We start from the raw sequence: 72,089 nt of genomic DNA on the forward strand, positions 1-72,089 counted from the left end.
AGTAACATTGTCTTTCTTTCTTACGAGTTCTAGATTCACCCCTAGATTTGCTTCTGTCATCACCTCTAGAATGAGGTGGTTTTCTACTCCTGCCTCTCCCCCGCTTTTATGCGACAAGGATCTCTAAGTGAGAGGAGCTACTCCATGAACCACTTCTTGTCTCCTCATTAAACAATGCACCGGTAACCATTTCTATTGAAATGATTCCATCCTTAGCGGCTCCACCAAGAGAAACTACCAAAGTCTCCCAACTATCGAGTAGAGAGTTCAATAGTAAGAAAGCTTGAACTTTGTCACCCATATGAATCTTCATCAAATGCAATTGATTGATGGTATTTTGTTCGGTATTAAGATGCTCGGACATTGAAGAACCTTCTTTGTAATTCGAGTTAGCAAACTTCTTAATGAGTAACACTTTGTTTCCGGCAGACTTTCTCTCATAGAGGTCTTCAAGTTTCTTCCATAACCTAAAAGTGGTGGTCTTTTAGGATACATGGTGGAATACACTATCGTCAATCCACTATCGAATGTACCCAATAATGTTTCTACCAAACTTGCTCCACTCGGCCACGGATAATGCATCCGGTTTTACTCCTCCATTCTCAATGGGCTATGCCAAGTCCTTGCAATAAAGCAAGTTTTCCATCTTGGCTTTCCAAATAGTGTAGTTACTTATATTTAGATTAGTCATGCGAGTGTTTATAGACTGATCCATCTCAACAAATTATTTCAACTCAAACCTTCTCTTAAGAATTTAATCAAACACCACTACAACATAAAGGATTATTTGTAGCACCATACGTCATCGCTAATTGTATGAAAAAGCATTGCAATTGATCAATTGCAATGCTAAACTAGGCGTCGCAAAGGCATTGTAAAAAAGTGGGTCACAAAAGATCAATTGCAACGTAAACAACAGCGTTGCAAAAACTTTTAGTCTTTTGCAACACCTCACTTCGTTGCTAATAGTTTATGTGCGTCGCTACTTCCTTTTCCAAAACTAAATTGGTTTTGAAAATATTTCAAACCATTTGCAACGGCTGGTGTCACAAAAAACATTTTTTAACAACACCATACAACGTTGCAAAAAGTTGACTTTTATCAGCATCTTTGGCATTGCAAAAAGCAACCCTATTGCTACATATAAAGCGTTGCAAAAGGGGTGTTTTAATTTCCAATGGTCAACACCTGTATTTTACACAATATTTTGATTCTTTGAATGTGCAGAATTCTTCCCAATGCAATTTATGTAGAAAACAATAATAACACCATGTCAATTCACCATGAGCCATAACAAAATATATTTAATTTCATTAACGTAGATCAATATATCATCTATTACAAAATTGTCAAAATCATCCACACAACTAATACATTGTATCACATAACTTTCACAACAATCAACTAAATTTGAAAATTTCTTCAAAATGAGATTTTAGCAAAGTTAACAAATGTCCATAGCCTGCCAATTTGAACAACATCCATCCATGTTTTCTTCATGAATAATCTACAGGCAACATATCGACCAATCTGGTACAACAAATTGAAAAAAGAGGTAAGTTAACTTATTTGAACAATTAACAAAGCTAAAATGCACTTGAAGTAAGCAATGCATGTGAAAATATGTTTACCAAATCAAACTCGTAGACCAAGCGTGTAGAAACACCACTACAACCAATTGGTCAAAGTCCCCATCCTGTTGCAACTTAATTTATCAATAACCAATCAAGGACAAAGAAAGATTTACTTACATGATCAAATTTATCAAATACATATAGGTTGTAGGCTTCTACTATGAGTCCCAAAAACATCAAAATTTAGCAAACGGATAGATTAACAAAAGTATAAAAATACCTCCAATTATAGATGACAAAGCAATGAAGGGACTTTGTCTTCCCATTGCTAGTATGACTATTAGACTCCATGCAGATAGCATAGCAGTTCTACAAAGGACTGTTGTGCTCTAAATATTCTATTTCCAGCCCGTTCTGCAAAAAGCAAACCAGCTATCGACCTCAGGTCTGTAGTGAGCTATGTTTAAAAGTAAATGGCATACAGGGATCTGCAGCTACTAGGACCTGGAAGTTAAATTAGGTAGCATGACAAGATGAACCATTGAGCTTAAGTTATTTAATGGATAGATAGATATAGTAGAGAGAGCATTACATAAAAAGAAAAGATTGTAAAATAATTATGAAATGGATAGAAAGATATAGTAGAAAGAGCAGAAACATGGCGGTTATTTAATGGTCTGATTCATTTAATAAAGTTGTGATTCCTAAGATCGATCTCTAGGCACGAGCGTAAGATCTCAAGTTTTATCGTTAGATCACGTAGAAGCTAGAAAAGATAACAACAGTTCAGATTTTTTTTATGCCAAAATGAACAAAAAACAATAAAGCAAACTGTAAGATTATTTAGCTTTAACAAGTAGCAACACCACATAAAGGTGTTGTTACACATACCTCGCTGGGAGCAATTATGAATTGTTCTTTCTCCACGCATATGGAAGCTCTCAACATCTCCATTGCAGCTACTACCCTTTGCATCTTCTTAGCTTCAACATCCATTGATTTTGTTAGTGTCTCTACATTCTCTGCCAACATCTGTAAGATTGTAACACCACGAGTTGCAATCTAGAGTTAGGTATTAAGTTGGATACATACAAAAAATTGAGAAGATTGCATGAGAATATTGACCTCAACAGCATCATGGCTTGACTATATTTATGCCCAGCATTACTCTACCAATAGAGTTTGAATTGAACAAGATAGAATAATGGGTAAGAGGCAGAAACAATGAGAACAAGAAGCATTTGTAATCTGCCTGCTTCATCAACCAATATTATACTCTCTTGACTGAAAATTTTCATATGTAAAGATTAATAATATTTACTTATAATTGTATCAAACCTCCATCTTGAAACGAACAAGCAAATACCAAAACACAAGTACCTCGCACAGAAACATAGATGTCCTATGGATGATAAGATAAACATGTATTACTTGAAGGCCATCACATTTGTAGCTAGTACACACTAACCCCGTCAAAAAAGATATTGTAGATCATGCCTAGTATGTACTTGTATAAATGTATATGTACTATATTTGAGTCCTTAATCTTCCCCCAAACCAAGCTATGAACTAGTGAACTAGGCATAAAATCTCCACATGGTAGCATGCAATGGATACTTGCTGACCAAAAGATACAAGAAGAAATCTACAAGACAATCTATAGTAGCAAGGACATCCAACTACACTTGAATCATTCTTCACTTAATTACAAAACTTGAATCTTTCCCAAGTTGAGAAGTCCCTAACAACACTTAAATGAGATCTTACTAACACTTGAATCATTCTTTTGCTTAATTACAGACTCAGGGTGAGAAGTTGACATCTTTTTCCTTTTCTTGGAATAGAATCTGATGAGAAACAAATTTCTAATTGTGTTTCTAAACATGATATGGTCCATAGAATATCTAACGGGGAACTACTGAATGCAATATTATCTACTGAAGCTCATGTGGAGTATCAAAATTCATTCTCTATTCCCCATATAAAAAATAGATAAAAGTCATACCCATACGGCATCAGAGACTACTCGATCATAATCTCAAGTTACATTAGCTCAGACCTGCAACTTGTTCATTAGGCTGCAACAAGTCAAGCATAAAGACTACAATAAGTCTAAGAACCAAAATGACTGCAACAGAACAAAATGGTCAATGGAGGCAACTTACATAGCTCATTGCAATATTTTAAATAGCTCATGGCAACAACTCAATAGAAAAAAGACATCCAAATGGTGTAGTGTGCCATCACCTTCCCCAGGAAGAACAAGCACACGAGTAACTTTCATTAAATTTGGACAAACTACAAAAAGAAACCTTATCTTTGAATATATCACAAAAAGTTGATATTATAACAATAAATCAATTGAGGAAGGAATATAGAAGCAACAACAAGAATGATGGAAGAACAAAATCATCTAGAAATCCATCAGATTAGAACTTATGTTATGAGCATGATAAAGACCACGGTAACTAGTCATTAGTCACTCACCTAATGTTAACTAATCCCTATCCACCATGTAATTTGAAAGTACAGCAAGAAGAGCATTCCCCTACAAATCAACTAAGAAGACAAAAAATCAATGTCCCTCACATTTTGGACTAATTATTCAAGGGAAAGAGAGTATCACAAGCAATATGGATATTAATTTTATTTGTGATTGATTACAAAAAGGTATTATGAAGCAAAAGATTTTAACACCCAATACCCCACTGATTCTACTAAGAATGTCACTAAATGAAATGATAAGGGTGCAAACATTTGATATAACTATTCTTCAATTCAAAAAAATATATCTGAAACCATCACAAAAAGAAAAATGGAATTGCTAGTTTACCCGAATGACATCCCCAATAAAAACAGAGGATGTATTAGCCCATGAAGGTAGCCCTTTGACTCAATAGTTGAAAGGAAGAGGTAATTTATCATTAGGAAGAGCAAAATGACAAACCTGAATTGGTCTGGAGTTCCATTTCCACTACCTAGCTAGCTGCTGAAAATGTAAAACTCAGAGAGAACTCCAACCTATACTCAAAATTACCAAGAATATGCAAAACAAGTAAACAGACAACTAAGCTAAAACCCTATAAACCTTCTGAAAGTTAACCACGGATAGTTGGCATAAGCAATACCCAATAAACAACAAGATTTACGCAAACATAAAAACCAACCATCAATGAACAATAGATAATTGAATATGCAACTGCAAAAGCCACTAATTGCATCGGTAAATCAACAAATGGAGAGATTAACTTATAGCTTCTGGTCATCACCGATTTCAATCTTTTTCTAGCAACCAGTGATTAGATTGGCGCCATTGAGCTGTAAAAAAGACACAAGAAAATAAACACTGAGATTTAGAAAGCAAACTGTATCTATGGGTTTTATTTAACATCGTCTAAGCAGATAGGTTTTGAGATGGAACATTCACTTTGTTGAATGGAGTTGCGGAAGTGGAGGACTATTTGATGAAAATTAGCTTTAGCAATTTTCTCAATTGAAAACAAAGGTAAAATAACAATTTATTTGTCAACTGTTGAACAATTAAAAACACAGCTTTAATCAATAAATCCCAAAAAGAATAATAATAGATTAACTAAAAGTCGAAGCTTGCTTATTTGTTGAGGATTACCAAAACTAAAAAATCAAAATCAAAAGAGATGGCAATTTAATCAAAATCAAAATCAAAATCAACTTTTTAACATAATCTTTCATCTGAGAAAAGAAAAGAAATCACTAGCTTACCTTAACTGCAATGGCACTCAATGAAGAAAATAGAGAGGGTTGAAGCTTCAATGGTGGAAAAGATAATGGTTGTGGTGGGTGCGGTTGAAAAAGATGAAATATTATATTTGTTAGTTTAAGGGTTTCCAACTTAAAAGTTTTTTTCATTTTAGTTTTCTTTTCTCTACTGATTAGTTTTAGCCAAAAGCGCCAACTTTAAGTCTTTTAAGTTTTAGTTAAAAGCACTTGAACTTAAAAGTTAAAACTAGCCTGACGACAAACTTTTCGTGTGAAAAAGAAGAGCCCACCCATGAAACACCCATTAGACAATAGCCACGCCAACAGCATTGCAACACAGTCATTCCTAATAAAATTTTAATATTCATAAAAAGCAATTACAACAGTAGAGGCGTCGCAACAGAGTACGCACACTATAGCAGCACCTCCAGCGTTGTAAATAATAAATTTCTTAAAAAAAAACATTTTTTTTTATTTTGAGAAATATTTAATTGTGAACATTTGCCATGCCACTGACGTCTCAACAAATAGTTCTAAGTGAGTTGGGTCAGATAACACGACAAACTTTTTGCAGCACTTAAAGGGGCTACAAAAAACCCATTTTAGCAACATTTTTTAGGTGCGGCAAAAGGGTGCGCTGCAACAGATCCCTTATGTTGTAGTGCACCTTTCGAGCAAGATTTGTAATAACAATCTTTGTGATTGATCTAACCACGACTCTGATACCACTTATTGGGGAAAACAATATCAATCGATCCCCACTAAGATATCTTGAATATGAACACTCTAAACTCCAATCGAAAAATCTAATCTTTCACTACAACCAACAACCACAAACCTAAGCTATGGAATTAACTATCACAAACAAGCAATATCAATGTAAATTAAAACTTACCACAATGAGACACAAGATATAACGTGGTTCGGCCAATGATGCCTACTTTCACAAGAGTCAATCCTTTTATAAGTGTGGGAAGAAAGATTACAATCACTCCTCTCAAGTCTCTCCAAACTTACTAGATTTCTCTTCACTAATCTCTCCTTACAAGTTTTATCTCTTTGCAAAGGTTTTCTCTCAATTTTGGCTGCTCTCAAAATTGGTTTTCTCTATTGTATGACTTATGGGTAAACAACCCTAACTTCATATATATATGATTCCGAAATTTTGGTGTAAAACAAAATTCCAAATCAGCTCGGTTTGTCTGTGGAAAACCAGACTTCTAACTATGCACAACATGGGGGGCGTGTGCCCCTTGTGAATAATCAACTTCTAATACTGATGTTACACATCCTAGAGATTTCTGTTGTGTAAGACTAGGGGTCGTATGCCCCTTCTCCAACCTACTCAAATTATACACAAAATTGTCAGTTATATCAACTAAATACTTGTAGAATGTATAGAGGTTAACATGTAGAAATAATGAATTGGTATATTTTGCCAGATGCCAATCACAATCTAAATCATCAAAGAATGCACCTAATTTTTGCCAAATGCCAAAGTCAGTTTTGACATGATAAATATAGATTTTGATTGGGTATTGATTTATGACTAAATTGATTTTACTATTTAAGACAAAAGTCCTGAATTCTGATTTCTCAAAGCATATATATAACAAAATATTAATAACTAATGGTGGTTGGGACCGCTGACTTGGAGAAGTGATCGATGAGTAAGCAATTGTTATTTACAAGAGATCAATGGAAGAGTTTTTATAGTTCTTCCCATCGACAAGTTTTTTGTATTGCTACAAAGTGGGTCAAAATCAACAAATAAAGAAATGATTCAAAGTATAAGAGACGGAGTGCTTCATTTAAGAAAAATAGAGAGAAAATGATTAAACACAGAAAAGGAGAAAAAGCTGTTTGGGACGAATGGACCATGCTAGTGGGAGGGGCATATTTGGCTTTCTTATTTTAGGACGGTGAGTTTAAACTTTAATGAGTATGGTGGAGGAGAATATTACCACCCTATAACTTTAGAGTGGTACCTTGTTATTCCACCACTACACCCATCTCTTTCTATTATCACAACTCATAATTCAATTACAAGTTGCATATGTCAAAGATGTTTTACTGAATATTTCTGATAATCTTTATTGATGTTTCTAGTAGTATATATACATGAATATAGAGATCTCCTAGATCCACATATTTAGGAAAAGATAATACACTTACTAAGATTACAAGATACTTGTTAATATATCTATATCCTACAAGATACTTGCTAATACTAAACATAGTAACAAATTGTTACTCTAACACCCCCCCCCCCCCTCAAGTTGGTGCGTGGATATCGCGCATGCCCAACTTGAAAATAGTTGAGCGTGCCCCGCGCATGGATATGCCTAGACAAAGGCGCACCCTGCGCTCTTGCCTTGACGAACCTCCAGGTGGTTGAGCGCGCCTCGCGCTTGGATATGCTTGGACAAAGGCGCACCCCACGACCTACCTTATTTTAGCACCCCCTCAAGTTGGTGCATGGATATCGCACATACCTAACTTGACAAGAGAATCATTAAACACCTTGCTAGCCACTGCTTTAGTAAGGACATCTGCTAGTTGGTCTTCAAACTTTACAAATGGAAAAGTAATAATTCCAGCTTCAAGTTTCTCTTTGATAAAATGTCTATCAATCTCCACATGCTTCATCCGATCATGTTGAACAGGATTATGAGCTATCTCTATAGCTGACGTATTGTCACAATATAGATTCATTTCCACTCTTGGTTTAAAACCCAAGTCCTTCAACAAATTTCTCAACCACAACAATTCACATACCCTATATATGCCATACCTTTATATTCAGCTTCAGCACTTGATCTTGATACTACTAGCTGTTTTTTACTCCTCCAAGTCACAAGGTTTCCACCTACAAACGTGAAGTATCCTGAGGTAGACCTTCTGTTGTCGGCTGAACCTGCCCAATCTGCATCAGTGTAACCTTCTACTTTTATGTGATCATGTTTCGAGAACAATAAGCCTTTACCCAGAGCAGATTTCAAATATCTCAATATGCGCTCTATAGCATCCATATGAGGTTTACGTGGGTCATGTATGAATTGACTCACGACACTAACTGCATGCGCAATATCTGGCCTGGTATGCGATAAATAGATCAGTTTCCCTACAAGCTTCTTATATCTCCCCTTATTGGTTGGAGTTGCATTCAAACACAGAAACAACTTGTGGTTTTGCTCAAAATGGGAGTATCAACTGGCTTACATCCGAGCATTCCCATCTCAGATAATAAATCAAGAATGTATTTCTGCTGGGATAAGAAAATACCATTCTTTGATCGGACTACCTCAATCCCAAGGAAATATTTAAGGTCTTCGAGCTATTTCATTTCAAATTCAGAAGCCAAATACTGTTGTAAGCTAGAAATCTCCTCATAATCATCACCTGTTGGTAAAATGTAAAATTGATAGTTTACCAACGAAATGAACGATGAACTCAAAACGCAAGTAAACTAAAACTATTTACGTGTCTATATTTATCAAAGTTTCTACTCTCAATTCTATCGAAATAGAGTGGAGTAACAAATTCGTTCCACTCCTAGTTCTCTAGCATGGAGTGTTTTCTAATCTAATTGATCAGTCTTAAGTCTAATAAGAGTTTTACGAGGGGGAATTATACTACGATGCAACTACCCACAAGATACAAACTATAATTGATTCAACTACGGAAATACTACGTTGATTCTATAATAAGGAATTAGGGGGGGATTGATTCCACCTTAACTCAACTTAACTCACTAACGACGAATCGTCGTAATCCAAATCGAACTGCTACGCAGAACAATTGGTTCTTCCTAATCCCTAATTACACATGACATTTCTACCAATTCATAATTAGCATGTGAACGATTAAACCCATTCTCATGGCGAATTAATCGTTTCTAGAGTGGAATAGAAATTACGACTCTACGATAATCGGAATCAAGCTTTCATCAAGGTTTCTCAACCCCCTCTAATGGAGGTTTAGCTGAGAACCATTCCGCAATCATTTCCATATGAATCTAAACTAAACATAATATCAAGATTCGAAATTTACTAATCTAAATTAAACAATAATTAAATTCTAATTAACAACTAAGAAATGATAATCAACAAGAATTAAAACTAGATCTAATAGATTGAAATAACAAAAACCGAAATGACAAGAATAATCACTATTTTATTTATCTAATGAATGATATTCAATGATTCAAGAAATTAATCTAAAACAAGAAAATGAAATTCTAAAACTAAGTTCTAAAACTCATTAATGGAGGCTAACTAATCTAATTCTAATCTATGTCTAACTATCTACCATTAACAAAGAGTGAAGCTTTGGTTTTTATACTTTCAGATCCAAAAATCGTGCATGGGCTTGGAGCCATGTTTTGGGCCAGAGAATCAGGCCCAAAACCCAATTCTTTCAGTCCAAAAAGGCCTCTTCAGCTGCAGTTGACTTCAACAGACTTTTCGTCCACTTATGCTCCTCTGATTGGGTCAAGTCTTAGACCATTGGAAAGCTCTTTCCGAGCTGGTCGGTTTGACATAAGGTAGGCCCCATTCCAAGGTCTGAGTCCAAAGATACGGCCTTCGGAAGTTCTGCTGACTTGTGTAATAATGTTTCTGCCCGCGTCGACTTTTCAACTTTTGACCGGGATTTAGAAAGGCTTTATCTTCTTGAATCTTGGCCTTTAGTCACGGAACTCCTTAGTAACCGACCTTTGCTCCTTTATCTCGCTAAAGTGGCACATTTCTGCACATAATGGACTTTGAAGCCTGAAATACATAAAAACACGTGTCGGTGTTAACTCTTAATTATTACTCACATTATTGGTCTAAAAGTATGATCAGTTATGGGTTAAAACTACAGTTTTGGGCTCTTATCAAACCACCCCAAACAGCATATTTGCTTGTCCTCAAGCAAAGATGAGAAATTTAAATAAGTGACCAAAAATGGAGTTCTAACTACTCGCTTTTCTTGAGTCGCGATTGCATTGACCATATGCAACAAGGCCTTTAAACCACTAGGAATTCCCTAGTGGACGAAGTTATAGCCTCGTGAGAGTTTTCTAGTGAAGGTACTCACAAACTTCATCTATACTACAATGACTAAGAAATAAAACTATTGTTTCCTTATCCATGCTCTAAATTAACTATTCCTCTCACTAGCTATGAACAAGAATAACCAAGTCAAAACCTAAGCTAATATATGCATAATAATCAATCATCTACAATAAACATATATACAATGAGTACTACTATGAAATGCAATATCAGTCCGTTTTCTAAACTTCGAATAAGCGTCCTTAAGTAGGTTCTCACAATAATAATCAAGATACAACACTCTCGATTTTTCCACTCAAGTTTATTTACTCTAGTCTTGCTAAATGGGCACACTTTTACCTTATAATCTCAATGACACACAAGGAAGCCGGAGTCGATCAAACACATCTGCCACTTACTATCACACTAACATATTCCTAATTGAGCTAGAGGTCTTTATTAGGTGTTTCGGGCATTAGGAGATGGTTTAAGAAGGAAGGAAATGGATATTCAAAACGGACAAGTCTGAGATAAAAGAGTCTTCATATTATGTAACTAGAGAAAACCTTGTTATTTACTTTTGCTTCTACACTTTGTTTCCATCCTTAGCAATTTTTTTTTTTTCTTTGGCTTTTGACTCCTTTTATTCTATTTTTTAGAGTTTTTATTTTATTTCTATTTTTATTTTTCTTTTCTTTGGATGGAAACTTCTTTTCTTTATTTCTGAAGCAACTAACTAATTTTTGTTTACATAGGTTTTTCTCTTCTTCTTTCTTCCTCATTCTATTCTCAGACTTATTCTAAATTGGGTAGGTTGATTTTTTTTTTTTTTTTTTTTTTTTTTGTAACAGGGTAAAGGATTTGTGGTTTATGAAATGCTAAAGAAAGGCTCAGAGGGGCGACTAGCGGAAAAAAATTCATAGGTTTGAATTTCTGGCTATATCGATCCAAAGAGGGCCTAAATTCTCGCTTAGGATATGGCATAGTAATCAAGCAAGTGGACGTGTGATTTCTCTATCCGGATTTACTTCTCCCTTGTGTCATTTCTCAAATGTTTCGCTCATATAAGGCTTTAGGCTATATTCTCACAGGATTTGTAGAATAAGTACTCTAGCCTAGCTTTCAGAAACTTACTGCTAACAATCATAAATACTTATGTAATATATTTATAGATAGATGCAAAGATTATTACCTACATATTAACCTAAGTTTCTAACAATTATTCTGATGCAAAAGCTACGTGAGACTTCTAGATTGTTAAGAGCATAGAGAAATAAAACAATACCAATATTCCTAAGTGTATAGCATAACTTATTTATTTATATTTTTGAATTTATGAAATTTTAACTAGAAAACAAGTGCATATTATACATATCTATATCCTAACAGATGCCTTAATTACATGTGTTTCTATGCCTACCCCCAAACAAGAAGCATGTTTTGTCCTCAAAACATTTAAATAAAGAGGGTAGAAAAGTACCATGGAAACGCGTGAAATTCTGAAACATCTGCAAAACAAGGTTAAAACATACTAATATAAAAACTGACGCAACTCTATAAGAGTTCCACCCATTATGGGGTTAATAGACTTAAATTACTTGGGACATAAGCAGACACTAAATGGAATTAAAAACTTACCTTATCTCCCGGACATGCATATTATCTACCCAATAGCACCATGGGTCTTGTATTTCAGCGGGCATGGCAAGTCCAAGAACAAATGCTAGCAAGAACCATAAGCGGTTCCCAGCCTACGTGTGTGATCACCTCGCGAGTCCAACCACCATAAGTAGTGCTTGGGAACAAATCTTCAAAAGACTGTTCCGGTATTATTGTAGGAGATGTCATCTCAAAACTACGCTCTGGAACAGCTGCAAATGACCCGAACAACCCGCAAAAAACCGAAATTTTCTAGTCTACGGAAGTCGTAGCGCTAGGCAAGCTCCACTTTGGCCATGAGTGTTTTTTTTTTTTTTTTTTTGACAAGGGAGTGAGGTGGGGGTAAGAATAGGAATTTGAGTGATCAAGAATGGAAAAACCAACACCACACCCCTAAACAAATTTTTGAAAACAGGTTTGTAAAAATTTGTTTTAAAACTTGGGTCTTTTAAGGTCAGATTCTCGAAACTTGCTAGATTACTATTTTTATAGCTTTAAACTTTTTTACTTTTTATGAATTAGGTTTAATATAAAGGAAAACAATAAGCAGTAAAGAACATAATTCACACCATAGAAAAACATGACTCAAAAACCAAGAAAACATGCAAGAGTGGAAAACGTGAATTATGTGAAATATGGACTTAGGATCTGGTACTTACAGCCACACACTCCATAGGGAGGGCCCGGTTACCTGAATGGTGCATTCACCAATATATGGAAATGAAAAGAAATGCACCAAACACAAAAATTGAGTCGTTTATAGTCAGATACTCGAGACTTTATCTAAATATATGTATGAATATGTCGTTTATCATATATCAACAACCGAAATAGTTGTGGATCGTTCCATAAATAAATATCACAGAAAACATATCCAAACACAATCAAGCACCAAGATTTCCTACGACGCAGCCTAGTGGAATGAAAGTGAAGTCGGATAGACCTATAACATAACCGAGCATGCACCTTATGTTTCATCTTTGAACGAGAGGGTGTCCTAGTGAATAAGTGTGGAAAAGTGAATGGTTGTGGAAGATATGGTGGATTGGGATAAGTTTTAGAGAAAAAGCATGGAAAAAATGAGGATGTGGGTTTAGCACAAAACTCATTCATGGTGTAGTTAGGGACCTGCCTCAAGTTTGAAAATGAAGGTGTCAAGTGGTTTATCCTTGGGAAGTATTTGTTTACTAGGTGGATTTAAAAAATCATGAAGCACAGAGAAAACTAAAGGATCGAAAGCAAAACTCGAGGTTCCTTTGAAAAGGTGGAGGGTGGGGAATATTGGTGATGGAAGGTGAATGATTCTCAGCTAGAGCTCTCAAGTCCATATCATCAGAAATCTTGATATATGCAAGACATTCCTCAATAGGTGGGTCAAAAGGATCATTGGGATAGAGATTGAAAAATTCATCTTCCGTCATAGCATCAAGGGATGAATGGTTGTTGGCAAGGGGGGACTCGCGAAGTGGTAAAGAAGCGGTGCAAAAGAGTTGCAGGAATTCTTCTTCGATTTCATCTACTACCAAGGAGTCATTGTTAAAGTCGGAATTTCCGAAGGAAAGGAATTTGTTAATCTGTTTCTCCGGAAACATGTTTTTGAAGTAATCTTGAGCTAAGCTCTCGATCATGCTAACCTCTCCATTTGTAGATGAATCGGGATATCGCGGTCCTCGCTTTGAAAACATTTACCTCAACGTAAAAGATGGCCAAAGGACAAGGACATCGAACCATCGCGCAGTTTATGAGCCGCCATTGGCGTAGCTAAGAAGGGACGCCCTAAAATGATAGGTACAGAGTCGTTAGTGACTTCGTGTTGAGGATAACGGGTCGGCCGGTAGTAAAAATTTTGGACTTTAACCAAAGACGCTTTCAACCACACCCTTAGGATACTTAATAGACCGATCAGCTAATTGCAATGTCATTTTAGTAGGTTGCATCTCCTCTAGACCTATTTGTTTATACAAATAAAATGGGAGTAAGTTAACACTAGCCCCCAGGTCTAGTAGTGCGGTCGTCATGTGAGAATCTCCTAAGGTGCATTGTACAGTAGGACGACCAGGGTCCTTGTACTTAACAATTCCATTATTTTCGGATAAAGTTGGGAATTGTTCAGTTAGAAAGGCATCTTTAGGTATGTTGGTCTTACGCCTAGTAGTGCACAACTCCTTAAGAAACTTAGCGTGGTTAGGTAGCTTTTTTATAGGTTCGAGAAAAGGAAACTTTATCGTTAGATTTTTGAAAACGTTCCTAATCTCCTCAAAGTTAGTATCCCTGGTTAGCATGGCTAATTTATGAGGGAACGGTGGTTTCGCTTATATTTAGCGTATGGCTCGACTTGATGTGTAACCTTGGCTTTCGTTTCTTAGGTTGTGGTTTAACCGGGTACCTCTACAAAGGGTAGGTTCTTCAGTTTCTATTTCGGTATCTAGTTTGATATCCGTGTAGGAGTATCTTGATGGGGTAACTATAGGCATAGTTACTTTGTTATCAACCACTCTTCCGAATCCGAGAGTGGTGATGGCATTTAGCTTACCTACGGTTGTAGTTTCCGTACTAGTATTACCGCTTTACCTCAAAGGTCGTGGTTTGTCGCTCTAGGGTTGGGTATCGCTTGGCCTAGAAACACGCCTTTGGTTGGGCTTTCTCTTAGGCTAACCGTTGGTTTAAATTATTAACGGATTGTAGAATGTGTTGGTTAGATTGAGCCATGGTTTGGAAAAGTTGTTGGCTCACTTGTATGAAGGTGTCAAGACGATCCGGTTGTGTGGGTGTAGTAGTCACGGGTGGTGTGACCGAACTATCTCGCTGATTATTTATGGGCGATTGTGATAGTTATTATTTACCAGAACGATACCTCTATTAGCATTATAATTATTATAACTACATTGACCTTGTGCTTGACTTTGTCGAGGTTGCGCTTGGGTTGTTATAATTATTATAATTACCCGATCATGTCCTTGTTGTGGTGGAGCTTGGTTATAACTGTATGCCTTGGCCTAACATATTGATTATTGTACCCTGTAGGTGTGACTTGTTGGTTATTTCTCCAACCGAAGTTGGGATTTTGTCTCCAAGGGGCGTTAGGTTCACTATTAATGGAACAAGAATGTTCATAGGCTATAGGACAGTGGGAGTCGGGATGCTCATGACTCCAAAAGAAACTACATGGATTTGAATTTACATTCATGACGGGATAGGCTTTTGTTGTACAGAAATGGCCTCTACCTTTTTGTGAGGGATTCAATTAGAGTTTTAAGCTCGGGATCCGATTTAACCTCAAACATACCGGGTAGCCTTAACTGCTGAAGAAGAACTAGCGGAGCGGGAGTAATCGCCACTACCCCCAATTATTATTACGCTTAGTCTGATCTTCCAAAAATTTATATGCCTCCTCGAGGCTCCTTTACTTAGGAAACTACCCCATTCATTATGTCTAGGACTTTTTTTATGGTGGTGTAGAAGTCTTTGAAAAAGGCACTAACTAACGGTCTTTTGCTAGGTAATGGTGTGGGACACTCTATAAGGAGATCGGTGAAACGATTCCAAGCCTCTAAAAATGATTCATGAGGATTCTCGTTGAAAGAAGTGAATCTTGGAAAGCATTTCATCCGCCTTTAGGGGTGGGTAAAAATGTTCCATAAACAAATTTGAACAAGTTTGGCCCACGAGTCCACGTAATTAGGCACTTGGGCGCTTAACCAAGACGCCTTTATCGCCTAAGGTGAAAGGGAATACCCTCAATTTAATTTGTTCCGCACCAACCGTAGGATGATGGAATGTTGTAAGGACTTGTTCAATCCTACGATGTAGCCGATAAGGTTTTTCATGGTCTAAAACCATGAAAAACGGGTAACAAATTAAATATATTTGGGGGATGCGGAAATCCCCCAATCGGGTCCGCTAGAACGATGCAAGATTTAGGGATATCGCCAAGGCTTTATAAAAGTCGAGAGAGAGAGTCTCTTTCTTCATCCATAATATCGGTGGTGTATGTGAAATAGTAGCTAGAGGTGTAGTGGGTGGGAAACTAGATAGACTTGTTTGTTGACGCTGCCGCGGTAATTACGTTAGTTGTTTTTCTTCACCCGCACCTTAATCTCATGCAAGACTAAGTCGAACTTAACTAAACATGCAACACTCCAAACAATTCGATATACTAGTAGAAACCTCTAACCGAGATGCAAGGTGTGGAAGAAAGGAATACCGATTAGGCCCTTGCTTCGCTTTATGAATAAGCGCCTTGTTTACGTGTGTTCAAGTGTATATAACAAGTTAAAACACCAAAAACTTGAAAAATCAAAATTAAACAAACCCGTGGAAATCCGCAAATTTCAACTTAGTGGCGCTGGCCGCTTTGGGCGCTGGTCGCCCGTGTTCCAAGAACTTAGCTGGTCACGCTTCGGTATGGGGCGGTCGCGTTCTATGTTCCAATAACTTAGCGCTGGTCGCGCTCGGTATGGGGGCGGGTCGCGCTCTATGTTCCAGTAACTTAGCGCGGGTCGCGCTCGGTATGGGGTCAAGGTTCCAGCGCTTGGTCACGCGCGTGCGCTTCGCTTTGAAGCGCGGGTCGCTCGGTAATTTTTTTGTGGAACTTTTCAATGTGGAAACGAACAACCACAGTATGAATCAAACAAGGGTGGGTGGGTGAAATGGGACTTAAAAATGACTAATTATACTATGAAAACAATGCTAAAGTGAAACTAAGATGGCAGCGGCGCCATTTGGTAAAATGTAAAATTGATAGTTTAAATGAACGATGAACTCAAAACGCAAGTAAACTAAAACTATTTACGTGTCTATATTTATCAAAGTTTCTACTCTCAATTCTATCGAAATAGAGTGGAGTAACAAATTCGTTCCACTCCTAGTTCTCTAGCATGGAGTGTTTTCTAATCTAATTGATCAATCTTAAGTCTAATAAGAGTTTTACGAGGGGGAATTATACTACGATGCAACTACCCACAAGATACAAACTATAATTGATTCAACTACGGAAATACTACGTTGATTCTATAATAAGGAATTAGGGGGATTGATTCCACCTTAACTCAACTTAACTCACTAACGATTTAATCGTCAGAATCCGAATCGAATCGCTATGCGAAACAATTGGTTCTTCCTAATCCCTAATTACACATGACATTTCTACCAATTCATAATTAGCATGTGAACGATTAAACTCATTCTCATGGAGAATTAATCGTTTCTAAAGTGGAATAGAAATTACGACGACTCTACGATAATCGGAATCAAGCTTTCATCAAGGCTTCTCAACCCCCTCTAATGGAGGTTTAGCCGAAAACCATTCCGCAATCATTTCCATATGAATCTAAACTAAACATAATATCAAGATTCGAAATTTACTAATCTAAATTAAACAATAATTAAATTTTAAGTAACAACTAAGAAATGATAATCAACAAGAATTAAAACTAGATCTAATAGATTGAAATAACAAAAACCGAAATGCCAAGAATAATCACTATTTTATTTATCTAATGAATGATATTCAATGATTCAAGAAATTAATCTAAAATAAGAAAATGAAATTCTAAAACTAAGTTCTAAAACTCATTAATGGAGGCTAACTAATCTAATTCTAATCTAGGTCTAACTATCTACCATTAACAAAGAGTGAAGCTTTGGTTTTTATACTTTCAAATCCAAAAATCGTGCATGGGCTTGGAGCCATGTTTTGGGCCAGAGAATCAGGCCCAAAACCCAATTCTTTCAGTCCAAAAAGGCCTCTTCAGCTGCAGTTGGCTTCAACAGACTTTTCGTCCACTTCTGCTCCTCTGATTGGGTCAAGGCTTGGACCATTGGAAAGCTATTTCCGAGCCGGTCGTTTTGACATAAGGTAGGCCCCATTCCAAGGTCTGAGTCCAAAGATATGGCCTTCGGAAGTTCTGCTAACTTGTGTCTCAAGCTTACGCCGACTTTTTTCAGCTTTTGGACCGTTTTTAAAGGCTTTGTCTTCTTGAATCTTGGCCTTTAGTCACGGAACTCCTTAGTCACCGACATTTTCTCCTTTATCTCACTAAAGTGGAACATTTCTGCACATAATGGACTTTGAAGCCTGAAATGCATAAAAATACGTAATCAATGTTAACTCTTAATTATTACTCACATAATTGGTCTAAAAGTATGACTGTTACAGGGTTAAAACTACAGTTTTGGGCTCTTATCACCTGTCACCACCATATCATCAGCATAGATAATCAAAGCAATGATTTTACCTCTTCTGTGTTTTAAAAACAAAGTGTGATCCGAGTTACTTTGTTTGTAGCAGAACTTCTTTATAGACTTGGTGAACCTGCCAAACCAAGCTCTTAGGGACTGTTTTAACCCATACAATGCCTTCTTTAGTTTACAGACCATTGTTGTATCTAAGTATTCTGGTATTCCTGGGGGAGGGTCCATATATACTTCTTCAGTAAGATCTCCATGCAAGAAAGCATTTTTTACATCAAACTGAAGAAGAGGCCAATCTTTATTAGCTGCTAATGACAAAAGTATTCTCACAGTATTGAGTTTAGCAACCGGTGCGAAAGTTTCTTGATAATCTACACCATAAAATTATGTATACCCTTTCGCAATGAGCCGAGCTTTGTATCTTTCAATAGCCCCATCTGCTTTGAGCTTGACTGTAAATACCCATCTGCACCCCCACTGTCTTCTTTCCCTTTGGTAACATTACAAGTTCCCAAGTAGCATTCTTTTTCAGTGCTGCCATTTCTTTTGTCATAGCTTTGGTCCATCTAGAATCTGCCAAAGCTTCCTGCACTTTACTAGGAATAGAGACAGATGATAACTGGAATACATAAGATGCATATGACTTGGACAACTTGTGAGATGACACATGGTTGCTTATGGGATATTTCACTCTAGCTTTAAGATCAGGTTCATATTTAATTGGTGGTTGGCCACAGTTAGATCGAGGTGGAAGATGATATTGAACTAGTTCAGAATTAAAACTGGGTAGATTAACATCAAGAATATTAGAATCAACAATAATAGAGTTAGGTGATACCTCTAATCGGTCTTTTGGAGAAGATTATTCTTGAGAAGATTGGATTAGTGGATCCGTTGTAGGAGGTGATGTACTATCATGGATTTGATCTTCACATCCCTCATTTGAACATTCAGTGGAGGTTGCATCAATGACTTCTTCTATTGAGTTTGTATCACTAGGTGATTGTGGTCTCGATAAATCAAAGACCATTATATCATCATGATTCTGTATTTCATATCTATTCTCCCCCTGAAGGGAAGAATCAGTGATCTTTGTATAAAAAAGGTCGTGTTCATGAAAAATGACATCCATTGAGACAAAAAAAAATTTAGAAAATGGATGATAACACTTATAACCCTTCTAAGTTGAGCCATACCCAAAAAAATACACTTCAATGCGCGTGGATCAAGTTTGGTGCGTTGTTGTGTATGTAAGTGAACATACACCACACACCCGAAGATATAAGGTGCTAAATGAACAATAGGCAAAAGCGTACAGTGATCAGAAAGCACATATAAAGGTCTCTGAAATTGGACAACACTAGAAGATGTAGGATTCATCAAGTAAATATCAGAGGTCAAAGCTTCGCCCCATAAGTGAGATGGGACATGACCACCAATTAATAAAGATCGAGTGACCTCTAAAAGATGTCTGTTTTTTCGTTCTGCAACCCATTTTGCTGAGGGGAATAAGAGCAAGAGGTTTGATGTAGAATACCAAATTTAATGCATAAAGCCACCAATTCATTTTTTGAAATACTCACCCCATTATCGAGCTTAACAACCTTTACGAGATTCCAAACCGTGGTGAGCACCATCTGATGGAAAAGGAGAAAAACTGTACAAACATCACTTTTATGTTTCAAAAAATATACCCAGGTCATCCGAGTGCAGTCATTGACAAAAGTAATAAACCATTTCATCCCGTTATGTGTAGGACGGGGGCAGGACCCCAAACATCTAAATGAACTAAAGAAAAAGGAGCATCAACTATATTATAACTTGAAGAGAAAACAGTACAATGGCTTTTCGCCATTACACAGGTTTCACAAGCAAAATCAAAAAGACTACAACCATTAAATAAATATGGAAATAATCTCCTGAGATAACCAAATGAGGGATGTCCTAGTCGTCTATGCCAAAGCCAAATCTCGCCTTTATTTTTATTAACCTTATCATCACTCATAACATGAGCTTGGACTCCTTGAGTGAACCGTTGAAAACCATCCTCCAAATAGTACAATCCTCCACTTTGTTTACCACTGCCAATCCTCTCTTTGGTAAGGGTGTTCTAAAAAATATAGTGAGTAGGAAAGAACAAGGAAACAAAATTATGAGATTTGGTTAATTGGCTAACAGATAGAAGGTTACAGTTTATTAATGGAACAAATAAAACATCATGGATAGATAAAGAAGGGGACAGAGGTACAGTGCCAATACCAACAACTGGAGACGACCCACCATTAGCATTAGTAATGACTGATTTGGAACAACTAGAGGAGAAATGGTTAAATTTATAGCGATCGCAAGTCATATGATTAGTAGCACCCGTGTCAATTATCCAATCACTATTTCCAGTAAAAGCAATAAGAGCAGAGTTAGATATACATGAATGGGCAACAAATCCGGCAGCAGTGACTAAGTGACTCTTCGAGTTAGAACACGTGACAGCAGAATCGTTATTGGAATGCACAACAACAGAATCATTATTGGTAGATAAGTCTGCCATTATGATATATAACATAAACAATGAACTAGATCAATAGACAAGAACGATAAAGAAGAAGATGGTAATAAATATAATCTGATATAATGTAACAGATTGTATTATATGACCAGAAAAAAAAATCAAAACACAAAAAAAAGCTCTGATTCCTATAGTAATGGTGTAATGAAAAGAAAATCGGAGTTGTCTCTTGATACCATGTCAAAGATGTTTTACTGAATATTTCTAATAATCTTTATTGATATTTCTAATAGTATATATACATGAATACAGAGATCTCCTAGATCCACATATCTAGGAAAAGATAATACACTTACTAAGATTACAAGATACTTGCTAATATATCTATATCCTACAAGATACTTGCTAATACTAAACATAGTAACAAATTGTTACTCAAACAGCATATACTCTTACACCCCCATACGTTGAATCACGGTTCCGTCAGCTAATCCTCTGTTTCTTGATCAAATGTAGCACCACTGCCCTGGTACACAAAAAGATAATATTAGAATAATCAAGGAGACCACACAGCATAAGTAGAATAATCCAAGAAAAAACAGTTAACTGAGGAAAAAATGTTAATAGGAGCATATTCAATGAACTGGATCTGTTGTTAATAATTATATTTGGACATATCACTAGCTCGCTAAACGCAACCACCATTGACTCCAAGGAGAAAATAAAAGTGAAATGGAAGATGCAAAAATAGTTTCTTCACGCAGAAAAACCAATTTTCGGTTAAAACAACTTGTCAATGGAAAACTATGGTAAAATCAGTGGTGTCTAGACGAAAGAAATGCATTGACAAAAGAAAATCTGTTTGATGGTCAAAAAAGTTCTATATAAATAGATATATGCTCCCCCCATCCTATTTCTATGTAAAACGCTGAAAACGTACATGACAGGAATTCCGGACATAGAGTTGAGTTCAGGATGCAGGATCCCGGTATTGGGGATGGGAACAGCATCTGGTCCTATTGCACCTCCGGAGGTGGTTGCGTCTGTTGTTATTGACGCAATCAAATTGGGCTACAGACACTTGGACACAGCTAGTTTTTATCAATCTGAAGGACCTGTAGGACGTGCCATCTCTGAAGCTGTACGTCGAGGCCTCATTACAAGCCGGAGTGAGCTCCACGTAACATCTAAGCTATGGTGCACTGATGCACACCATGACCTTGTTCTCCCAGCTCTCCATAAAACTCTCAAGTATGTAATTACGTATACCATAAAGCGTGTTGTTTTTTACTTGACGAATGTTGCTTATATGTTCTCTTATAACATGAATCTCCATGTTGGGATCTTGGTTTGCAACTTTGCATGCATTTTAGAACTTTGGGGTTGGGCTACTTGGATTTGTACTTGATCCATATGCCGGGGAGATTGAAGCATGGGGAGATAACTTTTGCTTGTAAACAGGAAGACCTTTTACCATTTGATATAAGGACCACTTGGGAGGCCATGGAGAAGTGTCAACGACTTGGTCTTGTCAAGTTTATTTGCGTTAGCAATTTCTCATCTAAGAAGCTCTCTGAACTTTTATCTCATGGTACTATTTCTCCTGCTGTAAATCAGGTTAGTCAAGTTTACTGTTAGATCAGCTCAATAATATTCAATTTGTGGATTGGGCTGTGTACGTCGTGGTTTAGCGCAGAAATTTCTTCACTTCTATAGTTCTATGTCTCAGATGTACCACAGAAATGTATAGCCACTGACTATATGATTTATAATAAAAGAAAAATATCTCATGGGGAAACATATATTGTGGTTGAAATATATTAAAAAAAAATCAAATAATAGTTGATTTAAAAATAAGGAATAGTTTATTTGTTTTTTGAAATAATTACTTTAAATTCAATTTTTGCGATGATGGTCAGGTGGAAATGCGCCCTTATTGGCAACAGAAAGAACTGAGAGATTTTTGTGCAAAAAATGGTATCCATGTGAGTGCTTATTCTCCTTTGGGAGGAAAGGGTACAGTATGGGGATCCAACTTGTTATTTGACTCCAAAGAAATTCAACAGATTGCTCGTGGTAAAGGAAAGAGCACTGTCCAGGTAAACAACGAAGTTACGTACTTACAGCATCTTTAGCAGAGTTACCAAAAAAACAATAAAATTTTGAACTAAAAAAACACCAAACCAAAAAAACACCAAATAATTTTAGGAGCAACATCAAATTTTCGACATCAAACTACGCGGTTTTAGATAAACCGTGTCATATAGCCCACGCGGTTTTTCCAAAACCACGCCACTAAAGCCCAACTGACAGGCCCAAACCTACGCGGTTTTGAAAAAACCGCCCATGTATCGCACATAAACTTTTTTCTTTTCTTTTTTTCCAATCTCTGGTGCAGTTTTCACAAAGCCGCACCATATAAGTCCAATTAGAAGCACAAGCCCACACGGTGTTGGCAAAACCGCGTGAGTGATTTGATACAGCACCAAATCTGAAACCAAATATTGGCCGATTTGGTGTTTGGTTTGGTATTTTTTTTGGTGTTTTCATCAACATGTGACTCTCCTGAAGTTGAAAAAACACCAAATTGTTAGAAATTTAGTGTTTGATGCTAAGTTGATATCCCTCTTAATGATGCTCTTACATGTTAACTACCTGCTTCTAAGGAAATAACACGTTTCTTAATGGCAAAATAATAAAAAATAAATAACTACCTCCAATTTTCAGATCAGCTTGAGATGGGCTTTTGAGCAAGGGGTGAGCTTTGTGCCCAAAAGCTTCAATAAGGGAAGAATGAAAGAGAACATGGAAATTTGCAGAAGATCAGTTGCCTCCCACAAGGAAAGATATTCACAGGTGAGCATGTGGTTTCACCTCATGGGCAATACAAAACCGTGGCTGAATTATGGGACTGAGATAATTAGCTAGATATGCAATTTGACGCTCCCTTAAACATGAATAATTGCTGAATGTCATTTCTCCGTGGAGATTTATGAATGTAATCATTTCAGAGATTCCTGTAGAACTCCAATGGTTTGTTTAACCATTTGACCTGAAATGTGCCCGGGGCTTAAGATTATCATTTTCGTTTCTTAATAAAAATGGTCGGAAAATTTGACAATCTCATATTGCCTCAGTATTTCCTGGATGCAAACATGAACTCCCGGTTGCCATGAAGATGACGCATAAAAAGGAGAGTGCATTTAAAGGACAAGCTCGCCTGTGGAAATATTGTAGCTGCACAATCAGTAATAAAGATGAACTCCAATAAACAAATAGCATCAAGCAAAGATAAGATGAAGCTTTGCAGGTAGCACCAAGTCCTATAAATTAGAGGAAGGGGGCCGGGGGGTGGGTGGGTTTAAGCTCATTTATACACAAATGTAAAAAGCTAGAGCTCTAGCTTCCACGATACGAAGAAAATGAAAACGGCGAAAGCAGCAGTGGGACATGAAAATGTTCCGACTTCTGAGATTCCTTGATCTCAAACACAATAGAGACATATGGAAAGAAGCAATCAGGCAAGTACTTCCCCGTGTTAAAGCTAATTCGGTACACGCCAGGGTCTACACTGTCAACTATGTCCATCAGATAGCCACTTCGACCGTCAGTGTTTGTGATGGAAGACCCTCGAAATATCCAGCAACCGGAATCTGGCTCCCCAATAACCGGGCGTGGTTGAGCACCACTCCATATTTCTAACTGTACTTCAATACCAGCAGCTGGAGATCCACGAGAAACATCCAAGACATGGGTTGTGATGGGAGGGCGGGTCCTAATAGAGACTTGCAATGGTTTGGTTGCAGGAGCTTCAGTGGCAGCAGTCAAATGTGCACTAATTATATTCAGACGATCTTCTACAGTAAAGAAAATTATGCAAATCAAGCTTTATAATCCGGTCAAACTTTCATGTATATGCACATGAAATGTAGAACTATTGATTATCACTTAGCTCTCATCAACTCAACAAATTAGTACTTAATTGATCATGTTAGAATGGAAGACATTGGGCATCAATTTAATCTCAATCTACATGTTTCACTCAGATAACTTCGTTATGTTGGAACCGTGTTTGGATATTAAAGCCGTCTACCAGATGTATATTTTGTAAACATTAATTCGCTAAATGCATTTATAAACCAATCACAGTTAAGAAATCTGACATCAAACTCATTGAAGTCTGGCACAACTTTTGGTAAAATAAACGAAGGGAAAGGCATACTATAAAGAAAGTAGAGAGAAAAAAAGAAGACGCCGTCATGTCGTGGAAAGAACAACAAACAAGCTAAATAAGCAAATGGCGTCTTCGTATTGTAAGGATGGGAATATTGGCATCTCTCAGTATAGATAGTACCTTCTGCTTTGGTTGCATTGCTGATAGGATTCTCACTCATGCTTGGAGAAGTTGCCTTTGTTGCAAAGAGCTTCACTAGGCGTATTTCAGTTATTTTTATCTGCTCCTGCGCTGCTTTCTCAAACTCGACGATGGGCCTGTTTTTGTACCTCTTCTGCAAAAGAGAGCAAAATAAAACTATATGAGGAACTACCTAACCGCAGACAAATGTGATTAAACATCAAATAACGAACAAGCTCCAGACATCTCATCTGTCTAGCATAATGCAAGTATGGTATCTTTTGGCAGGACCGAGAATACGAGAGACACATTCTGCAGTCACTACTACATGTGGTATCGTGATGGAGGTCCTCAGCCTCAAAGATAGGGCATGAAGGAATATGCTGGACTCTTGCAATTTGTAAGCCCATGACATAGGACATTCTTAGTATTAAGAATACGCCACGGACGACGGTAGTACCTAAAGACAGTTTGGGCTTTTTCAGTGCTCACAGTTTCTGGTCACGGACTATATAGTGGGAGCAAATGGACTCTCTTACATGCATCATCAAATTTAGTTTGATTAATATTTTACATATTTAATTTTGGGCTTGCAGCTATTTGCAGTTTCCTAAATTTGTTCAATATAATACAAGATTTGTAATTTTTTTACGAAGATGAGTTTTCTTGAAACCTAATTTTCTCCAAGTATAATTTTCCAGAATGCAGCACTCTTCGTTTCTCCTATCCCTCTCCTACTAACTTCATAACAAAGCCACACATTACCTCAAGTTCAGTAAGAATTTCAGGAGTAGTCCTCCCAGATGCACATATAAGAAAAACAAAACCAAACTTTTGCCTGTACCGAGCATTCCACTCAAATAGTTCCTATTTTCAAATAAAGAAGAAGAAACAAGATTCAGTTTCCCACAACATAAAAAATTTAATACAAAATAAACCAAAAGAAGAAAAGTGGTACCATGCCATAATTGAAATTTAGCAGAGTAATCAGCATTCAGATATATTTTATCTTACTTTTTTTTTGTTCCAACTGAACATAATTAATTTCGACTCTTAATCAGACTCAACTCTTAAGTTTTCGAACGAAATACAGTACATATAATACCAAACAAGTTGAAAGACTATCACCCACTATCCAACAAAAGTAAATAATCCCATTCAACCACATAATACCCAAAAGGGCAAACTCAGAATTCTTTGTGCATTTTATTCCAAAACTACAGGAAGCTCTGGAAACAAAATTACCGAAAAAATTCAGTATATTTAATTACAAAAGTGACAAAGATAAAAAAATTTATTGGCTGCTGTAGCAAGATACTGCTCAGCCTTCCTGTAAGGATTCCTTCAATACTATAATAAATCCTTGTATGTGATAAATTATATCTGCAAGGGTATGTTTGTATCAGAATATGTTTAGGTTGAGGTTTTAGGGACTTATATAAAGACATGTAATAGGCTAATAGCTAGTACAGTGAACACAAATCTTGGAGCTTCTGTTCTTGTTCATCTCATTTGCAGTTGTCCACATTTTTAGCAAACTTCACATGGTATCAGAGGTTTAGGTCAAGATAATGTCGATAGCAAGTTCTGACAAGAAGATTTTTCAGTGGCAGTAGCCACCCTTGATACCGCCACTGGACTGATATGCCTAACTATAGCTTCCACTGGAATGGTTGCCTTTGATAGCAGATATGGGGTTAGACGGGGACTGCAAAATGGGCGTGTTTTTTGTACCAGCAGGATCATAACTTGTGATTGTTGGGACTTGCAAGACGCCGTTCACAATCTCGCATGAAAATCTCCTCTTTTTTCTTGTTTTTCCATTGACGGCAGTTCTGATTTGTAGTAGCACTTTCAGTAGCCTCCAACTGGTGCCTTTGAGTTGGTGTCTCTAAAAGGAATCATAGACCCCAAAATAGTAGGACCAGGAAATCTGAGATATGGATATGCACACTTCTTATTGGTGCACTTGAGTAGACAACCAAGAATGAATAGACAAATAGAATGAAAGAGTCACAAGAGTCACAAGATAGAGATGGAACTTTAACTACTGGACACCAAACTCTCCTTGCTACTAGTCGGTAACACCTGGGGAAGATTACATAATGTGGCCATAATGGAATTTAGCGTGTTGGTTTTACTATGTCTCCATCACACACATTAAAACATCCCAGGGCCAAAAGCACACAACACTCCCCCACAACGCTAAACTGGAGTTTTGAGCATCTTGAGCATGCTCCAAAAGTTAAGTTGAAGGAGATAGGCAAAACAATGTTAATATAAGACACTGCTGGTCTAACAAGGGGCAAATACACACCAAAACAAGCTAAAGGCAAAAACACACACCAGAACAAGATTTAACAAAGCAGACTTTGGAACATGTTGGACTTCATGAATAATCTCATGTTTAGGACCAGTCAATTGACTTCTAATCCTTTATGCGACTTATCGGACACTTTGGAACGTGGGGATTGTCTTTAATGGAAAGATATTTGATTTAGACAAAATTTGTGGAAACCAAAGCATGTAATTGGTATCATCAGCTATGAAAAAGATTGAAATTTAGTTCGAATAAAACGATATCCAATTTGATGAACAACATTCTAAAGTATTTGGGTGCCTTAACATAGAAATGGGTTTCGTTTGCAAGTTCAATCGTATTTTCTAGATAGAAAATTCCTTCCCCCCCCCCCCCCCAAAAAAAACAACAACAACAACCAAATACACACACCAAATTTAATAAATAAATCAAATCTAAAGAAACTGTTCTATAACAGATAGACACCAAAATGCATCTCTCTATGGAATCAAATCACCCGTGTATTTAGAAACCAAATAAAACTTTAATAAAGAGATGTTTAAGCACAATGGGATATTTTCGTACATTTCATACAACATGAGAATATATATTCCATATGAGTACAGGTAGGTCGAAGCAACTTGCACATATTTGCAATCCACTGTGTCTACCCAAAACTAAAGCAACACAAAATACAAGACTGGACTTACCTGTAAGCTAGATTTAGTAGAAGTCGCTAACGCGGTTGATTGTTCACCTTTGCTCCACCTATAAATAAGCATATGACAAGTAAGTGTAAAGGTCAAATTCTACAAATGACAAAATATTCAAGATTGAAATTAAAAATGCATAGGCACAACATAGAAAAGTATTAAACAACAATGATAATAGCAAGATTCCACCACAAGCAATTCATTTACCAGATTCTCTATTTTATTTTTACTTTTATTAGTATTTAACTATTTATGATTTATGGATTTCACTTTACTAATACTTAACTATATAAACCTGATTGGTCATTACTTGTAGGATGAAAAGCTTTGAAGATTAATTCTCAATGCCAGTGATAGATTCGAAGAAACCTTAAAGTAGACTACCAATATAGTAGCTGGTATGCAACAAGGTTACTGTGGGTGGAGGCTTAGTAATTAGTTATGGATGCCAAAGAACGACATCCATATGAAGTGCCACTACCAGCTTTAAGTAATTGATAGCTCACCACCCAAGTTGATGGCTGTGGGCATGGATGACCATTGTGAGCTCATGATAACCTAGGTAAGTGCCCAACTAGCTCAACATATAAACCTGGGGGCAAGCCATGAACAAATTTATCCTGCCCGAGTGACCGCATCTTCTTTCTCTATTCACAGATCATATTAGCCTTCTACTCTATATCATATTAACCGTGAGTTGAAAATGATCCTTGATCCATATCAGCAGCTCAACAAGTCATAAATCAACTCTCCATCAGAGTTCAAATCCTAATTTCTACAACTTGCAACCACAGTCAGTGGCCGACACGGCCGTTAATCTTTGAAAGTTTCATCATAATGAGGCCAAGACAGATCATTGCAATTGTTAGTCTTCAACAAGTAATTCCTAGTAAGTGCAAGTCATCAAACTAGTGTCCCTACCTTTGTACATTTATTTTGGGCTCATATCCGAATATCAAAACCCATAAAATTGCATGATTTATTTTTAAGTAGAATTGTTATTAAAATAAAAAGAAGCTGAAGGAAACTGAACTGGGCACTTTTTATATTTGCAGAGGAAGAAGAAGAAGAAGACTGTCCAATTTGGGGATGAGCAGCAAATGCTTCCAGCCATCCATTCACATCAACCTATTATTATTATAAAGACACAACAAAAATAAACTAAAGAATTAATTCTATAAATGAACATAAAAAGATGACAAGTAGTACGTACGTACCTTGTTGAACCAGATGTTTCGAGCAGCTTCCACAGCTTGTTCTAAGTTGTTTAAAAGGTAGTGCTCTATCTGGGACATTTGTTTTGCAAATTGGGTACTCCCGCAACAAGCTAGAAAGTCCTTCTCCGTGAATCTTGACTCCATCTCTGACTCTGTGACTGACTGTGTGTGGCTAGCTCTCTCCTTCTCGATGATTTTATGGTAGGAAGTCAGACGCCTTTCTTTCTTTTTTATTCTGATTTTTTTTAGTCTTACCTAAGGCCAGAGGTTACTTCGGTTCTGCGGGACCGTGTGTTTTTGGGCACCCATTTCCATCAACTCACCAAGGGTATATAATGACTATGTTTAGGCTATGTATAATTTGTAGTGGATACCCCAAAAGTAATCAGTTTGAAACTGTTTGGTCTCTATATTTTAAAATTGAATGAAAATAACATCAAATTTTCCAGAAAAAATAACCACAAATCAACCGAAAGATAACCTGGATTAATTAGTAATTTCAAAATGACAACCAAACTTTAATTCAACATAATCTCCTTATTACTTGAAGTCCAACAAAAAAAATTGATAATTCAAAAGCATTGCACTAGATTGTGAAGATAGAGAAAAGATTGAAAATATAAAAAGAAAGAAATTGTGAAGATGGTTCTTCTTTAAATACCTAAATTCTATTTGTAGGTAATGCTTTGGTTTTTTGTTTTTTCAAATACACAAAAGAAAATATGGTGGGAGTTAGAACTTAAAACGGAAGAGGTGACAAATATTTATTTTAAATCGTGAAGGCCGGCCGAAAAGAAGTCGAATGAATGAAGAAGGGAGGAGAAGAAGAAGTCATAGAGTGGGTGAAGAAGAAGGCTTTCTTCTGCAAGTTCTCGCGTTTGTTTTTTTTTTTTTTTTTCACACTAGTTGAATGAATATGGTTATCTTACCTTTCCCAAGAGATAACGTAATCCTTGTTATTGGGTCATTTCTGTTCTCTTTATTCATAAGTTGTGGCCCATATTCTGAAAATGGACCAAACAACTAAATACCTTATAAAGGGTCTTATACATTATACAGGCTACTCAAACCATGCTGCCAAACAGACCCTATATGAGTTAGTATACTGCATTACAGTGGGGCGTGAGCGGAGCATAGCCTTTCATTAATTATAAATTATATTTTTTAATTTAATTAATTATAAAAATCTCACTCGTTAAATTAATTATTATTTAATTATAAATTTTCTTCTGAAAAAAAAAAATTAATCACAACAGTTGGACTAAAATTAAAAGACTTTCAAAAAAATTCAAAATGTCCAGATAGAAGATTAGGTAAACCATAATCTCATGTTACTTAAAAGATTGAAATAAAAATTGAAAATTAGCCCAACCATGTAACCCTATTACTCAAACGCTTTGAAGTTAGGAAAACAATCATAAGTCCAGAGTGCCACTTTGGCATAATTAAACGCAGTTCTACACAATGATAAATTTTTATTTTATCATGTCCCAAATCCCTTTAACAGTCTCATCAATTACTAATGTAGTCATTGTACTAGTAGTCTAGTATGCAATTTTGCGACTATAAATTTAATATTTATTATCCGTAAATGAAAAAATTCAATTGGATTTCATATAATTACTTCTATATTTCTTTTTTCTGGACTATGTCATGAATAATCTATAATTCAAGTAGTCTTTTAAAATATTCTATGTCTAGAAAACCCATTAGTATATTACTAAGGCACCAATTGTAAACAGATCCAAAACCTAGTTTCACCCGGCAAAGACCACTTCTCATCCTCTATCCAGGCAGAAATGGAACAGTGGAAGTATCATTACAAGCCAGACGGCAAGAGCACATGAGAAACGAGTTGTAATGTGTTGAGTCCTACATCACATTTGAAGAGTGGAACGTCTCCAGATGATTTAAATTTATTTTCTAGGTATGACAAGTTTTTCATGAAATGGGAAAATCAATTAAGTTGAATTGTCGTAAAGTAACCAACCAAACTCGAGACCTTAACACTTGCAATATCTGGATCAATTTGATTCGGTCAGCAAAAATAATGACAGATGAACGATTCAATTAAGTTGAATTGTCGTAAAGTAACCAACCAAACTCGAGACCTTAACACTTGCAATATCTGGATCAATTTGATTCGGTCAGCAAAAATAATGACAGATGAACGATTGCATCTAGTATATGTAAGGCTGAAATACAAATATTATGTGTCTTCATATGGGAGTTGGGACACAGCCGGATAAGTTATACTACAAAATAAAAAAAAGTTATTTGTTACTAAAGGATCCAATTTGTGTTGCGCAGACTCCAAAAAAAAAATGATTATTACAGGTATGTCATTAAAATTCAAAAATCTATAAAAAATAATTATTACTCAAATGCGCTTTGGCCACAAAAAAGGGATTCGAAAACCCCAAACTTAAACTAAAACCAGGGTCGCTTTAAACTAAGTCCAAAACGAGTGCCACACCGCTTGGCATTATTAAACGCGATTCTACACAATGATAATTTTATATTTTATCAAAATCCCAAATCCCAAAAACGATGTGGTAAGGTACTTTGGGATTTGATTTAAAAAATCTACTAATGTAGTCATTTTTGTACTCTAGTATGCCGTTTTGGATTCGACTTCGAAAAATATAAAATTTATTTTCCGGCTCTTGCAAAATTCAATCGTTTCATTTAATCCAAAACGCACTAGGGGTCGTTTAAGTTTCTTTTTTCTGGAACTTTTTGGATAAAGATACTCAAAATTTTTAATTTTTAATAATTTTTTTATTCTTTTCTAGAAAACCCATTAGTTATAATAATAAGGCACCAATTATGCCCAAAAAACAAATTGGGGTCCGGCAGTAATAGGACTCAAAAAAATATAGGATAACAGATCAGCTCATGGCAGCACTAGCTTTAAGCATCGAAGTTGTGAATTGATTCAGTGCACGACAACATTTCCAATTAACTTCATAAGGATGAAAAGGATGTCGACACCTAGAAGACATTAACAACTCGCCCCTGTAACTACTAAATCACTCACCCATGCTCTGCTTTATCATAAGCATTGGATTTATGTTTGGGTGAAAATGTGAAGCTGTCTGTAACCTTGCCAAGCAACATCTCAGAAATTTTTATCTACATGGAAAATGGAATACAGCAGCTTAAAAATATGCATCACAGCTAAATGATGGTTTATGGTCTATTGATCCGATCAAAGTACATACCTAGTCAGCCGCAGATTCGAAGGCCATTAGCGTCTCAAGGTCATCACGACCACAATAGCTTGGTGGACGCCAGTTCAGCCGTTGTGGGATAACATCTAATAAGCCTATAGGAACATACCTATATGTATAGCTAAGCCATTCAAGCAAGAAGTGCCTGGTTGCCTCCACACCTGCATATGCATAAAACATGTTAACTTCCGGATACCTCCAGATATAGTTGTCTTTGGCTTTGTCAAAAAAGCGGCAACTATGCCTCTCTTAGGGGGCGTTTGGCAACTCAACATAAGTCATAAGCCATCGAGCTAAAAAGCTCTTTTTTTTATTTTTCACTTAATGCAGAGCATAAGCACGTTTGGGAAATTACAATTTTTAAAATTAAAAAGTTGAAACGAAATAGCTAAGAAGTTAGAAGTCTGTTTGATAAAAACACTCAAAAGTACTTTTTCGTTAGCAAATACTAGCCATTAGGCCGGCCCATGGTCAAATTGTTACATTATATGTTTTTACTAATGTAGTATTGCAAAAATAAGAACAATAAGAATATGTGATTAACTTTGTATAATTAATATTGAAGAAAAACACACATATTCAATGAAGCCTTTCATTCACACAATCGAATATTGATCCTTCATAATGTCCTCTAAGATACATAATATATTTCTTGTAATGGAACAGGATATATATTTGCTAAAAATTCACTAATAGATGCATATATATATCAATGACATATGGAATTGACATACTTAATCTAAAAAACGACTTGGGGATACTCTAAGTTTGATTTTTGGTAGATATTATCTCCCTACCATGGATAGTAGCTCTTCACAAAAAATCGTGCCAATTGAATATGTCTAGTCTTGTCAAAAGAGTGTTAAAATTCAGACCGTCCGATAAATTTTTTTTGAACTCAATTTTTGGTAGGATTATCAACTGTATTTATTACCCAAACTAACAATCCTTCATGGCAATGGGATATGAAAGGGATTTTTAGTAGTCGAATGTTTTTGTTTTTTAGGATTTGATAGTTTAAAGTCGACAAGTTTTTTTTTTTAAGAATCAATATTTGTGTTTTATTGATTTAGATTTAGATTACAATTACCATTAAATTACAATTACTATTAAATTGAAATCAATTTTAAATATCAGTATATATAGATCTCAAATATTACCAAGCAAGTTGTGGGTGTTTGGGTGAAAATGTGAAATGGAGCTCTTATCCTTTTCCAAGGAACCGGGTTCGAGACAGTTTACATGCTCTTTTTGTTTTTATTAAAATTTTAATGATAAAATCAAAAAAATAAAATTGTAACTGAATGATGGTTTATGGTCCATTGATCTTCATGAAAGGAATGGCTATGCTCAACCGGATTCGAAAATACCATAAGCGTCTGGACCATGAACTAGTATATCTAATAACAAATGAGATACAAAGCACAAAGGAAAAATTAAAAAGCAATGAAAATAGGCTATATAAGTATAATTTTTGTCTTTCAAAAAGCTATATTTTTGTCTTTCTTGCTTTATGTTTTTTTAACTTCATAAAAATGCCAAACGTCCGGATTTTGTCTTTCCAGATATAGTCAGTCTTTGGCTTTTGGAGGTGTTGCAAAACGGCCCCTTAATTTACGAGCAATGAAGCAATTGCAAACAAAAGAAAGTGCAGAACTATTCAATTGTGAATGATGAATCCATAAATTGTTACATCGTGCTGCAAAAGCTCAAAATTTCTCTTCAAGACCTCTGCTTTATGACCTGTTACTATCAATGAAGAAGTCAGCCAAACGGACAAATTCCTTTAGTGTCTCATCTAATGAGTTCTCAGTTCTTACACTTGGTGCAGCCAAGGGAAGTCAATGATGTAAACCACATCAAGATGGCTGTCCTTGTAGATGGGGTTTGAAAACCTTCATCTAGTGGCAGAGAGGTTGAAATTTCTAATTTTACAGTTCGAGGTTGCAAATTTATTCCACTAATAATACTTCTTCATACAATATGTTTTGTTGGATTTTTTTCCAGTATAAAGCAATTATGCATCATCGGTATTTACATCTATAGATGAATTCAAGATGTTTCATTAGATAGTTGAGATAAGGGAAATGTTTGGTTTGCTGATTGTCACATGGTGTGGTGTTTATCTGTGAAAAGGGAGTCTCAAGAAATGTTACAATGCTCGTCAAAAAGCCTATGACAATCATTGTTTAAAGAGATATTTTACAGGAACTACAAAGCTGAACAAAGCAGTTAAGGAAATACCTAGATATAGTACTACAAAAAGAATATAAAAGTTATTTGCCAAAACCAAGAGGAGTCGAGGTGGACATGAACAAAAGCAAGTTTTATAAAATGGCATGTAAAAGGTTATATTAAAGGGGGCGACTACACCATATGGCCCAGCAAAAAAAAACCATCCGAAATCAACTGTGATTGGCTGGTTTAGAGAGAGAAAACAAGAGAGAGGAGATAGAAAAAGAGTTTGAGTTGTTATTTTATTTTTATCAACCAATCACAGTCGACTTTGGACGTTTTTTTTGTGCTGGGCCTTGCGTTTTAGTTCTATCCTATATTAAACCCTTCAACACCACAATAATAGTATTTCAAAGAATGCATGGCATTAGAGGCACTGGTTATGCATATATTATGAGCATTATTGGATTGACAAGACTCGTGACATACCTTTTGTATGGGATCCCCAGTGTTGAAGGCCGAAATTGGCGTAGTCTTTGAGAATATTCAATCTTTCACCTGAAGAGATGTCCCGGTGCCTCTGTTCCTTGATTTCAGTAAATATCCAAGGTTGTTTCGCAAAAGTGCATTTATTCATCATCACCATTTTGGAAATTCAAATCTTTAAAAAGTAATTCGTAAAATGAACAATTAAAGAAAATGAATATATACTTTAAAAAGACATAACATATAATGTCAATATTTCTCTAAAATATCAACATTGCAATGAATATTTTTTTTAAAGCTCCTATATGTCTTCATTGAGACTATAGTTCCCATGAATTTGGCTGTTGTCCACTCCACCCAACCCGCAACATTGTCAAAAAATTATCAATAGCTCTGAATTAGCCAACACCCTAATAGTAGAATTGCTAGAAATCATATTTTACTCCGTTTTAAGAGAAGAATAGGAATTTGAGACAGAAACATCGGAATGAAGACCCAATATGAGCACTTCCGAATTATCCTAGTTTCATTATTGTGTGTAGCGCCTGGGGCCATGTCTCCCGAACGATCAAAGTACGGCCAGTCATCTAATATCAAATCAATCGGTAGATCTCACTTCCTTTCCCCCATACCATAGCCGGAAGGGATAGCGTATCTACAAAAGACAAAGTACAGGACCCTTACCCTTAATTTTGTTTAGATCGCGGCTCGAATGACAGCCTGTGTTAAGCATGCTTATTTGACAGACTATAGATTCACGTCTATAGTCCTTGCTGCATTGACAAAGATTGATTCTAGAGTCGGTTACGTTATCTTTGTTGGTCAAACGGCTTACTTACCCTTAATTTTGTTTAGACGCAGCTCGAATGACAGCCTGTGTTAAGCATGCTTATTTGACAGACCATAGATTCACGTCTCCGTTCCCAAGAAACCAGGGAATTCTTATTTTTCCTCCTACCTTCCACTCATATTATGAATATACTTTTGAGAGTTTCTTTTTGGTTATTGGTATACACTAATAAGGCAGTTGTTAGGTAGTTAAAAAGAAAGAAAAAAACGACAATTCACATGGTTGTTTATCTGCGAAGAGAAATGCCAACTCAAGAATAAATGGTTACCCGACTCTATAAAAGTAGCACATAAAACACTGTTTTGAACCCTCAAGTTTATTTTCCTAAGGTTATCCACAGTAAGAATCCGCATATGAAGCATACCACACAAAAATTGTAATATTCTATGTTGACGGAAGTTTTTGTAAACCTTAATATAATCAATTAATCATCATGTTAAAAGAACACACTAGAGGCATTGCGTACAATTTTGAAAACGAAAGGGAACAACGAAATCGAAATACACATCAATGTTCTAAGGCTACCCACACACACACAAATAAGAAAACCAATTAAGGGAAGACTGAGATGCCAGCTCGAAGAATAGTTTGTTTATTGGCATACATATATGTACCATAGAACCTAAGATTCTACAACACCCTTCTCACTTACAATATTCCCCCCACCCGCTGTATAGCGCAATGTTGGATGTATCACCCTACGACAGTTTATGTGATCTAAGAACTGAATTCCTTTGTTGATGTGTTCTATCTCCACTGTCGAATTGTCTAATCTAAGCCAATATTTACTCTCACAAAATTCAACCAATGCCTTACTTATTATCTCTACGGCATCCTCTCTAGGCCCTCGAATTCCAATTACGAAATGACCCCCATACCGAATGTAGTCCATTTTCCTTGTCTTTTCCCTCCCACTTGATTGCATAAATTCTGGCCAAGCAGGATTGTGACGACCATCAGTAATGGAGTCCTTCCATATAGAATTGAACTTCAAGGGACAAAAGTACTTAATAATCTTTTCTTCCATCCAATTATCAAACCTAGTAAGGTATACATTACCAAGCAAAGGGCTCAGAATCCCCCAATGACCAGAGGAAGGGACCATTGCCGCTTCCATATAGAATTGAACTTCGAGGGACAAAAGTACTTAATAATCTTTTCTTCCATCCAATTATCAAACCTAGTAAGGTATACATTACCAAGCAAAGGGCTCAGAATCCCACAATGACCATAGGAAGGGACCATTGCCGCTTCCATATAGAATTGAACTTCGAGGGACAAAAATACTTAATAATCTTGTCTTCCATCCAATTATCAAACCTAGTAAGGTATACATTACCAAGCAAAGGGCTCAGAATCCCACAATGACCATAGGAAGGGACCATTGCCGCTTCCATTGGCGAAAAACTAAAGAAGGTTCTCAACCAATACAGATCAGGTTTCGGCTCATTCTCATTAAGAATTTTCTTCCTAGTCCCCTTTTTTTTTTTTGCTTTTTCTTCTTCGTTCTTTTTCATTGTTCTAGGTTCCTCTTTCTTCTTTTTCACTTGATTCCTAACAGGAGTCTTCTCTTTTTTCACTTGATTCCTAACAGGAGTCCTAAGAGCTGATTTGATCAACCCCAACACTTTTTTTATCCCTTAGACCCTTCTCCAAACAACCCATCAACATATCTACTCTAACATTCTCAATCCAAACCTGGCCAATGCATCAACTACCACTATATCTCACCAATGGTAAGATAAGTTAACAAATCGAAGATAAAAGCGAAGCCAAAAAGAAAAAAAAAAAGTCTATTCAAACACTAAAAAGAGTAACGACGCATTTCTTTGCTTGGTAGTAATCAAGTCGAAAAAACAACCAGGGTAAAAGGGGGGGGGGGGGGGGGAGACCAATTTGTGTCGAATAAACAAGTAGGGGGTAAAGGGGGACCCAAGAACGAAACAAAAAATAAAAGCCAGTTGAGTACTTTTTTGCGAGCAGACGGTGGGTTGCGAGACAATAAAACATCTAATGTGGAAAGGAGAATTTGTTAACAATAATCAAGTAGTAAAAGTTGTTGAGATGAGAAGTGAGTGGAGTTGAAATGAGAAAATCAGATACCTATGAAGTTAGACAGCGAGAAATAAAAAAAAAACGGTACGTACCTGTATTGAGTTGAGAGAGAGGAGATATCAAGTGAGGAGAAAGAGAATAGGGCGTGAGTTCCTGGCTCTAGAGAAAGAGAAAGAGGGAACGATTTAATGGCGCGAGAGAAGAGTGAGGAGAAATTAGCAAAGTTTGTGCGAGAATGAGGACAGACAAAAACCAACCAAAAGACTTTTTGGGCCACATACCCCCTCGGCCCAGAACGTTAGTTTGCTCCGCCCACTTGATTATAGACATGGTCAAAACAAACTAGTATACTGCATGGCAGTGGGGAGTGAGCGGAGCTGCGGGGAGAGAGAGAGTTATGTTGGGTGAAGGAGAAAGGGTATTGGGGCCAAAAAAAATGAGAGAGAAGTGGAAGGGTATTGGGGGCTTAAGAAAAATAAGAGAGAAGTTGAGGACCACAGACAGAAACCAACCAACTTGGTTTTTGTCCGCATACCCCCCCTTCTGCCAAGATCGTTCGCTCCGCTCACTCGATTAGTATCAAACTCTAAAGCTAATTTTTGAATTTCCATTAACAATAGGATGGAGCACTTTTTCTATTTTGTAATTTGTATATTGTAGAATTGTTGATGGGTCTGAGTGACCTGGCCTTTATAATCCACTTGAATTCGATCGAATTCAGTCAACAATGTTCTTGATACAGTACTGACTTTGGCCACATTTGGTATTGCTTAATTTTAGAAATTAAACAGCTTCATGAAACAGTTTAGAAAAACAAGTACGTCATTTTCTCGGCAGCACATTGGCCACACAGGAAATAGTCTGCCATAGCATTTTTGGTACCCAGACACCCAGTGACAGAGCAACTTAATATTCTTCATTTGTAAAAAGTAGTTTCATACTTGCATAGATGAATATGTTCGTCAGAGAGCAACAAATGAAATACAAGGGGGAAATTTAATCTGTCAACTGAACACCTAATTTTATGGACGTCAACTCACAACTGAGATACTGTTTTAGCTAATTTACGCACAAAAGTGAAAAAGTATAGCAGCTCTGGCTTCCACGATTGAGAATGGAGAAAGCAGCAGTGGGACGTGAAAATGTTTAGACTTTTTTGAGATTCCTTGATCTTGAACACGATAGAAACATAGGGGAAATACTTTACCATGTAACGCTTATTTGGTCCACTTCATCAACTATGTCCATGGCTACTTCGACTGTGAATAACCAGAAACATAAATCTGTCTCTCCTATAATCGGGTGTGGATAAGCATCGTTCCATATCTCTAAGTGTACCTATATATACTATATATTATACTAGCAGCTGGAGATCCATGAGAGTGCACCCAAGACATAGGTTGTGATGGGAGGGCGGCTCCTAAGTGGGACTAGAGATGGTTTAGTTGCAGGAGTACATGTCAGAGGCAGCAGTAAGTGCACCAATTATACTCACATTGTCATCTGCAGTCAAAGAATACCGCGAATTAAGCTTTACCGGGAATTAGGCTTTAAAAGCTAACAAACTTTGATAAAAACACATGAAGTGAAGAACAAGTGATTGCCACTTGTGCTCTCATTGAGTCTAATAAATAGTGCTTAATTGATCATGTTGGAATATAAGACAGTGTATGTCAATTATTTAGTTTCAATATATATGTTTCAAAATGCTGCCGTTTATCTGATTATGAAACTGTAATTCTCTAAATGCATTAATAATCAAGCCGTTGACGGTTGAGAAATTGGACATCAAACTCATCAAATCTGCCAATCTGGCCACAATTCTTAGTGAAGTAAACAAAAGGGCAAGACCAAATACTAAAACGAAAGAAGATTGCTCGACTTGAACAGAACAATGCACAGTTCAAATAAGCTAATTTGTATTGTAAGGGGGGGGGGGGGGAATATTGGCTATTCTCAGCATAGACAGTACCTCCTGCTTTGGTTGATAGGTACTCATTAGTGCTTGTCGATGTTGCGGGATTCGTCACAAAGAGCTTGGCTAGGCGTATTTCAATTATTTTCATCTGCTCCCCTGCTGCTTTATCAAACTCGACTATTGGCCTGTTTGAGTACCTCTTCTGCAACAGAGAGATTGAGAGCAACCAATACTATATGATGTAGCAGCATATCAACGTAATTAAGCGTCAAATGATGGACAAGGTATATATATATAGTTTTTAAGTCGATCACACAAATACAATCTTCAAGTATGTGAGTTTTATTGGGATGTATGTACGTAAGATGCAAATGTGATTATTCTACTTCAAATGATTCCATGTACCCTTTGCATCTTACATTCCATTAAGTTTCCAACCTTCTTGAGTGAGGGATAGGATCCAAATGTCGGAGGAGTTTACATTTTACCTTAGGTTCAACGAGTATTTCAGGAGTGCTCCTACCAGTTGCACATATATGAAAAACAAAACAAAACTTTTTCATGTACCGTGCATTCCACTCAAATAGTTCCTGCTCTTTAAAATCACGAAGAAACATGAATCAGCTGCCACTTGAAAAATACAAAGCCAATGAACATTTATTATTTATACATGATGATTAAATACACAAATATTATAATTATGCATATGGGTGAACTAATATCATATGATGAAACCATAAGTTCTATAGGTAATAGAATTAGAACAATCAAGCATATGAAGAGTCATGTGCGGGAGATTTGATTGTATCTATTTACCTAGAATGCTCACAGTTAGGGATGAAGTCGGACACTTTACTTATAAGACTGTAATATACATAACTGCTATATGATAGGATGATAATATCTCAATCATTTGAGTAAGACTCTAAGTTTGTATATTGGTGTAGTCACATGACTGACACTGAGGGGATCAAAGTAAGAACACACTATAAATTCGCTGTTAAGGTTAGTGTGCAAATCTCACTCTATCAATTAATCCATAGACTTGAAGAATTGTGAAAATTCATTGTGTCTAAAATTTATTATTTTGAGACGTTAAAAATTAATGTCTATTCATAGACTAGACTTGACGTTTTGGGTAATGAATATAAGACATCTTGAATCACGAATTCTAATAAATGATCCACCATTCTACGGAGTTATGTATTAGGAAATTATGACATAACTAATTGAGCTCAAACCTAGCCGGTATAAGAAATAGTTTCTTAATGCTCAATTGATGTTAAATGTCACATTGGGTCAATTAGACATGGGTGAGACAGTGAAGAACAAATTCGCAATGGTCTAATTGTGAATACAAGTAAGGTGGAGGGACTTAGATATAATTAATGGTAGGAAAGGACTTTCTTGAAAGTTTTAGGGGCCTTATTGTAAATATAGATTAGTTAATGGGCACTTTCCATATTAAAGAGATATATATTAAAAATGTTTTAGTATATTAAATACAAGATGACAATGCAAGGACTTGTCCTCTTAAGATAAGACTTAGAATCCTAAGTGGATCCCACAACACACACTTACGTATTCTCAAAGTTTCTCTATATAAGAGAATGACTTTTTGGTGAAAGGGACTATTAGTCTTTCCAGGAAAAGTACAACTAAAAGGAGGAGAAAAGCAAAAGTACCACTAGAAGGCTGAATATTGAGTGATTTGGATTCAGCTTTGAAAAGTTTCTCTTTACTGTGAATCTCCAATTCCAACTTTGAAGGTATTTTTCTTTTAATTCCTTTTTTGATCAATAATAAATTAGCATGTCAAAGATGTAGGATTAAAGTAATCCCAACAAAAGTATGGAAGAAGATTTTCATTTTAAGCAATTAAGGGACTATAGGGCAGAGGGAAGTAACGATTGGAGGAATTTCAACTACTATTGTGTAAGTTCATAGTCCTTTACGTCTGTTAGTATCCTCCACTCTCAACCACTCGTGGCAGTCCACGTGTCTAGATTCCAACCACGACCTACAAGCACACGACTTGGAAGAAGCAACCACTACGCCTTAAGGTCAGGTCGTCCAGACGACCTAGGAAATGTAACCGCTGCGCACTACAAGCTAGTTAACAATAGCATTAATGGGAGACTTTACTCGATAACGATCTCCAGGTCTTCACTTTGTAACAGACGCATCCAGAAAAGGAAGGGACAACTCTACACCTATAAAAGGGAGGTACGAACTACGTAAGGCTTGATTGGAGTCGGGCTAAATGACTCGATACATAGGCAACTCTTCTCCGAAGGAAGAGCACAACCATTTTCGACCAAACTCAATCTCAGTTTGTAGGTATAATTCGATACGTTTACATTGGTGCTGTCTGTGGGGAGAATTTCTTGGAAATTCATCTACTCAAAGTTCTATTTCTTTAATCAACTACCGAGAACCTTCAATTCCCAAGACCATGAAGCGTGGATCAAAAGGCGTGAACGGATTACTCAACAAAAATTAGCAACTACAATGTTGCTAAATCAGATACGCAAACTCATTTCCTATATATGTTTCACTTTTGGATCCAGATTATAATTGTTTTTTAGAGTTTTCATAACTCTAGAATAGAAGCAACACATTTTTTCTGGTCTGCCATACTTGACAGACCAGTTCACACAATATCTATACTATGAACATGCTCCAGCCATCGCTAGAACACATATCACAGGTTGTACAATTTTTTTGGTCATGTAGAGAAAAAGGACGTTTATCGTCCTTAGAGATAATTAACGACCTCCAAATTTCAAAGCAAGCAGATATTTATGCACTAGCAATTACGCTTCTCTTTCCAAGAATACATGTCTGGGTACATAAGCAATTGCCCAACGAAATTGTCACTGGGAGCTGATCGATTGCACTCCGAACCTGGGCTACAATTCGCCAGAAAGCACTACAGCTACAAAACTCTAGCTTAACCAAATTGGCAAGTCGTTGATCAAACTATAAACTGGGGCAACGGAGGAGTCAAGTGATAACTGTTTTCCACAAACTTATAGTTTTCGAATTATAAAGGAGAACCTCCGGAGCTAGCCTTCTTTCTATCTCAAGTACCCTCAGTGCATCAACTCAACACAACACTGGAAGAATTTTTGCATCTCAACAGAATTTTCAAGTCATGCACAGAGCAAGCAAAGGTCCAAGCAATAAAGGAGTTACAACAAACGACCTCAATGTCTTACAGTACAAGAGCTTAATAAGCATAAATGCGAGCTAAACTTGCATTAAACTAAGGTGCATCAACAGAGCTTCATAGTTGGGCTAAGGTCATCATTCAGTAGATGCATACATTGACTATCGACCTACAGTTCCAATGCCCCAAGCACTGGACCAAGACGTAACACATGTGACTTACACTTCGAACTAGAGCTAGCTACAACATCTCTAAACAGGGACTAACTAAAGCCATCTGGCCATGTCTAGTCCAGCTCAATACACCATACATCTCCAAAATTACTACAATTAATATTGACGTTTAATAACTAGTTGGTACTAACTCTTTGGTGCTAGCTCATTTTTTTTATAGGTCACTCAAGCTCCAAAACTGAAACTAGCTACAGTCACGCCAATTCAAGGCTAATAACTATAGTAACGCCCCCAAAAGGCTAGCTATCAACCAATCAGCTTGATGCCGTGCTAAGGATCAAGTTCGATCTATAAACTACGATGTCAGCTCACAATCAAAGAAGCTCAACGTAAATCAACCATAGTGATGCCCCCAAAAGGCTAGCTATCAACAATAACGCCCCCAAAAGGTGTACAAATCGACTTAACACCTATGCAAGGGTTAAGTCCGATTCAACTGTAATTGCCACTCAAAGGCCAATTATTAGTCAAATTCAATAAAAAATGCCCCCAAAAGGCGTACAAATCGACTTAACACCTATACAAATGTTAAGTCCGATTCAACTGTAATTATCACTCAGATGGTAATTATCAGTCAAATCCAATCAAAGGTCCCCTAAAATGACTGATAAAACATAAAAATGATAGTTTACCTACGAAATGAACGATAAAACTCAAAACGTAAGTAAACTAAAACTATGTTCGAGTCTATATTTTATCAAAGATTCTACTCTCTATCTATTGAACATATATAGTGGAGTAGGAAGTTCGTTCCACTCCTAGTCCTTCCGCATGCTGTGTTCTCTACGTATAAGTAAACTTAACTCTAAAGTCTAATGAGAGATTTACGAAATGGCAACTAGACTACGATGCAACTACCCACGAGATGCAACTAGTCGACTATTAGAACAACTATGGGAATGCTACGTCGATTCTATGATAAGGAGTTAGAGGGGGGATTGATTCCACCTTAACTCGACTTAATCCTACTAACGACGAATCGTCGTAATCCGAATTGAATCGCTTCAAGAAATAACTGGGTTACTCCTAATCCCTAATTACACATGACATTTCTACCAATTCATAACTAGCATGTGAATGATTACACCCATTCTCATGGTGAACTAATCGTTTCTAGAGTGGAAAGGAAATTACAACGACTCCTACAATATTCGAATCAAGCTTTCATCAAGGCTTCTCAACCCCTCTAATGGAGGTTTAGCCGAGAAATCATGACGCAATCATTTCCGACTAAATTATAACTAAACATAATATAAAGAATTGAATTTTACTAATCTAAATTAAACAATAATTAAATTCTAATTAATAACTAATAATTGAATAACAAGTAATAAATGAAATTAGATCTAACAATTGTAAATGACAAGAATCGAAATTGACAAATAGCTATTTTATTTATCAAACTAATTAAGAACAATGATTCTAAGAGTCCAATCTAAAACAAGAATTGAATATAAACTAAAATTAATTTAATTAAATAAAAACTAGATCTAGAATTATCTATTATTTTAGGTCTAACTAGCTACCATTAACAAAGAGTCAAGCTCTTGTTTTTATACTTTCAGATCCAAAAATCGTGCATGGGCTTGGAGCCATGTTTTGGGCCAGAGAATCAGGCCCAAAACCCAATTCTTTCAGTCCAAAAAGGCCTCTTCAGCTGCAATTTAAATTGGGCTTCAACAGACATGTTGTCCACTTCTGCTCCTCTGATTGGGTCAAGGCTTAGACCATTGGAAAGCTCTTTTCGAGCCGGTCGTGTTTACATAAGGTAGGCCCCATTCCGAGGTCTGAGTCCAAAGATACGACCTCGAAGTTCGATGACTTTGTGTCTTTGTTTACGCCCAGCGTCGACTTTTCAAATTTGCCCGGGCTTTAGAAAGGCTTTGTCTTCTTGAATCTTGGCCTTTAATCATGGAACTCCTTAGTAACCGACCTTTGCTCCTTTATCTCGCTAAAGTGGCACATTTTACACATAATGGACTTTGAAGCCCGAAATGCATAAAAACACGTGTCGGTGTTAACTCTTAATTATTACTCACATAATTGGTCTAAAAGTATGATGGTATTCACGGGGTTAAAACTACAGTTTTGGGCTCTTATCACACCCCCCAACAAAGATTTTGCTTGTCCTCAAGCAAAGATGAGAAATTAGAATAAGTGACCAAAAATGGAGTTCTATCTACTCTCGTTTAGCTGAGCGATTGCATTGACCATAGGCAACAAGGCCTTAAACCACTAGGAATTCCCTAGTGGACGAGTTATAGCCTCGTGAGAGTTTTCCAGTGAAGGTACTCACAAACTTCATCTATACTACAACGACTAAGAAATAAAACTATTGTTTCCTTATTCATGCTCTAAATTAACTATACCTCTCACTAGCAATGCATATAGAGTAATCAAGTCGAAACCTAAGCTAATATATGCATAATAATCAATCATCTACAATAAATATATATGCAATGAGTAATACTATGAAATGTCTAGCGTGTTTAAGTTCAAACTTCGAGAATAAGCCCCTTAAGTAGGTTCTCACAATAATAGTCAAGATACAACACTCTGATTTTTCCACTCAAGTTTCGTTACTCCAGTGTGCAGTGGGCACACTTTACCTTACAATCTCAATGACAACAAGGAAACCAGAGTCGATCAAACACATCTGCCACTTACTATCACACTAGCCTATTCCTAATTGAGCTAGAGGTCTTTATTAGGTGTTGCGGGGATTAGGAGATGGTTTAAGAAGGAAGGAAATAGATATTCAAAAAGGACAAGTCTGAGATAATAGAGTCTTCCTATTATGTAACTAGAGAAAACCTTGCTATTTACTTTTGCTTCTACACTTTGTTTCCATCCTTAGCTATATATATATATATATATTATATATATATATATCTTTGGCTTTTGACCCCTTTTATTCTATTTTTTTGGAGTTTTTATTTTATTTCTATTTTTATTTTTCTTTTCTTTGGATGGAAACTTCTTTTCTTTATTTTCTGAAGCAATTAACTAACTTTTGTTTACACAGATTTTTCTCTTCTTCTATTCTCAGACTTATTCTAGATTGGGTAGGTTGAATTTTTTATTTTGTTTTGTTTTTGTAATAGGGTAGAGGAATTGTGGTTTATGGAAGGCTAAAGAAGGGCTCAGAGGGGCGACTAGCGGAATATAATTCATAGGTATGAATTTCTGGCTATATCGATCCAAAGATGGCCTAAATTCTCGCTTAGGATATGGTTTAGTGATCAAGCAAGTGGACGTGTGATATCTCTATCCGGATTTTACTTCTCCCTTGTGTCATTTCTCAAATGTTTCGCTCATATAAGGCTTTAGGCTATATTCTCACAGGATTTGTAGAATAAGTACTCTAGCCTAGATTTCAGAAACTCACTGCTAACAATCATAGATACTCATGTAATATATTTATAGATAGATGCAAATATTATTACCTACATTTTAACCTAAGTTTCTAAAAATTATTCTAATGCAAAAGCTACGTGAGACTTCAAGATTATTAAGAGCATAGAGAAAGAAAACAATACTAATATTCCTAAGTGTATAACATAACTTATTTATTTATATTTTTGATTTTTTTTTTTAAATTTTAACTAGAAAACAAATGCATATTATACCTATCTATATCCTAACAGATGCCTTAATTACACGTGTTTCTATGCCCCCCCAAACAAGAAGCATGCTTTGTCCTCAAAGCATTTTAAATAAAGAGGGTTGGAAAAATACCATTGAATCGCGTGAAATTCAGGAACATTTGCAAAACAAGGTTAGAACATACTAATATAGGAAATAAAAACTGATGCAACTCTATACGAGTTCTACCCATTATGGGGTTAAAAGAATGAAATTGCTTGGGACATAAGCGCACACTAACTAGAATTAAAACTTACCTTATCTCCCCGCTTTACTCATCATCTTCCTCATCCTCTTCTTTTTATAAAGAAGTGAGGTTCCTTCGATCCGCCATGCCATGATAATTTGCCGGGCTTCCGCCATTTATCGCTATTATTGCTAACCTATTAAGAGCCACTTGTCCGATGGGGTGTAGGGTGCAACCTGATGAGGTTGTATCCTCCACCCTTGCCAAGTCATTACGGAAAAAGATCGAATAATACTATTTGGTGGGTCGCATTGTCGAATCGTAATCCAATCCGTGAAACGTGTATAAAAAATAGGAAAGAAACATAGCATAATACGGGAAATTAGAACAGGCATAAGAAGGTACTTATGCCTCATGCTATGGGATCGAGCTAAACTAGACATCAAGGTTCGGAGAAGGTCATGACACATACGTCCCGTGGCTAAAGCAAGGAAGATGCTGCAAGTGGCATCATTCACAGAAGAAAAACGCCATTCCCCTAAAATGTTTAGCATGATCCAAAACATAACAGTTCCTATGTTCATGGACAGGCTACCAAAGGCGACGTTATATTCCCCTTGGTCCTCGATACGGAAAATGCCCGCGCCATACGACTCATGCAAAAACTCGTAAGTGTAGACATACATATTATCTACCCAATAGCACCATGGATCTTGTATTTCAGCGGGCATAGCAAGTCCAAGAACAAATGCTAGCAAGAACCTGGTAATTTCCATTGGTTCATTATCAATGTTGATGGAGAACACTTGTTCTCCATCTGTTCTCTCAAAGAAAATGCAATTATCGTAAAAATAAGATGTTAGTGTTGGAGAATACAGTGCATCAGGTCTTACCATGAGCGGTTCCCAGCCAACATATGTGATCGCCTCGCGAAACCAAGCACCATAAGTAGTGCTTTGGAACAAATCTTCGAAAGACTATTCCGGTATCAATGTAGGAGATGTCATCTCAAAATTACGCTCTGGAATAGCTGCGAATGATCCAGAAACAACCCGCAGAAAACTGGAATTTTTCTGGTCCACGAAAGTCAGGGCGCGAGTGCGCTCTGAAGATTTTGGAATTCCAGTGTTTGAGCGAAGTCAGTCGCTCTCCTTGAAGCCTTGAAAGCGCTCTAAACAAAAATTCTGAAAATGTGCGGTAGCGAAAAGTAAGCTCCCTCAGCAGCACGCCCGAGGTCAGTCAAGATCGAAAAATGACACGAAACGTGGGAATCGCGGGAGTGAAAGGTGAGTGATGGAGGTTAGGTGTAGTGTGAGTTGTGAGTGTAGAATGAATGAAGTTTATATAGGTTTTACGTTGCTAAAACAGATCGGAAAGTTGCCAAAAAGTTTTTACGGCAGTTTTCGGAAATACTAAAATTTCCAAACCCGAAAATGGAAACAACTCATTTTCTTGATTCTAAAACAAACCTAGTATCTTTTAGGTTGAATTTAGGATAGAATCTACCTATTTAATCGAGATTTCATCCTACCATGATACTTATTCATAGATATGCCTAAACGGCCATATTTTCACCCTGACTCCGCAATAACTTCTAAAACGAAGGTCATATAAAAATTATGCTGGAATAGATAACACCACCCCCAAACAATTTGGGAAGGTGGGATCAATATTAAACAACCACACAAAATTAAAATAATGATATTTTATTAAAATTGGCATTAAATGCCTGTTTACTACAAAATCCAAATTACGGAAATAAAACTTACATTAAAATAACTAACAATATTAAAAACTACAAATAAAAAACATCAAACTATACTATCCCTAACCACTTCGGTCTCGGTAGCGGAGGGCACATGCTCGAGATGGCTCCCGAAGCTCCGATCGGGCCAGCACCATTCGCTCTTTCGGCGGCGGCTTTGTGCCTCGATGGTGTGTCCTCGGAAGGAGAATCCCAGCTGAGGTGGGAATCGTGCAAGCATGTCGGCCCGAACCGGGCGCTGAGCTTCTAGCTCGGCCCTCATCTGTTCCTACCTCTCATCCTCTCTCTGGGTATGGATCTCGAAGTTATGGTGGAGAGTTGCCTGTCGAGTCCGGAGGTCTTCACAGATAGTGTTGAGCAAACGCATGCCACGATGAATCACAGCCATGCGTTCTACATCTGACCAGCACCTCTCCAAGGCATCCGCATCAAAACAAGTCAAATCCTCCTCATCCTCCGAGTCATTCCCATTTCCACCATCCTCCTTGTCATTCTCATTTCCACCATCCTCCTCGTCCTCTTCTCTATCCTCAGGTAACCTCCAAACTCGTTGGACACAATCTTTATAGATCTAAGGATTTCGGTGTAGGGTGATGTAAATCCTATCAGACGCCGGAGCTGCTCTCAACTTCAACATGATCTTGGTTATTAAAACAGGGAGAGGTGCCATCAACTTTCCCACTCCCCTAATCATGCTAAGCAAAAACTCCAAGATACAGAACTCGTACTTCTGCTCCTGGAGTATCCATAAAATGTGGAGGCAGTTCAGACTGATGTCGCTAACCTTCTCCTTCCCGTGATCGTTCCGACCAATCCATCGAGCTACTGACTAGTCGGGTTGGTTCTGAGGGATGCCTGGCGAACACAATGAGATCTCGCATTGTAGTTCCTTTCGGTAACTGTCACGTTTATCAACGGCTCTACCCCATTATATTGGGACTCCTGTAACATGACATCGAGATGGATTCTAGGCGGAATGCCTAGAATCTCACCAATAACAACCCAACCGATGGTTACTTCCTTCCTCCTCTTCGCCACCATAACAAAAATTCTAGTCCCCTCCAACTCCCTCGTGTTGTAGAACCGTCGGACTAAGTCTTCGTGGTAAAAGGCTTCGGTGGAGTACCACAAGCTATTCCAGTCTCTACTAATCATTTCGTCACCGTAAAACGGCGCGAAGTGGTCGCCAGTAAATGCTTGCTCCGGCAAAATTCGACGTTGTTGAGCCATTGTAGTGTTTGGAATGTAGTGGGGGTTTAAATGGGATGTGGGGTTGGAATTTAAGTCAACCAAATGAAACAACCAGTGGTGGTGGCGCGGTGGTGGCACGACAGCTTGAATTTTTGTAATTTTCGGGTGTTTTGGTGATGTAAGTTGGTGGATTTGGTGGTGGTTTGGTTTTAGAGAAGATTTGAAGTGGATTTTTGATGGTTGGCGTGGGTTAGTTTAGGTTTCTTTTTTTTTTTTTTTTTTTTGGTTTTGGAGCTTTGGTGGGCGTTAATGGCGGTTTGGAAGGATGAACACGACTGTTGGGGCAAAGGTAAGGGCGTGGGTGCGCTGCCGGTGCGTGCGGGTTGGGCCCAAGCCTAATTCGAAATTTTTGAATTTTTCGCGAAACTTCAAACTAAAATTGCCGCTTCGTTACCGGTCCAATTTTTGTGAATGAGATATGGAAATGATCAGGAGAGAATTTCCAATCCAATGATCCATAAAACACTCTATTCCGACCGTGGATGACATATAAGATAGTGAAAAACGCCTCGAAGTGCGTGCCTAACATACGTTATGCGAACAACTGAACTCTAAATTCATAGATTATATCAACCCGAATCGAAATACAATTAAACGACTTAAGCAACTCTAATGGGACATAAAACATTCTAGGACGGAAACACGAACACCCCACCCCCAAACAAATTTTTTTACAATAGAGTTTAGAAAATTTTTTTTTTTTTTTTTTTTTTTTTTTTTTTTTTTTTTTAAAAATTTAAAAGTGGGTCTTTTAAAGTCAGATTCCCGAGACTTCCTAGATTACTATGTTTATTATTTAATATATATATTTTTTTTACTTTTATAAGGAAAAATAATAAGCAAGAAAGACATAATTCACCCCATAGAGAAACATGACTCAAAAATCCGAGAAAACATGCAAGAGTGGAAAACGTGAATTATGTTAAACGTGGACTTAGGATCCGGTACTTACAGCCACACACTCCATAGGGAGGGCCCGGTTACCTTAATGGTGCACTCACCAATATATAGAAATGAAAGGAAATGCACCAAACACAAAAGTTGAGTCGTTTATAGTCAAATACTCAAGACTTTATCTAAACATATGTATGAACATGCAGTTTATCATATATCAACAACCGAAATAGTTGAGGATCATTCCATAAATAAATATCACAGAAAACATATCCAAACACAATCAAGCACCAAGATTTCCTATGACGCAACCTAGTGAACTGAAAGCGAAGTCGGATAACCCTATAATGCAACCTAACATGCACCTTCTTTTTCATTTTTGAACAAGAGGGTGTCCTAGTGAATAAGTGTGGAAAAGTGAATGGTTGTGGAGAATATGGTGGATATGGATAAGTTGTAGAAGGAAAGCATGGAAAAAATGAGGATGTGGGTTTAGCACAAAACTCATTCATAGTGTAGGTAGGGATTGTCTCAAGTCTGAAAATGAAGGTGTCAAATGGTTTGTCCTTCTGAAGTATTTGTTTACTAGGTGGATTTAAAAAATTATGAAGCACAGGAGAAACAAAAGGATCGAGTGCAAACTCGAGATTCCTTTGAAAGGGTAGAAGGAGGGAAGTCGAGGTGGATGTTGTGCAAAGTAGTTCTTGATAGGGTGAATCATCACCTGCTCTAAGAAAATCATTGAATTCCTCATCTAGGTTGGTCATATCCACATTACTATGGTAGTCCTCTATATCTTTGAGAAAGTCATCTATCTCGTCCTCATCCATAATATGTGTATCGACTAGTGTAGGGATGAAAATGTTGGAGTCTGAACTTCCAAAGGAAAGAAATTTGGGCATATGATTATCAGGGAACGTGTTGTTGAAATAGTGTCGAGCGAAACTCTCGATCATGCTAACCTCTCCATCCATAGACGAATCGGGTACATGTGTCTTTTTTTTTAAAAACATTTACTTCAACAGCAAGATGGCCAAAAGATATGGACATTGAACCATCGCGGCAATTAATGAGCGCATTGGCAGTTGCCAGGAAAGGACGCCCTAGGATGATCGGGATAGAGTTGTTAGCGACTTCTGTATCGAGGATTACAAAATCAGCCGGATAGTAGAAATCCTGAACTTTTACCAGCACATTTTCGACCACACCCTTAGGATACTTAATAGACCGATTAGCTAATTGCAACGTCATTTTAGTGGGTTGCATCTTGTCTAGACCTATTTGTTTATACAAATAAAACGGGAGTAAGTTAACACTAGCCCCCAGGTCTAATAACGCGGTCGTCGTATAGGAATCTCCTAATGTGCATTGTACAGTAGGATGACCAGGGTCCTTGTACTTAACAATTCCATTATGTTCAGATAAAGTTGGGAATCGTTATGTTTAAAAGGCGTCTTTTGGTATATTGGTCATCCGTCTTTAGGGGTGGGTAAAAATGTTCCATAAACAGCTGAACAAGTTTAGCCCACGAGTCCACAGAATTAGGCGCTTGGGCAGTAAACCAAGACGCCTCCTTATCGGCTAAGGTGAAAGGGAATACCCTTAGTTTAATTTGTTCTGCACCAACCGTAGGATAGTGGAATGCTGTTAGGACTTGTTCAATCCTACGCATGTGCTAATAAAAGGTTTCATGGTCTAAACCATGAAAAACGGTAACAAATTAAAATATTTGGGGATTCGAAATCCCCACCGGTCCGCTAGAACGATGCAAGATTTTGGGCTATCGCCAAGGCTTTGTAGAAGTCGAGAGAGAGTCTCTTTCGCCTTCGGGCATTATATCGGTTGTGTGTGTGAAATAGTAGCTAGAGGTGTAGTGGGTGGTATACTAGATAGACTTGTTTGTTGACGTTGTTGTGTAATTACGTTCGGTGTTTTTGTTCGACCAGACCTTAATCTCATACAAGGCTAAGACCAAACTTAGCTAAACACATCAACACTCCAAACAAATCTGATATTTTAGTATAAACCTCTAACAGGAGATGCAAGGTGTGGAAGAAAGGAATACCTGATTGCATCCTTGCTTCGCTTATGAATAGCGTCTTGTTTACGCGTGTTCAGTGTATATAACAAGTTAGAACACTGAAAGACTTGAAAAATCAAAGTTCGAATCAAAACTGTAGAAATCCGAAAAATTTAGCTTAGAGTGGAATGGCTAAGCCTAGCTGTGGGCGCTGTCAAGCTCAAGGTTCGAGCTTTTGGTCGCTCTCAAGGTTCCGTGCTTTTTTGCTAAAGCGCCAAAGGTAATTTTTCGCGGAACTTTTCAACGCTGAAACGGACAACCACGGTATGAATCAAACAAGGGGTGGATGGGTGAAATGGGACTTTAAGAAAAGTACTTATACTACTTAAAACAATGCGAAAAGTGAAACTAAGATGGCGCGGCCATTTGATAAAACATAAAATGATAGTTTACCTACGAAAATGAACGATAAAACTTAAAACGTAAAGTAAACTAAAACCATGTTCGAAGTCTATATTTTATCAAAGATTCTACTCTCTATCTATTGAACATATATAGTGGAGTAGGAAGTTCGCTCCACTCCTAGTCCTTCCAAGATGTTTGTGTTCTCTACGATAAGTAAACTTAACTCTAAAGTCTAATGAGATTTTCTTTAAATGGCAACTAGACTACGATGCAACTACCCACCTAGATGCAACTAGTCGATTATTAGAACAACTATGGGAATGCTACGTCAATTCTATGATAAGGAGTTAGAGGGGGGATTGATTCCACCTTAACTCGACTTAATCCTACTAACGATGAATCGTCGTAATCCGAATTGAACTGCTTCGCAGAACAATCTGGTTACTCCAAATCCCTAATTACACATGGCATTTCTACCAATTCATAACTAGCATGTGAATGATTACACCCATTCTCATGGTGAACTAATCGTTTCTAGAGTGGAAGGAAAATTAAGATGACTCTACGATATTCGGAATCAAGCTTTCATCAAGGCTTCTCAACCCCCTCTAATGGAGGTTTAGCTGAGAATCATGACTCAATCATTTCCAACTAAATTATAACTAAACATAATATAAAGAATTGAATTTTACTAATCTAAATTAAACAATAATTAAATTCTAATTAATAACTAAGAATTGAATAACAAGTAATAAATGAAATTTGATCTAACAATTGTAAATGACAAGAATCGAAATTGACAAATAGCTATTTTATTTATCAAACTAATTAAGAACAATGATTCTAAGAGTCTAATCTAAAACAAGAATTGTAAAACAAGAATTGAATATAAACTAAACTTAATTTAATTAAATAAAAACTAGATCTAGAATTATCTATTGTTTTAGGTCTAACTAGCTACCATTAACAAAGAGTCAAGCTCTTGTTTTTATACTTTCAGATCCAAAAATCGTGCATGGGCTTGGAGCCATGTTTTGGGCCAGAGAATCAGGCCCAAAACCCAATTCTTTTAGTCTAAAAAGGCCTCTTCAGCTGCAGTTGGCTTCAACAGACTTTTCGTCCACTTCTGCTCTTCTAATTATGTTAAGGCTTAGACATTGGAAAGCTCTTTCCGAGCCGGTCGTTTTGACATAAGGTAGGCCCCATTCCTAGGTCTGAGTCCAAAAATACGGCCTTCGGAAGTTCTGCTAACTTTGTGTGCTGTTTCTGCCCGTGTCGACTTTTCAGCTTTTGACCGGGCTTTAGAAAGGCTTTGTCTTCTTGAATCTTGTCCTTTAATCACAGAAGTCCTTAGTAACCGACCTTTGCTCCTTTATCTCGCTAAAGTGGCACATTTCTACACATAATGGACTTTGAAGCCTGAAATGCATAAAAACACGTAATCAGTGTTAACTCTTAATTATTACTCACATAATTGGTCTAAAAGTATGACTGTTACAGGGTTAAAACTACAGTCTTGGGCTCTTATCAATGACCACAAATCAACTTAACACCTATATAAGGGTAAGTTCGATTCAACTGTAATTAGCACTCAATGGCTAATTGACACTTCCTCTTTTTGTGTGTTTAGATGGTGTATGGATGATGTAGATAGATGATGATCGTTGAACAAATAGAAGCGTATCAAAACCTAATTATCCCTCAATAAGTAAAGGATGAGTAGGGTATCGTTCCACTTTTAAGTGTATGTTATGTGAAGAACAGGAGTGGAAAGGGGGTTTGAGGGATTAAAAACTAATATAGTAGAGATTGTAGATTCTAATGCTAAACTAAGCTAAACTAACTAAACTATTGAGAATTTATAAGAGAGAGAATTCAAGAGATTAGAATCCACCAATACTTTTAATCTATGACCTTCTGCTTCATGGTTGTTCTTACAAGTAGACTACAATTAGGTAATCGAGCGAGTGCCGATGCCCTCTTGGACGAAACATCGTTAACAGTTAATTCTACTTAAGGTTGTTCCTATGTTTATGCTATTAATATCTTCTTTCCTTTTATGTAAGCTCGGGCAGCCATTCAATGTATTACCAAGAGCAACATCAAGGAGTACTTCCTAATAGGGCAGCCATTCAATGAATCACCACTTAAGGCAAACACAAAGAATACTTCCCCTAGGCAGCCACTCCCCGAGCTACCCCTTCTAAGGCAACACAAAGAATACTTCCCTAACTCTAAAGAATTACACTACTAGAAGAAAAGTAAAGAACACTAGCATGATATTAATATTGCAAAACATAAACCATATTCTATACTTCCATCCCCTCAAAAGGGGCAATGGAACTAATAACTACAAACATAAAGAACTAACCTTGATTGAAGAACACCATGAACCGGAATAATCATTAAACCTTAAGCATCGGGCTTCATCTTCTCCCTTGAAGGAGAAGATTAGCCTTCCATAAAGAAGGAAGAACAAGAAGAAGAAGAGTTGAAGAACATAAGACTAGAAAGACTAATTTATTAAGACTCGGCTAGTTAAAAGCGATCTTTTATTATTAATCTCTCTCTCAAGTTCAAGTTAAGAGACAAGAATATAAGTGAATTGGCAAATTACATGAGGCACTTAGGTCCTCTATTTATAGGGGTTACAATGAGCTCTAGAAGCATTCCTAACCGCCATTTGTTTCCTAATACAAATAGACTTCTTCGAGTCCGACTTAGTCTTCAAAACGAGAAGGAATTAGCTACATTGTCGATTCATGCGTGACGGGATTATTATTCATGCGTCCCGGACTTAATAAATGCGCCTCGACGGGCCTTTCGATTTATCGTCCCGGGCGCGCCGATCTGGGCGGCTCGATACGTCCGCACGCATAGCCGATTTTCTCTCTTCTGCTTCTATCCTTCTATCCTCTTTTGCGGGCTTTGGTCCAAACAACGAATCCTTTGGCCTTGGGCTTCCAAATAGACTTTAAAATAGGTCCAAGTCGCATCTTTAACAGCTCCAATTCCTTGGCCTTCTCCATGATTGTCCACGGGCCTCCCATGTGATCCTTAATGCTCCGAATTGCTTCGTTTTACCCCATTTTCTCTAATATTCTACAAAACTCTCTTTTTCACCTGTAGAATCTTAAAACACAACTTATAAACACTATTAGTCCACTAAGATGGCTAAACAAGAGGCATAATCGAGGGTTAAATAGCACTTTTTGAGCACTTATCACAACTCCCAACTAGCCTTTTTGCTAGTCTCTTAGCAAATAAGATAAAAAATAGATAAGTGATCAAAATCACATCCTAATAACAAAAATAAAATCCTAACTCATTTTAGCAGAGGCATTGCGATTGCATTTACCATATGCAACAAGGCTTTAAACCTTTATGTTCCCCAAAAGGACGAGTTATAGTCTCGTGAGGGTTTTCGGTGATATACCCACAAAATCAATCAATAGCATGTTCAAGAATGATAATATTTTTCAGAGAGAGAAATTCCTTACCCACTTAGTGCTTACTCCAACAGGCGGTCTCCATTGCTAACTACATTCTTTTGCAAAGACTCATAGATTATGATGGGAGATAGTAAAATTGACAAAATTCTTAATCAAGGCTTATGTGTGTACTTAGTCAATCTCCTATACTCTCCTATCCAAGAAACGGAATCCCTAGTTTACCATAGGTAGATAATCTCGACTTTCAATCCTCACCACCATACTCGAGAAAAGAATCTCTCGGAAGATGGTCTACTATTTTACCTCATGTATGTAGGGAAAAGAATAATGCATACGAACATCCCACATACTACCTTGAAAAACAGACTTCTGAATAAAAGTAGTCTCATGGAAAGAATGTAAATCACATATGAAGTGTGGGGTCCTTCACTTTAGCATCCTCTCACCTATTCTAGACTTAGTACCATACTGTAGTGATAAGTCATGGGTTGTAACTTTGGTTGGGGTATTGGTTTATAAAGGAAAGGTAAAAAGGATTCTAAGGTTGTTTCTGAAAAACACTAAGGGTTTTGCTTCTTTCTTTGGAAGATTTCTTCAAATTCGTATTCTTGAAAAATTCTTCCTTTGTCTTAGCTTTTTCCTCCATTCTTTTTTTTTTTTTTTTTTTTTTTTTTTTTTTTTTTTTTAAGACTTCGATGGTATATCCTTGATTAGTACTGGATATGCTTGTTTTCCACTAGCTTCTTTCACTTTGAAACGTAATGATGGACTTCATTGTATCTTTCGATATTTCCTTGTAATCTTCCTTTTGTGCTATTTCTTCCTCTTTGTGTCCCTCGTATTCTCGAAAAACATATGGGTATGGGCTGATAAAGATTTTGGCTATACTCCTTGTCCGGAGTTGGGTGGATCGGTAAAGGTTTTATGAAAGAAAATGGCTTATTGTAAGGCTCAAAAAGGGTTTAACATGATGGTCTTACTAGGTGGGATAAAGGCTGAATGGGTTCACTACTTGGCTGATATCGATTATGATACTCTATTTCGAATAGACTACAAGACCTAATGGCTATCTCCCCAGTTGATGTCACTTCGTGATTAACCAAATTAATAAATAATGAGACTATATTACAACGACATAAAGAACTGAAAGATGTTGAGTCACTAAGACTCGGATTTTTCGTAAGAACTCTCCAAAGAATGGGTATAAAGCTCAAGTCTCACGGCTAAGTTTAAAAATTCTACTTCTAGTTTACTAGGGGTTTAAATCTCTCTTCTAGCAAAAGTACACAAAACTGACCAAGTACTATGGTGGTGCCTTGATAAAGAATTCTATCAATAAGAACTATGTCCGAGCATAATAAATAGTTTAAGCGGTAATGAAATCAATAATATCGACTATCTATCAAACTCAACACTAAGCAGTATAGAATCTATATCCCAGACTCATCATTAAAATTCATTTTTCTCATGCTACTGATATAGAAACAAAAATATTTTTGTTTTTGAAAACTAATTTTTGAAATTCATTTCTCAAGTACACCCTCCCCCTACTTATGCATGCATTGACCTCAATGTATAAAGAAGTAAATGAAATGGATGAGAAAAAGGTAGGATATTACCATTGATGCCGAATATCAATATTTGATCTTTCTCTGTCATATAAATGTTAAGCTCACAAAATAGAGAAAATCAAATATCATTAGTTCAAGAAACAAAACAAATACAGGATTATTAAAGTAACTAATCCTACTGAGCAAACAGTGCTCAAAACTACTCGTGGCGGCCTCTGATGTTACGACGTCCTCTATATGCTCGTCCGCCTCTCGGTTGACTCTCCAGCCTGCCTACCCGCTCTTTAATCTCGTCAACACTACCAGCCAGGGTATCTCTGACCTCGTCAATCCCGAAAGTGTATGGGTGGTCTTTGCTTCCGGTAGTCCTTTTGATGTTCAAACAACGCTGCATTCCCCTCTCATGTGGGCCAAGACGTCCATGGTAATCCTTCAATCCTCCCAAGATGTGTCTCATCCCCTCATACATCGAATTTGGGTGAACTCCTGAGCATCTCCCTCGTCAACTTAAACTCGTCTCTCTCAAATTTCAACACAAGCTCACTCGCCTCTCGGTATGAAATGGTCTATAGCATCGAAAAACTGTCTAACTAGACCCTCATTATAATGAGTCACTCTCGTCATACAAAAACACATCCCAACTCAACGTCGAGATAGCATTTCCAAAGTGTGTCGAGAGACCTCTTTCTCGAACAAATTCCCAAACTTCAACTCGGATGTATCTCTTTTAAGACTTCCATAATAATCAAACAAAGGAAAAGCGAACAACGACAACCAAAAAGGAAAAACTGTAATTACTGCTTCACTCGGTCGAAATGATCGTCTGACGGGCCAAATTTTCAGTGTAATCCTATCGTCCCGCCAGACGCTAGGTCAAGTTCAAAATTTTGATTTTGGCGGGTGTGAAATTTGATGTTATCTTTTCGATAATGGCAATGGTGGGTAGCTTATGTTGTGTTGTGAATGATATATATAAAAATGGGATGAAGTGGTGGTGTAAAAATGCAAGAAATTAAAAATTTGGTTTGGTTACGCGGGCCCTGACGCAAGGGGTAGGCAAAATTGATATGTCCCAGACGCATATTTGAGTGGTTGGGTTTGGAATTCTTGGAGGATGATTCCTCAACTGATTTCCGGCAATGGTTGGTGGTGGTGGAGGTGGCGAATCTAGGTTAGGGTTTTGAGGTGGTGTGGGGAAGAGAATGAGTTGTTGGGCCGAAATGTGAACTGATTTGGCCTAAACCCATATAATTTTTTTATTTTTTTTTTTTATTTTTTTTTTTATTTTATTTTAGATAGACTAAAAATAACATATAACGGAAAAGGAAATCTTAACATTAGTTTGAAAACTACCGGACCTTAAAGCATGGGTTCCTAATCAAAATTTCGTGTACGAAATGAAGTGATTAAAACGAAAGTTTTTCAAAAGAATGATCAGGAGGTAGGTCTTTTTACGTCAGATCCCTAAGACGTAATGTGAGTCTTTTAAAGTCAGATCCTCAATACTAGAATTCCTACTCCAAAACTGATATCTCAACAACATGCTTACTTCCCATAGACATTTTATACTCGGTCTACTAGAGTTATGAGACTTTGACTCGGGCGCCAACTCCTCTCGAGAAAGGATAAAGTTATGAAAATCGAGGGGCCCTGGCCATCGGTGGCACTTATACTAATGAGATCCTAAGGAGTCAAGCTTTACGGACGCTTTGGCTTCTTCATGCAAAAAACTTAAACTAGACAGAGTAACAGGTTCAGCAAGACATAAAATGTAATCTTTAAGGTGTGTAGGTAACTTACCCCAATTTTCCGCTTCAACAGTGGTCTGATAAACCGGATCCTTGAGAAAAATGGCCTCCACGTCTCCAGTAGGTAACTCCAGAAAAGGCTTTAGTCGATGAGCATTGACTTTGAAACGAGTCCTTCTCTTGATGTCTTCTACTTCAATAGCTCCAAGAGGTGTGACATGTCTTACTATAAACGGTCCGTCCCATCTAGATCTCAATTTTCCAGGGAAAATTTCTAGAGGCGAGTTGTAGACCCGAACCTTCTCGTCGGTGTTCAAATTCTCTCTTGAATTCTTACGTCATGTAATGCTTTAGTCTTATCCTTGTAAATCCTTGACTTATCATAAGCATCACTTCTCAATTCCTCTAATTCACCGATCAAGCTTCCTCCTTTCTTACGCTTGATCTAGGTTGAAATTCATCTCTTTCACTGCCCAATAGGCTTTATGTTCTAACTTCGACAGTTAGATGACACGCTTTTCCATATACCAAGCGATAGGGGCGACATCCCTATGGGTGTTTTGAATGCTTGTTCTGTATGCCCATAGTGTATCTTGGAGTCTAAGAGACCAGTCTTTCCTAGATGGATTTCATGTCTTCTCGTACTCTTGATTTCCCTATTTGAAACTTTTGCTTGACCATTAGTCCGAGGATGATATGGTAAAGCTAGCTTGTGAATTACTCTATACTTTGCCATAAGATTCCCAAATACACGTTCTGAAGTGAGAACCGTTATCACCGATGATGGCTCGGTGTTCCAAATCTTGGTAGAATGTTCTTCTTCTTCGAAAGTCCACGGCGACTTTATGATATGATCGGGCGGTCTTCGTAGGAACTGCTTCAATCCATTTTGAAACATAGTCCACATCAAGTAGAATGTAGGTGTAACCAAAAGAAGGAGGAAATGGTCCCATGAAATCTATACCCCATACATCAAAGATTTCTGAGATAAGGATCGGTTGTTGAGGCCACTCGAACCTTTTCAAGGTCTTACCCAAAAATTGGCATCTTGGACATGCTTTGCAATAAATATTTGCATCTTTAAAAAGAGTAGGCCAATAGAATCCAGCTTGTAATACCTTGTCTGCAGTACGTTGCGGGCCAAAATGTCCTCCGCAAGGCTGATCATGACAGAATGATAGAATGGATTCTGTTCCACCGGATGCATCTTGAATAATTTGATCCTAACACTTCTTGAATAAGTATGGATCATCCCAAAAATAATATCTGGCCTTTGAGTAGAATAAATCTTTTTCTTACTTGCTCCAATGTGAAGGTACCTTGTCGGTCACAAGATAATTTGCAATGTGGCTGTACCATGGCACTTCCGATGTACTGAACAACTGTTCATCAGGAAAAGTCTCACAGATTTGTAAATTGTCTTCCATATTCTCCACTAGCAATCTAGAAAGGTGATCAGCAACGACATTCTCTGTTCCTTTCTTATCACGTATCTCCAAATCAAATTCTTGTAAAAGTAGTATCCATCGGATCAATCTTGGCTTGGCATCCTGCTTAGCGAGTAAATGACGCAAAGCAGCATGGTCAGTATAGACAATCACCTTTGATCCTATTAAATATTGTCGAAATTTGTCAAGAGAATAGACGACGGCTAAGAGTTCCTTCTCAGTGGTAGAATAGTTAATCTGTGCTCCATTTAGAGTCTTGTTAGCATAATAGATTGCGTACGACACTTTCTTGTCTTTTTGTCCTAGAACGGCTCCTATAACATAATCAGATGCATCACACATGATCTCAAATGGTTGGCTCCAATCGGGCGCATGAATGATTGGTGCTGAAGTAAGTGCTTCCTTTAACTTCATAAAAGCTTCAACACATGATGTATCAAAATCAAAGACAATATCTTTCCCTAACAGATGTGACAGCGGTCTTGCAATTCTGCTGAAATCCTTGATAAATCGACGGTAGAATCCCGCGTGACCTAGGAAGGCACGAATATCTTTGACAGTTCTCGGTTTGGGTAGATCCTTTATAATATCAATCTTCACTCGATCTACTAGAATTCCTTCCTTTGAAACTTGGTGACCTAGCACTATCCCTTCCTTTACCATGAAGTGACACTTTTCCCAGTTCAGAACTAAGTTGGTATCGCAACAACGTTTAAGGACTAAGGAGAGATGGTGTAGGCAATCCTCAAAAGATGATCCAAACATTGAAAAATCGTCCATAAAAACTTCCATGTATTTCTCCACCATGTCGTCAAAAATACTCATCATGCATCGCTGAAAAGTGGCCGGTGCATTGCATAGACCAAAAGGCATACGACGGTAGGCGAATGTTCCGAACGGACATGTGAATGTGGTCTTCTCTTGGTCCTCAGGGTGAATATGGATTTGAAAATATCCGGAGTAACCATCAAGAAAGCGATAGTAAGCTTGTCCAAATTAATCTTTCTAACATCCGATCGATGAATGGCAATGGAAAATGGTCTTTCCTTGATGCTATTCAAATCACATGTCGATGCAAACTCTCCATCCAAATCAATCCGGTTGGAATCAACTCATTGTTCTCGTTCTGATCACGTGGTTCCGGACTTCTTTGGCACAACTTGAACCGGACTAACCCATTGACTATCGAAATAGGGTAGATAATGCAAGCGTCAAGGAGTTTGACGACCTCTTCTCTAACTACTTCCTTTATTTTCGGATTAAGCCTCCTCTGTGGTTGCTTAGAAGTCTTGGAATCCTCTTCCAGATGAATCCTATGTTGAACTATCATAGGGCTGATCCCTTTGATATCATCAATTGTCTAACCTATAGCTGACTTGTGTTCCTTTAAAAGTGCTACAAACCTGGATTCTTGCTCCACAGTCAAATCTAATGCAATGACTACTGGGTAGGTTCCCAAATCTCCCAAGAAAACATACTTGAGTGTAGACGGTAAAGGCTTCAATTCTAACTTAGGTGGCTCCTTCTTAAGCTCTTTAGGTGGTCCATCAAGCATAGGTGATTCAAGCTTTTCTTTGAACTTAATGTCATCCATGACAGGTGATGAATCCAAAATTGCATTGATTGACTCAACACTAAGTTCCTCACAATCTGAGTCTGTCAGAGCTTTCAATAACCGTCAGCCAGGATATGAATGAGTCGATAATCCCGTGCTAACGCTTCAATCATGCATACCTCGTTCACAGTACACACCTCCCTGTGGTTGCTGTAACATATGGAAAACATTGGTCTCGACTTTCATATTACCAAAGGATAATGTCATATTACCGCTTTATTGGTTGATGAGTGCATTTGCAGTGGCCAAGAATGGTCTGCCTAGAATGATTGGTATTTGCCTACCAGATGTAGGTTCTGTGTCTAGTACTATGAAATCAACCGGATAATAGAAGTCTTTGATCTTGACTATGACGTCTTCAATGAGTCCTCTAGGTATCTTCATTGATCTATCTGCCAACTGTAAAGTAACATCAGTCGGTTTTAGATCCTTCAAGCCCAACTTCTCGTAGACGAAATATGGTAGAAGATTCACACTAGCACCCAAATCTAATAAAGCTTGTTCCTCCAAAGAATCTCCAATTCGCATGTAATAGTTGGACTTCGGGATCTTTCGGTTTCTGAACCGATAGATTCGTAGATGCGATGAACATCTTTGAAGCGATAAAAGCTTCTTTTCGAATGTTGGTCTTCTTCTTTACTAGATCTTTCAGGAACTTGGCATATGAGGGAACTTGCTTGATGGCAGTCAGAAATGGGATATTAATCTGTAAATTCTGAAATACATCGCAAATCTCCTTGTACTGGTCATCTTTTCTGGTATTCACTAGTTTCAAAGGAAACGGTGCTAGCGGATTCTTCAATATCGGTTCTCTTCTTTCGGCTTCGGTTGGCTTGGTAAATAGTGGAGTGACAGGTGGAGTGACTCGTGATGGCTTCTTCTTACTTACTTTCACAGTAGTTCCTTCAACTTCTTTTGCAACAGTTTCTTCAGTAGGTGGCACAACACTAGATATATCTGGAATGTTAGAACTGGGTGGGATGGTGGGGACATAAGTTACCTTAGGCTCCGCAGAATCTTTTCCTGGTTCATAAACAATCTTGTTATCAACTTTCTTGCGACCTCCTCGTGGTGGTGACAAATTAACTTGGGCATTCGACCGAGTAATTTCCGGTTATCCACCCGCAAGACACCTCTTCCTTTTCGGTTTGGCTCCGGGCTTGGTAATGCTCCTTTTGATCTCTCATCAAAGGCGGTAGCGATTTGCCCTATCGGCCTTGAATGACACTAAAGTTATTCTCCAACTTCCGGTTCTTTGATTTGTCCGTTCAGCTCATTGACAATGGTGGTGATAGCTTCTTCCGGATGTGGGATAACCTGCTTTGCTTTCGATTGAGGTAGGGGGCAATATATCCACTCATAAGATCTGGTACTAACTCTCTCGTTTGTGTTGGCTTGGTATTGTTGGTTCCGGTATGACTGTTGATTTCTCGTATGGTTCTTTGGTTCGAACCGAATTGATCTTGGTTTATTCGAACCGATTTGATGATTTTGGAATCCTCGGAGGGAAATTCCTCGATTTGTATTTTGTGGTTTCCAATAATTTTGTCCCCGATTGAACTGGTTATTTCTTCCTAAAGAGTTGATACTACATGCCTCTGCATTAGTATCCGAGATAATCTGAACACTCTTTGATGGTGTGGCCTTCATCGAACATAGCTCACAAAATTACATAACAAGGCTTAGATGGCCGAGGTTTAGCTTGGAAATTGTTTGGTTTTGGAGGATTCATGGAGAACCCATCAAACTTCTTGTTCAGATTTTCAAGTCCCGTTGATAGGCTTGCCATAATTGATAGCATTGCTTGATTTGGGTCTTCTTGAATTTGGTTGCCAAATTTCTTGACACCCTCCACTCTAGCTCGTCCTCGCTGCTAGTACTCCATTGTTGAGTGTCTTGACTAAATTCTCGAGAAAGTTGTAGGCTTCCTCTCCATCCAATGATGTAAACTTACCTTGATGCATTGGTCGTATCATCTGCTTGTTCATAGTAGAAAGTCCTCGAAAGAAAAAAAAAATGAGCCAATGTGCTCTTATCATAACCATGATGTGGACATGAGACTAGCAGATTATTGAATTTCTCCCAACTTTGATGATATTCTTCAGCCACCTTCCCTTTGAAATTGCTGATGGCTTGCTGCATGGCATCCGTCTTTCTCAAGGTGGGTAGAACTTGTTCATAAACTTTGTTCTCAACTTCTCCCAGTTGTTATTGAATTGATCGGTTGTTGCAGTTAACCATTCGGATGCTTTACCTTCGAGTGAGAGTGGAAAAAGAATTAACTTGATACTCTCATCCCTGATATTCTGGTTCTTGAAAGTTCTGAGGACTGATAGAAATTTGTTCATGTGAACATAAGGCTGAACATTGTCTGAACCATTGAACTTTGGAAGCATAGAGATTACTGATGCTCTAAGTTCAAACTGGTTAGCTTCTGTCTCTGGAAAAACAATACTGCTGGGTGGGTCTCCAATGATTGGTGAATAGAAATCGCTCAGCTTCTTCCTCTGTTGTGCTTGCATGGGTGGGATAGCTTCAGGATTATTGGTGTCCAAAACACCTCCATCATTGTGTGCGGCCATTGTATCAATCTCGTCTAGTATTCTTGTGAGTCGGTTGTTAAACCTTGTCCACTATTGTGTTCTTACTGGACGATGATATGGACGACGGGGCATACACTAGAAAATTCTATGTGAAAATAACAAAAACTATCCTACTATGCAACTATTCTAAATTATACTAGAATGTAAAATTACTTTTCTTCAATTTGGGTTGGGCTTTGCAGCTAGTATCTCGCCCGTTGTCTAAAAAAGTCTCTTTTTAGGGTTATGGTGAATCACTTGGATTGCTTAAGTACCACTTTGCCCACGCATCGATAGTCCGTTTGTCAAGATTCGGACAAGAAACACTAGAGTTTGATTTTTATTTTGTGTTGGCTTACAACTTCAATTGTTGAAAAGGTCCTAAATGCAATTATACTAGAAAGCAATAAAACTAAACTATGATGCAACTATACTAAGAAAGCAATAAAAAGAATGAAGATTCGACTAACTTGGATGGTAGATCTTGTCTTGAGATGTGCTTCAAGCTTCTTTCTTTCTTAAAAGGATGGATGATCATGGCTAAAATTACCTCAAGATCCAAAATTCTAATCTTGAAAGAAAACGTTAAACATAAACAACTTAAAAGGCGGCAAATTAATTTGACCCGACCTCTTACGTGTGTTTAGATGGTGTATGGATGATGTAGATAGATGATGATCGTTGAACAAATAGAAGCGTATCAAAACCTAATTATCCCTAAATAAGTAAATGATGAGTAGGGTATCGTTCCACTTTTAAGTGTATGTTATGTGAAGAACAGGACTGGAAAGGGGTTTGAGGGATTAAAAACTAATATAGTAGAGATTGTAGATTCTAATGCTAAACTAAGCTAAACTAACTAAACTATTGAGAATTTATAAGAGAGAGAATTCAAGAGATTAGAATCCACCAATACTTTTAATCTATGACCTTCTGCTTCATGGTTGTTCTTACAAGTAGACTACAATTAGGCAATCGAGCGAGTGCCGATGCCCTCTTGATGAAACATCGTTAATAGTTAATTCTACTTAAGGTTGTTCCTATGTTTATGCTATTAATATCTTCTTTCCTTTTATGTAAGCTCGGGCAGCCATTCAATGTATTACCAAGAGCAACATCAAGGAGTACTTCCTAATAGGGCAGCCATTCAATGAATCACCACTTAAGGCAAACACAAAGAATACTTCCCTAGGCAGCCTCCCCTGAGCTACCCCTTCTAAAGGCAACACAAAGAATACTTCCCTAACTCTAAAGAATTACACTACTAGAAGAAAAGTAAAGAACACTAGCATGATATTAATATTGCAAAACATAAACCCTATTCTATACTTCCATCCCCTGGTGTGGGCAATGGAACTAATAACTACAAACATAAAGAACTAACCTGATTGAAGAACACCATGAACCAGAAGAATCATTAAACCTTAAGCACTGGCTTCATCTCCTCCCTTGAAGGAGAAGATTAGCCTTCCATAAAGAAGGAAGAACAAGAAGAAGAAGAGTTGAAGAACATAAGACTAGAAAGACTAATTTATTAAGACTCAAATCTAGTTAAAACCGATCTTTTATTATTAATCTCTCTGCCTCAAGTTCGGAGACAAGAATATAAGTGAATTGGCAAATTACATGAGGCACTTAGGTCCTCTATTTATAGGGGTTACAATGAGCCCTAGAAGCATTCCAAACCGTCATTTGTTTCCTAATACAAATAGACTTCTTCCAGAGTCCGACTTCGTCTTCAAAACTGAGAAGGAATTGGCTACAGTGTCGATTCATGCGTCCCAAACTTAATAAATGCATCTGGACGCTCGATTTATGCGTCCTAGACGTACTCAATGCGTCTGGACGCTCGATACATGCGTCCCAGACGCATAAGCCGATTTTCTCTCTTCTGCTCTATCCTTCTATCCTCTTTTGCGGGCTTTAGTCCAAACAACGAATCCTTTGGCCTTGGGCTTCCAAATAGACTTTAAAATAGGTCCAAGTCGCATCTTTAACAACTCCAATTCCTTGGCCTTCTCCATGATTGTCCACGGGCCTCCCATGTGATCCTTAATGTCTCGAATTGCCCGTTTTACCCCATTTTCTCTAATATTCTACAAAACTCTCTTTTTCACCTGTAGAATCTTAAAACACAACTTATAAACACTATTAGTCCACTAAGATGGCTAAACAAGAGGCATAATCGAGGGTTAAATAGCACTTTTTGAGCACTTATCACTAATTATTAGTCAAATCCAATCAAAGGTCTCCCAAAAGGACCACAAATCAACTTAACACCTACATAAGAGTAAGTTTGATTCAACTATAATTACCACTCAAAAGCTAATTATTAGTCAAATCCAATCAAAGGTCCCCTAAAAAGACCACAAATCAACTTAACACCTACATAAAGGTAAGTTCGATTCAATTGTAATTATCGCTCAAATGCTAATTATCAGTCAAATCCAATCTACGAATTACGCACTACGAGCTACGAATTGCGATCTGCGCACTACGATCTTCGAACTACGAAGTAGGACCTAGCACATCAACTCGCAACAAAGCTCCAAGCAACAAACGACATCCAGTCTACAAACACAGAAAATTAAATCCATAACAATCTCCATTTCAAACCAGGTAAGACACATGGTCTCATTTATTATCTTTCTTTACACCACTGTTATAAAAACATTGATCTAAAGAAAGAGGGCGTGTTAGTATTCTCCACTCTCAACCACTCATGGCAGCCCACGTGTCTAGATTCCAACCATGACTTACAAGCACACGATCTGGAAGAAGCAACCACTATGCCCTAAGCTCAGGTCATCCAAACAACCTAGGAAATGTAACCGCTGCACACTACAAGCTAGTCAACAATAGCATTAATGGGAGACTTTACTCAATAACAATCTCCAAGTCTTTACTTCGTAACAAATGCATCAAGAAAAGGAAGGGACAACTCTACGCCTATAAAAGGGAGGTACAAACTACATAAGGCTTGATTAATTGGAGTTGGGCTAAACGACTCGATACGTAAGCAACTCTTCTCCAAAGGAAGAGCACAACCATTTCCGACCAAACTCAATCTCAGTTTGTAGGTATAATTCGATACATTTACAATGTCTTCCCAAATGTAAAGGACTCCAACTTATTACCTGTAATAAGCTAGATTTAATAGAACTCGCTAAAGCGGTTGACTGTTCACCTTTGCTCCAGATAAGCATTAAGACAAATAGTTATAAATGTTGAATTTTACCAACGATGAAATATCAATGATGAAGTTCAAATGCTTATGCACACGTAGAAATGGATTAAAAACTGTTATTTTGGTATCATAGTGTAGTAAATAATGAAGAGTTAAAGAGATGACACACAAGATGTATAGGGGTTAGGAGCCATTGCGGCTTCTTACGTCCACTGGAGAAGAAAGTTGTTTCTTGCTTAGTATTGTCTAGGGTTTATTACAAAGATATATATATATATATATATATATATACTAGAATGGTTGCACAAACAACAACAAGTGATGGAAGAGTGCTTTCGATTAGAATATTGCTCTCCAGATTTTCATATTCTGGTTTTAGACAATGAAACAATGCGAAGATTTTATCCTTTTCAGCCCGTTTCAAAAGTGTCTTAGCATTTATGGTGTGTGGGCGATATATGTTTAATTCATCCCACAATTTCTTCAGATTCCCAAGGTGTTATGTAAAGGTTTTCTCACCTTGGTGCAAAGAACCGATTGCAAGTTGAAGTTCAAACACACGGGCATAATTCTTCTGGTTTCTATATAAATCTTCAATCGAATCTCACATCTCGTTTATAGAATCAGAGATGGTAAAGATGCCAGCAATAGTTGACTCTATTGAATTAAGCAACCAAGATCGAACAAGTTGATCATTAGAAACCCAATTTTTATATCAGGCATCATTAATGGTAGGACACACCTTTGCACCATTAATAAACCTTAGTTTCATTTTTCTGCCAAGAGATAAAGTAACAGCCATAGACCAAGATATATAATTTGTTCCATTCAAAAGAATAGAAGACAGCTTCTGATAAGTATAAAAAATTAACTATGATACCAATAACTAATTATACTACTACTTTTCCATGTTAATGAAGATATTAAACTACTCTCTAATCATGTGATGGAGGGAGTAATCGTGTTCGATCCACTCTTTTTTCTTACATACTTAATAGTAAATCTAGAATAAACTAAATTATTCACTAATAGTGAGAGTAATATCGTGGTAAAAATAGTAAATTAAATGTGCTAATTAATGAATTCAAGTGATGCGAAAGATATAGAGAAGGGAAAATCCAACACATGATTCAAATAACTATTAAATTAGTCATTGAATGGATTGTCTGATCCCTAGCAAGCCTATGATCATCTCTAATCATAGCCTTGCTAGCACGAGAGATTAGCACCCCCACAAATCTTTTTGATGAGGTTTCTAATCTTTAGTTCACCATTGTGAGATTTATCTCTAAACTCTCAAAATGATGAACTTGACACGCTATTGCAAACAACAATTATTCTACTAGCAATCATCCTCACGTGGATTCATAAACTCCCTCTATTTGGGATTTAGTCTCGTGCCATCGGATGTATATAACTAAAGAAATTAATTAAAGACATTAAAATAATTAAAAAACTCCAATTAAAAATGAAAACTAAAGCTTTTATTGATTGGGTTTTTTATAGTGGCTACACTAAACAACTAAAAATAACAAAACTAACTTAAACTAAAATTGGCTCTAATCTCCCATGGAGGCTAGCCCTAATCTTCTTTATATATGAGAAGATTATGTTATATTTTCATGCATAAGCCTGGAAGGGGGACTTTGGGCCTCTACTGTGAGCCCAAGATCCATTAGGTTAAGTCTAAAGGAGCAAATGTTGTTGAAAATTATTTCAGTGTCATTTTCGTCCACTTTTATAGCTTTGATTAGGGGCAAGGTTAAGTCCATTAGAAATCTTATGCCGAGCCGATCGTTTTGACATAACGTAGGCCCAATTCTGAGGTCCGAGTCCAAAGATACGCCCTTTTGAAGTTTTGATGGTTTTTTGTCCTTTTTCTTCATGAATTGACTTTGACTTCCTAGCTTTGAACTGGCTTGAAAATGTTTTTTTTTCGTGATTCTTGGGCTTTAAACATAGAACTCTCTTAGGAATCATCTTGACTCATTTTCCATGTAAAAATGGTGTCTTTAGTCACCTAATCAGCTTCAAGACCTGAAGTACACAAAAACACGTAAACAATACTAACTCTCATTTATTGTAAACATAATTAGCCTAAATGTAATACTATTAAGGGGTTAAAACTATAATTTTAGATGCTTATCACACCACCCCCAAACAACATTTTGGTTGTCCTCAAGCAAAGATGAGAACTAAAAACATATAAGTGGCCAAAAGTAAAATCTAGAGTCCATACATATCAAGGTTATAGTGCAGAAAAATAGCATTTGTACGGTTTATTTTGGGCCTCCTCTATATCTAGATTTATAAGCCTCTATAAAAGAGGATGCTAGTGGACATGTCTATGTAAGCAGTTATTGAATTTAATATAGGTGAAGGTCTGCCTAACTCTATCTTATTATTATTATTATTTTAAAAAAAAGTGGAAAAAATGTGGTCCTCACTAATCTCATTCCGCAGAGTGCGATTGCATTGACCATATGTAATAAGACCTTAAACCACTAGGAATTCCCTAGTGGGCGAGTTATAGCCTCGTGAGAGTTTTCTAAATAAGATACTCACAAAATTCATTTATACTATAATGACTAAGAGATAAAAGTAATGTTTCATAATTAATCTCAGATATCTATACATCTTACTAACAATAAAATAAGAAATATTCTTTCAAAACCTAAGCTGATATATGAATAATAGTCAAATCATCTAAAGATAAACATACATACAATGAACTATGCTATAAAATGCAATGGCAGGTCCGTTTCTGAAACTTTGGAATAGCGTCCCTAAGTAGGTCCTCACAAGTAATGTGTTAAGACACAAACACTCTAATTTTTCCACTCAAGTTTTGCTCACTCTAGTGTGCAGTGGGCACACATTTCCTCACAATCTCAATGACGTCCAAG

The 72,089-nt window shown here is 37.2% G+C and overlaps 3 protein-coding genes and 2 long non-coding RNA genes across 30 annotated transcripts; 1 reads left to right on the forward strand and 4 right to left on the reverse strand.

The window, feature by feature from the left end:
* Positions 1–1,291: 1,291 nt before the first annotated feature.
* LOC147524619 (uncharacterized) lies at positions 1,292–5,490 on the reverse strand. Of its 24 annotated transcripts, XR_015219986.1 has the most exons (11): positions 5,316–5,490; positions 4,522–4,892; positions 4,062–4,133; positions 3,740–3,872; positions 3,580–3,652; positions 2,955–2,976; positions 2,700–2,858; positions 2,466–2,606; positions 1,855–1,988; positions 1,632–1,696; positions 1,292–1,530 (listed from the first exon to the last, which is right to left on the reverse strand). It is a non-coding gene; the product is annotated as an uncharacterized LOC147524619 (long non-coding RNA). The 24 variants fall into 24 exon arrangements; XR_015220010.1 differs by having other exon boundaries at positions 2,700–3,652; positions 4,062–4,122; positions 4,522–4,560; positions 4,742–4,892; XR_015219981.1 differs by having other exon boundaries at positions 2,700–3,652; positions 4,522–4,560; positions 4,742–4,892.
* Positions 5,491–7,778: 2,288 nt separating this feature from the next.
* On the reverse strand, positions 7,779–8,344 carry LOC147524620 (secreted RxLR effector protein 161-like). Its single transcript, XM_086575577.1, has 2 exons — positions 8,107–8,344; positions 7,779–7,999 (listed from the first exon to the last, which is right to left on the reverse strand). The coding sequence occupies exons 1-2, from the start codon at positions 8,342–8,344 to the stop codon at positions 7,779–7,781; spliced, it is 459 nt and encodes a 152-aa protein (XP_086431703.1).
* Positions 8,345–20,957: 12,613 nt separating this feature from the next.
* On the reverse strand, positions 20,958–21,785 carry LOC147524621 (uncharacterized). The gene is made up of 2 exons (XR_015220070.1): positions 21,649–21,785; positions 20,958–21,234 (listed from the first exon to the last, which is right to left on the reverse strand). It is a non-coding gene; the product is annotated as an uncharacterized LOC147524621 (long non-coding RNA).
* Positions 21,412–23,958, forward strand: LOC147524622 (methylecgonone reductase-like). 2 transcript variants are annotated; one of them, XM_086603907.1, is made up of 5 exons: positions 21,513–21,959; positions 22,082–22,325; positions 22,628–22,807; positions 23,436–23,564; positions 23,846–23,958. In XM_086603907.1, the coding sequence occupies exons 1-5, from the start codon at positions 21,649–21,651 to the stop codon at positions 23,882–23,884; spliced, it is 903 nt and encodes a 300-aa protein (XP_086460033.1). In that variant the 5' UTR covers positions 21,513–21,648; the 3' UTR covers positions 23,885–23,958. The 2 variants fall into 2 exon arrangements, with proteins under 2 accessions (XP_086460031.1, XP_086460033.1); XM_086603905.1 differs by lacking the exon at positions 23,846–23,958 and having other exon boundaries at positions 21,412–21,959; positions 23,436–23,831.
* Positions 23,958–29,598, reverse strand: LOC147524623 (transthyretin-like protein). 2 transcript variants are annotated; one of them, XM_086603893.1, is made up of 6 exons: positions 29,292–29,598; positions 29,108–29,202; positions 28,072–28,129; positions 25,828–25,929; positions 25,063–25,216; positions 23,958–24,565 (listed from the first exon to the last, which is right to left on the reverse strand). In XM_086603893.1, exons 1-6 carry the CDS (start codon positions 29,433–29,435, stop codon positions 24,108–24,110), a joined length of 1,011 nt encoding a protein of 336 aa, XP_086460019.1. In that variant the 5' UTR covers positions 29,436–29,598; the 3' UTR covers positions 23,958–24,107. The 2 variants fall into 2 exon arrangements, with proteins under 2 accessions (XP_086460019.1, XP_086460027.1); XM_086603901.1 differs by having other exon boundaries at positions 23,958–24,562; positions 29,292–29,578.
* Between the last annotated feature and the right edge of the window lie 42,491 nt (positions 29,599–72,089).

The sequence above is a fragment of the Coptis chinensis genome, chromosome 1, assembly GCF_015680905.1.
Source record: "Coptis chinensis isolate HL-2020 chromosome 1, ASM1568090v1, whole genome shotgun sequence".
In the NCBI taxonomy this organism is placed as follows: Eukaryota; Viridiplantae; Streptophyta; class Magnoliopsida; order Ranunculales; family Ranunculaceae; genus Coptis; species Coptis chinensis.

What these genes read in the sequence shown, in the direction of transcription:
- LOC147524620 (XM_086575577.1), bottom strand. Translation starts at nt 8,344, where the DNA reads ATGGATGCTATAGAGCGCATATTGAGATATTTGAAATCTGCTCTGGGT. An exon ending in TGCTGAAGCTGAATATAAAG is followed by an intron (nt 8,000 to 8,106) that starts GTATGGCATATA and finishes ACAATACGTCAG; the next exon opens with CTATAGAGATAGCTCATAAT.
- LOC147524622 (XM_086603905.1), top strand. Translation starts at nt 21,649, where the DNA reads ATGACAGGAATTCCGGACATAGAGTTGAGTTCAGGATGCAGGATCCCG. An exon ending in GCTCTCCATAAAACTCTCAA is followed by an intron (nt 21,960 to 22,081) that starts GTATGTAATTAC and finishes CATGCATTTTAG; the next exon opens with AACTTTGGGGTTGGGCTACT. An exon ending in AAGGAAAGAGCACTGTCCAG is followed by an intron (nt 22,808 to 23,435) that starts GTAAACAACGAA and finishes TCCAATTTTCAG; the next exon opens with ATCAGCTTGAGATGGGCTTT.
- LOC147524623 (XM_086603893.1), bottom strand. Translation starts at nt 29,435, where the DNA reads ATGGAGTCAAGATTCACGGAGAAGGACTTTCTAGCTTGTTGCGGGAGT. An exon ending in GAAACATCTGGTTCAACAAG is followed by an intron (nt 29,203 to 29,291) that starts GTACGTACGTAC and finishes TAATAATAATAG; the next exon opens with GTTGATGTGAATGGATGGCT. An exon ending in CTACTAAATCTAGCTTACAG is followed by an intron (nt 25,930 to 28,071) that starts GTAAGTCCAGTC and finishes ATTTGAAAATAG; the next exon opens with GAACTATTTGAGTGGAATGC.